This window comes from Spinacia oleracea, chromosome 4, assembly GCF_020520425.1.
Source record: "Spinacia oleracea cultivar Varoflay chromosome 4, BTI_SOV_V1, whole genome shotgun sequence".
NCBI classification, from domain to species: Eukaryota; Viridiplantae; Streptophyta; class Magnoliopsida; order Caryophyllales; family Amaranthaceae; genus Spinacia; species Spinacia oleracea.
This window is the reverse complement of record NC_079490.1, coordinates 133,152,330-133,212,292: the sequence shown is the minus strand read 5'-3', so window position 1 is coordinate 133,212,292 and position 59,963 is coordinate 133,152,330. Positions and strand designations below refer to the sequence as shown.

Here is a 59,963-nt window from a genome sequence, read left to right as displayed (position 1 = left end):
ATGTCCACAGAGTACTAGTCGATGGAGGAAGCGCCGTCAATATCATCTTCAGGAACTGTTTCGAGCAGCTCATCCTCGAAGAGGGAGAAAAGTCACTGACCAAGGTCAACTATCCACTAATCGGATTCAACGGATCCGCAGCTATCCCCCGAGGAAAGATCACCCTACCCGTCACGATCGGCCAAGGCCTGGCGGCGAGAAACGTCCGAGAAGAATTCCTGGTGATGGACTGCGACTCAGTGTATAACGTAATCATGGGACGAACCATGATCCACAAAATACAAGCAGTCCCATCCACATACCATCAGATGATCATGTACGTCTCGGATGCAGGCTTCGCCGAGCGGATAAAGGGCGACCAAGAGGTGGCAAGATCAACCTGTCACACGGCCATCCGAAAGCCGAAGCTAGGTGACAGTCCTGAAGACAAAGATGAGAAGGGCCCTCCCCCAAGTGGAGAAAAAGAGGCTTAGAGGAGAAAGGCAGAGCCGAGCAGTCTGGTAAAGCCCGCAGAGGTTGATGCTCGACCGGAGACCCTTTCCCCCGAACCAGACCAAGAAATGGAAGACATTCCCCTAGAGGATGATTCAGACAGAAGTGTCCGAATAGGCAGAGGCCTAGGCTCGGGACTTCGAATAGAGTTTATCCAGTTGCTGAGGGACCACAAAGACATCTTCGCATGGTCAGCAGCTGACATGCCAGGGATAGATCCGAAGATGATCTGTCACAAGCTGGATGTCAGTCCCGAAGCTCGGCCAATCAAAAAGAAGAAAAGAAACTACTCCTCGGAGAAAAACAAAGCTATCGCCGAAGAGGTAAAGAAACTGCAAGAGGCAGGCTTCATCGAGCCGTGCATGTACCCCAAGTGGTTGGCCAATGTGGTCATGGTCAAGAAAGCGAATGGCTCATGGCGCATGTGCGTCGATTTCACAGATCTGAACCGAGCCTGCCCAAAAGATTGTTATCCCCTCCCGAGGATAGATCAGCTAGTGGACTCTACCAGTGGCCATGCATTGCTGAGCTTCATGGACGCCTTTTCAGGGTACCACCAAGTGTTCATGCACCCCGACGATAGAGCGAAGACCGCCTTCATCACGAGCGCGGGAGTGTTCAACTACAGAATGATGCCCTTCGGATTGAAAAATGCCGGAGCCACCTACCAAAGACTAGTTGATCACGTCTTCACCGATCAAAAGGGAAGGAACGTCGAGGTTTATGTGGACGATTCCATAGTAAAAAACGTGAAGGAAGAAGATCACATCAAAGACTTGGCTGAGACCTTCGCCAACCTGAGGAAATACAACATGAAATTGAACCCGAAGAAATGTGTCTTCGGGGTAAAGTCAGGGAAGTTCCTCGGATTCATGGTGAGCGAAAGGGGAATAGACGCGAACCCGGACAAGGTCCAGGCTGCGCTAGATTTGCCCGAGCCGAAGACAAAGAGAGACGTGCAAAGGCTAACAGGCAGGTTAACCGCGCTGTCGAGATTCATATCGAAAGCTTCAGATAAAGGGGCACCCTTCTTCAAAGCTCTCAAACCTAAGACCCTCCCAGGAGGAGAAGCAGAACCCATCAAAAAGAAAGGCGTCCCGAGGAAAGTGGACCCCGAGCTGACATGGGAACAAGAGCAAAAAGATGCATTCCAGCAGCTCAGGGCTCACTTAGCTCAACTGCCAACGCTAGCCAGGCCAAAAGAAGGGAAAACTCTGTACTTGTACGTCGCAGTCAGCCCCGGAACCGTAAGCGCAGTGCTCCTCCGGGAGGAGGAAAAGAAACAACAGCCAATCTATTTTACCAGCCGAACCTTGACAGACGCCGAAACTCGGTATCTACTCATTGAGAAAGTAGCATACGTAGTGGTGGTAGCAGCTGGGAAACTGAGACCCTATTTCGATTCCCATCAAATAGTGGTGCTAACTGACCAACCACTGGAGAAAGTGCTAGACAAAATAGAGAGATCGGGAAGATTGGCTGCATGGGCTTTCGAGCTATCTGAGTTCGGGATCAAGTATCAGCCAAGGACGGCCATCAAAGCGCAAGCGCTCGCAGACTTCTTGGCCGAATGCTCATATCAGGAAATGCTAGATGACACCAAAAGGACATGGGAGGTCTACACTGATGGATCTTCCACTGTGAACGGCTCGGGAGCCGGAGTAGTACTGATACCCCCAGTGGGAAAGAGCATAGAGTACGCCCTAAAGTTCGGTTTCAAAGCAACCAACAATGAGGCCGGATATGAGGCCGCAATCGCAGGAATAGAGCTGTGCTTATCTCTGAAAGCCGAACATGTCTGTCTCAAGACTGATTCTCAGCTCGTAGCCAACCAGATCCGAGGGGAGTATTGTTAGGTTATGATACATATGACATTTACATAAATCATGCGGAAACAACCATTAACCCAGGAATCATATTATTTACACATAATCATATAGCATAATTAGATGCATACTCTTTGTTGCGTGCCCTCCCTAGCTGCGCCCGAACCGAACAAGAACAAGTCTTTTAGGACTCCAAATGTCGTCCCTCCGTAGATAGTCCACAGCACGTCCGGATCCGCCTTAAGATTGACCAACTAGAATCGCCCTTAAGGTACTAGAAAATTCGGCACTTTTATGAGCAAGATGTGTTTTAATTTTCTCTCAAAAAACTCACTTTTGAATACTTTGAAACTTGTATATAAATTATGACCCCTAGGCCTTTATTTATAGAGTTATGGAAAAGGAATCGTAATCCTAGTAGGATGCGAATTAATTGGAATTAGAATCCTACATGAATTCTATTTAATTAATTTATCCAATTAGGAATAGACATTTAATCATACACTGACTCTTGCAGATTCAGGAATCACGCATGAGCACAAACTCACACACACACGGCAGCCACAAGGACTGCCCATGCGTGCGAGCTGCAGCCCACGCAGCAAGGCCCACGCATCCGTGGCCTTGGCGCGCGCTGGGCTTGTGGCGTGCGTGCTTGCTGGGCGACGGCCTGGCTTCGTGCTGGGCCTTCGTCCGGCAGGCCTCGTCCGATGCTAATTCGTACGATACGCTTCCGATTAAATTTCCATTTCCGGAATCTATTTCCGATACGAACAATATTTAATATTTCCGATTCCGGAATTAATTTCCGTTTCGAACAAATATTTAATATTTCCGTTTCCGGAATTATTTTCCGATTCCGGCAATATTTCCGATTCTGACAATATTTCCGTTTCCGGCAATATTTCCGATTCTGGTAATATTTCCATTTCCAATAATATTTTCCGATACGTACCATGTTTCCGTTTCCGGCAACATCTACGACTTGGATAATATTCATATTTCCGATACGATCCATATTTCCGTTTCCGGCAATATCATCGTTTCCGGAGTATTCATTTCTTGCCTGTGACGATCTTAGCTCCCACTGAAACCAAGATCCGTCGGTTCCGAATATTCATAGATGGAGTATTTAATGCCATTAAATACTTGATCCGTTTACGTACTATTTGTGTGACCCTACGGGTTCAGTCAAGAGTAAGCTGTGGATTAATATCATTAATTCCACTTGAACTGAAGCGGCCTCTAGCTAGGCATTCAGCTCACTTGATCTCACTGAATTATTAACTTGTTAATTAATACTGAACCGCATTTATTAGACTTAACATAGAATGCATACTTGGACCAAGGGCATTATTTCCTTCAGTCTCCCACTTGTCCTTAGGGACAAGTGTGCATTTCCTAATTCCTTTGTCGCTCGATGCTTGCTCTTGAACATAAGGTAAGAGTTGTCATCCTTATTATGTCCAGAGGTGTTCCTCGGTTTCAGAGTTCAACTGATCAAATAAACAGATAATCATAGCCTATGATTCATCCGAGCACGGCCATGCATTTCACAGTTTCTAGCTCTCCGAGTGGCCTTGTACAACTTTTAAGCATCTCATCCCGATTTATGGGAGGACAATCCCAATCTTGCGATCTTGAGATTAGACTTCGTTTGATAGGTGATTACCTGAGCGTTGCCTTTATAGCCTCCTTTTACGGTGCGACGGTTGGTCAACGTCAAAGCAACCAGTTCTCAAACAAGTAATCTCAAATCACTCAGGTATTGAGGATTTAGTGTCTAATAATTTAATGAAATTTACTTATGACAGACTTTCATCTCTTACAGTAAAGTTTCATAGGTCTTGTCCGATACTAGTCTTCCCAAAGTAAGTATCTATGCAAATGATTATGACATTGCCATGTCCACATAGTTCAAGAAACAGAACTACTAGTCAGCTTGCATTCTAATCGTCTAACGTTTTCTATGCGTCCAATTTTATAGAAAACTCCGATTAGGGACCATTTTCAACCTTTGACATTCAAGTTCACTTGATAGACATTTCTTAGTCACAGGACTGGTCCTGACAGTCTATCTTGAATATATCGTCAAGTTGAAGGGACTCATCATTTAATAAACCACGAATTAAATGGAAAAATGAATTCCTTTCATTTATTGTGAATGATTAACCAATAATGTTTTACAAAGATTTAAACTCTAAAACTTTAAAACATTAAACAGAGACATCAAAGCCATTCTCCAATATGCTTGATTCCCATAGCTGCAGTGTGCGAGTTGTGCTTCGCTTGCGGCAGAGGTTTAGTTAATGGATCTGATATGTTGTCATCAGTTCCAATTTTGCTTATCTCGACTTCTTTTCTTTCAACGAACTCTCGTAGAAGGTGAAATCTACGAAGTACATGCTTGACTCTCTGGTGGTGTCTAGGCTCTTTTGCCTGTGCAATAGCTCCGTTATTATCACAATACAGGGCTATTGGTCCTTTAATGGAGGGGACTACACCAAGTTCTCCTATGAACTTCCTTAGCCATATAGCTTCCTTTGCTGCTTCATGTGCAGCAATGTACTCCGCTTCAGTTGTAGAATCCGCAATGGTGCTTTGCTTAGCACTTTTCCAGCTTACTGCTCCTCCGTTGAGGCAGAAGACAAACCCAGACTGTGATCTGAAATCATCTTTGTCGGTTTGGAAACTTGCGTCCGTATAGCCTTTAACAATTAATTCATCATCTCCACCATAGACCAGGAAGTCATCTTTGTGCCTTTTCAGGTACTTCAGAATGTTCTTGGCAGCAGTCCAATGCGCCTCTCCTGGGTCTGACTGGTATCTGCTCGTAGCACTGAGTGCGTACGCAACATCCGGGCGTGTACATATCATAGCATACATTATTGAACCAATCAATGATGCATATGGAATCCCATTCATTCGTCTACGCTCATCAAGTGTTTTTGGGCACTGAGTCTTGCTTAGAGTCATTCCATGAGACATGGGTAGGTAGCCTCGCTTGGAGTCCGCCATCTTGAACCTATCAAGCACCTTATTGATATAAGTGCTTTGACTAAGTCCAATCATCCTTTTAGATCTATCTCTGTAAATCTTGATGCCCAATATGTACTGTGCTTCTCCTAGATCCTTCATCGAAAAACATTTCCCAAGCCAAATCTTGACAGAGTTCAACATAGGAATGTCATTTCCGATAAGCAATATGTCGTCGACATATAATACTAGGAAAGCAATTTTGCTCCCACTGACCTTCTTGTATACACAAGATTCGTCCGCGTTCTTGATGAAACCAAAGTCACTGACTGCTTCATCAAAACGTATATTCCAGCTCCTGGATGCCTGCTTCAATCCGTAGATTGATTTCTTTAGCTTGCATACCTTTTTAGCATTCTTTGGATCCTCAAAACCTTCAGGCTGTGTCATAAACACAGTTTCTGTTAAAACGCCGTTTAAGAAAGCAGTTTTGACATCCATCTGCCATATTTCGTAATCGTAATATGCAGCGATTGCTAACATTATTCGAATAGACTTTAGCATTGCAACTGGTGAAAAGGTTTCATCGTAATCCACACCGTGGACTTGCCTGTAACCTTTTGCAACCAATCTAGCTTTGAAAACTTCAAGTTTCCCATCCTTGTCCTTTTTCAGTTTGAAAACCCATTTGCTTCCAATGGCTTGGTAGCCATCTGGCAAATCGACCAAATCCCATACTTGGTTTTCAGACATGGAGTCTAATTCAGATTGCATGGCTTCTTGCCATTGCTTGGAGCTAGGGCTCGTCATAGCTTGCTTGTAAGTCGCAGGTTCATCACTTTCAAGTAATAGAACGTCATAGCTCTCGTTCGTCAAAATACCTAAGTACCTTTCCGGTTGAGATCTATATCTTTGCGATCTACGCGGGGTAACATTTCTAGATTGACCATGATTCTCACCAGATTCTTCTAAAGATCTCTGAGTTTCATCCTGAATGTCATCTTGAGCATTCTCTAGAGTTTGTTGTTCGACTCGAATTTCTTCGAGGTCTACTTTTCTCCCACTTGTCATTTTGGAAATGTGATCCTTCTCCAAAAAGACACCATCTCGAGCAACAAACACTTTGTTCTCAGATGTATTGTAGAAGTAATACCCCTTTGTTTCCTTTGGATAGCCCACAAGGATACATTTGTCAGATTTTGGATGAAGTTTGTCTGAAATTAATCGTTTGACGTATACTTCACATCCCCAAATCTTAAGAAAAGACACATTTGGAGGCTTTCCAAACCATAATTCGTATGGAGTCTTTTCGACAGCTTTAGACGGAGCTCTATTTATAGTGAGTGCAGCTGTATTTAGTGCATGTCCCCAAAATTCTAATGGAAGTTCGGCCTGACCCATCATTGACCTGACCATGTCTAGCAAGGTTCTGTTCCTCCGTTCTGACACACCGTTCCATTGTGGTGTTCCAGGAGGAGTCAATTCTGATAGAATTCCACATTCTTTCAGATGGTCATCAAATTCATAGCTCAGATATTCACCGCCTCTATCAGACCGCAGTGCCTTAATCTTCTTGCCTAATTGATTCTCTACTTCACTCTGAAATTCCTTGAATTTGTCAAAGGATTCAGACTTATGCTTCATTAGGTAGACATAACCATACCTACTGAAGTCATCAGTGAAAGTGATAAAGTAGCTGAAACCACCTCTAGCATTTGTACTCATTGGTCCACATACATCTGTATGGATTAAACCCAATAGTTCATTTGCTCTTTCTCCAACTTTAGAGAAAGGTTGCTTTGTCATTTTGCCAAGTAAACATGATTCGCATTTACCATAATCCTCTAAGTCAAATGGTTCTAGAATTCCTTCCCTTTGAAGTCTTTCTAAGCGTTTCAAGTTTATATGGCCTAATCGACAATGCCACAGATAGGTGAGATCTGAATCATCCTTTTTGGCCTTTTTGGTATTTATGTTATATACTTGTTTGTCGTGATCTAATAAATAAAGTCCATTGACTAATCTAGCAGATCCATAAAACATCTCTTTAAAATAAAACGAACAACTATTGTCTTTTATTATAAAGGAAAATCCCTTAGCATCTAAGCAAGAAACTGAAATGATGTTTTTAGTAAGACTTGGAACATGGAAACATTCTTCCAGTTCCAAAACTAGCCCGGAGGGCAACGACAAATAGTAAGTTCCTACAGCTAATGCAGCAATCCGTGCTCCATTTCCCACTCGTAGGTCGACTTCTCCCTTGCTTAACTTTCTACTTCTTCTTAGTCCCTGTGGATTGGAACATAAGTGTGAGCCACAACCTGTATCTAATACCCAAGAAGTTGAATTAGCAAGTATACAGTCTATAACGAAAATACCTGAAGATGGAACGACTGTTCCGTTCTTCTGATCTTCCTTTAGCTTCAAGCAATCTCTCTTCCAATGCCCCTTCTTCTTGCAGTAGAAGCATTCGGATTCAGAAGTGGGTTGACTGACCTTCCTCTTTGCAGATTTGGCGCCAGTTTGCTTAGTTGGGCTGGCCTTGTTGCCACCTTTCTTAGCATTCCTCTTCTTTCCAGATTTCTTGAACTTGCCCCCACGCACCATAAGCACATCCTGCTTATCACTTTTGAGCGTCTTTTCAGCGGTCTTCAGCATACCGTGAAGCTCAGTGAGCGTTTTGTCCAGACTATTCATACTGTAGTTCAGTTTGAACTGATCATACCCGCTATGAAGAGAATGGAGGATGGTGTCTATAGCCATTTCCTGAGAAAATTGCTGATCCAGCCGACTCATATTCTCAATGAGTCCAATCATTTTGAGAACATGTGGACTTACGGGCTCGCCTTTCTTAAGCTTGGTCTCAAGAATTTGCCTATGAGTCTCGAATCTTTCGACTCGAGCCAGATCTTGGAACATGTTCTTCAACTCACTGATGATTGTGAAAGCATCTGAGTTGATGAACGTTTTCTGCAGATCCGCACTCATGGTGGCGAGCATTAGACATTTCACATCCTTGTTGGCATCAATCCAACGATTGAGGGCAGCCTGAGTGACCCCGTCGCCAGGAGCTTCGGGCATCGCCTCATCTAGGACATACTCCTTTTCTTCCTGCATAAGAACTATTTGCAAGTTCCTTTGCCAGTCAAGGAAGTTTTTCCCGTTCAACTTCTCCTTTTCGAGAATTGATCGAATGTTGAATGAATTGTTGTTTGCCATATTAAAAACTACAATTGAAAAGAATAAACAAATAAATAACCATTCACAGTTTCTCTTAATAAACTTAAATTCTAGCATACATGCATAATTCAATGTTTATTAAGCATTTTATTCAAGTTATGTGTTCCGGCAGGTGTGAATAAAATGATTCCAAGATCCTAAAATCATTGAAGAACTAAGCACAGTTTGTCGACTTAATCCTAGAACATCTTAGGTAAGCAAAAGCCTTTTGCTAATAGTCTAGAAACTATTCTTGGTTGATAGGTACGTCTAAGAACTTATTAGGTAAACCTATCGAATTTGCCACGACATAAAAGGACTCCTTACTTATATCGTTGAGTTTCACCAAAACTAACATGTACTCACAATTATTTGTGTACCTTGCCCCTTTAGGACCAATAAGTAACACCTCGCTGAGCGAAAACTATTACTAGATTGATGTAAAGGATATCCAAGCAAGTGTATATTTTGGCATGGCACCTTTTAACTCAATTTTTAAGTTTGGAACTTAAGGCTCTTACTATGTTGGTTAGATTTTAAGTGAACTAAAATCCTTAATCATGCAACATAATCAAGCTTATGATCTCATGCATTTTAAGACATATTTAAAACAATAAATAACTTAAAACATGCATAAGATATTTGTGATCTAGTATGGCCCGACTTCATCTTGAAGCTTTGACTTCAAAGTCCGTCTTGAAAATCTCCGTGGGAGGCACCATTTTCTTCAAATAGGATAAGCTATAACTAATTACAACTATTTGATGGTACGCAGACCATTTTGAATTGAAAAATAACTTTGGTGCTTTAGACCAATTACATTCAAATTAATGGTACGCAGACCATATTTTCTATCCTATTTGGGCCATACTAGTCACTTCATAACCTGCAAAACAGTACATATACAATATATACCATTCACCCATTCATTATCATGAATGGCCCACATAGCTGGTTAGTAAAACACATTATGCATCACGTAAACATTTGCAGCAATTAATCAAGGTCACCAATAATCTACCAATTATTCAGTCCTTATTAATTCTAATCGAGTTGTTTTAACCTTAAGGATTTGTAGACCTAATCAAGAGTTTATGACTAAAAACGCTCCCACTCAAACCAATAAATTCATATGCTTTACTAATTTTAAACATAAAATTGTATTTCTAGTCTAACCGGAAACATACAAATTTAATTAAAATTTAAAGCTCATATAAATTTATAATTGAATCCAAAATTTAATTTGATTTCAGTCGCATTTAAATTAATTCATGATTTTAATTTTAGTAAAATAATTAGAATAAATTTCATTTATTATAATTATAATATTCAAAATTAAAATCCAAGAAATTAATTCAAATTATTAATTTTAAAATTAATTAAAATTACGTAAACTGAAATTTTCAAATCAAACATTCAAAACGATCTAATCGAAACGCAAACACCCTACGCGTTGCACGCCCATGGGCCGTACGCACACAGCCATTGCTGGCCATGTGCGCGCAGCCCATGCGCTCGTAGCATAGCTGCTGCTGTCCCAACGCAAGCCTCCGCATAGCGCCCATCGCACGCGAGCTATCGCTCGCAGCGCGCGCGCGCGACATCGCTCGCTGGCGCGCGAGATCGCTCGCTGGGCGCGCAAGCTCGCTCGCTGCGCGCGCGAGCCATCGCTCGCTGGGGCGCGAGATCGCTCGCTGGCGCGCGAGATCGCTCGCTGCGCGCGCGCGAGCCATCGCTCGCTGGTGCGCGACATCGCTCGCTGGGCGGGCGACATCGCGCGCTGTGCGCGCGAGTGATGCTGTGCGCAGCGCTCGTGGCACGCGAGCTTGCGCTCGCTGCGCGCGAGGCTGCGCGCACTTGTGCGAGGCAGCGCGCGTTGTGGCGCAGCTCGCTTGCTGCCCACACGCGACTGCCTTGGCTCGCCCCTCGCCCATGCCCATACGTTCATTGCTCGTGGCACACGACACAAGGCAGGGCTGCTGCCTTGCGCTCGTGCACTACGCCCTTGCTCATTGCATTCGTGCCGCACGGGCGACGAGCTCCCTTGCTCGTCGTCGCATGCCCGCATTATACAACACCCCTTAAGGGTAACACGAAGCGTCCATTGCTTCGTGCGTGCAAGTTATTTGAACGAATCGCAAGAAAATTTAAAATTTATATTTAAAATTAATGACAAATTAATAAATATTATTAATTTCATAATTTTAGGGCGAAAAATCGAAAATTTATTATCCAATTGATTTTCGATTGTTATGGATTCAAGTCTAGGTCATAAAAATTTAAAATTTATCGTAAATTTACAATTTTTATGGTGGTTTTTAATCATAGGTTTCTAATTAAATTACAATTAATTATGAAAATCAAATTAATTCTAAATTATTCTAATTTTCAACAAATTAATCATAATTACAAATTAGATTGCATAATTAACAAGACTAGGCATTCAAACTTGTTAAACATATGCAGTAGGTCAATCAAAAATTCAAGATTTATCAACAGGAATCGCAAATATTTAATTTAACATCTTAAATTTACGAAATTTTGCATCCGAAAAACTAAAACCTTCGAAAAGTCATAGTTAGGCTTCGAATTTGAGAATTCTGGGTTCGGCAGAAAAATACTATTTTTGTCAAAATTTTAGAATGCCTTTTACATGCGGAATTGACACAAAAATCACTCAATTCGGATGAGTAATGAAGAAACTGCCGAAAAACTGCGTACATATAATTAAATAAACGCAATTTGCAATTAATTAACAATTACGAAAATTAATCACCCCTTTTAATTCTTGCAAATTTGTAATATTTAACCATGTTCATGCAATTTAGATTATGAAAATAATAAGGGGCTCGTGATACCACTGTTAGGTTATGATACATATGACATTTACATAAATCATGCGGAAACAACCATTAACCCAGGAATCATATTATTTACACATAATCATATAGCATAATTAGATGCATACTCTTTGTTGCGTGCCCTCCCTAGCTGCGCCCGAACCGAACAAGAACAAGTCTTTTAGGACTCCAAATGTCGTCCCTCCGTAGATAGTCCACAGCACGTCCGGATCCGCCTTAAGATTGACCAACTAGAATCGCCCTTAAGGTACTAGAAAATTCGGCACTTTTATGAGCAAGATGTGTTTTAATTTTCTCTCAAAAAACTCACTTTTGAATACTTTGAAACTTGTATATAAATTATGACCCCTAGGCCTTTATTTATAGAGTTATGGAAAAGGAATCGTAATCCTAGTAGGATGCGAATTAATTGGAATTAGAATCCTACATGAATTCTATTTAATAAATTTATCCAATTAGGAATAGACATTTAATCATACACTGACTCTTGCAGATTCAGGAATCACGCATGAGCACAAACTCACACACACACGGCAGCCACAAGGACTGCCCATGCGTGCGAGCTGCAGCCCACGCAGCAAGGCCCACGCATCCGTGGCCTTGGCGCGCGCTGGGCTTGTGGCGTGCGTGCTTGCTGGGCGACGGCCTGGCTTCGTGCTGGGCCTTCGTCCGGCAGGCCTCGTCCGATGCTAATTCGTACGATACGCTTCCGATTAAATTTCCATTTCCGGAATCTATTTCCGATACGAACAATATTTAATATTTCCGATTCCGGAATTAATTTCCGTTTCGAACAAATATTTAATATTTCCGTTTCCGGAATTATTTTCCGATTCCGGCAATATTTCCGATTCTGACAATATTTCCGTTTCCGGCAATATTTCCGATTCTGGTAATATTTCCATTTCCAATAATATTTTCCGATACGTACCATGTTTCCGTTTCCGGCAACATCTACGACTTGGATAATATTCATATTTCCGATACGATCCATATTTCCGTTTCCGGCAATATCATCGTTTCCGGAATATTCATTTCTTGCCTGTGACGATCTTAGCTCCCACTGAAACCAAGATCCGTCGGTTCCGAATATTCATAGATGGAGTATTTAATGCCATTAAATACTTGATCCGTTTACGTACTATTTGTGTGACCCTACGGGTTCAGTCAAGAGTAAGCTGTGGATTAATATCATTAATTCCACTTGAACTGAAGCGGCCTCTAGCTAGGCATTCAGCTCACTTGATCTCACTGAATTATTAACTTGTTAATTAATACTGAACCGCATTTATTAGACTTAACATAGAATGCATAATTGGACCAAGGGCATTATTTCCTTCAAGTATTAGGCCAAATGGCCAAGCATGACAGCTTACCTAGCAAAAATCAAATCCTTAACGTCAAAGTTAAGATCCTTCGAAGTCATACTCTTCCTCCCAGGTCAGAACGCACAAGCAGATGCACTATCCAAACTTGCAAGCTCAACGCTCACCGACCCAAACAGGTCAGTCCATGTGGAAGTACACCAAGAAAGAAGCATTGACATGCCACCCCCCACAGTGTGCAATGTGCGTCCAGAGCCGAGTTGGATGGACGCAGTCATTGCGTACAAGGAGAGGGGAGAACTTCCCGAATACAAGCTGCAAGCAAGGAAGCTGAAAAGGTTCAACCAGTGGTTCATCATTGACGCCAACGGAGAGCTCATGAGGAAGTCATTCTCAGCCCCACTGCTGAAGTGTGTAGGCCCAACCGATGCCGATTATATCCTAAGGGAAATCCACCTCGGCATATGTGGAAATCACATCAGAGGCAGGGCACTGGCACACAAGGCACTAAGGGCCGGATTCTGGTGGCCCACCATGGTCTCCGAAGCAAAGGCGCTGACAAGGAAATGTGAGAAATGCCAGAAGTTCGCACCTGCAATCCACCAGCCAGCCCAAACCCTGCAAACAACACTCTACCCCTTACCATTTGCACAATGGGGCTTGGATATCATCGGTCCATTCCCTTCGGCTGTGAATCAGAAAAAGTGGTTGATTGTAGGGGTCGACTACTTCAGTAAGTGGATTGAGGCCGAGGCAGTCTCATCCATCACAGAGCAGCAGGTCCGCAAGTTCATTTGGCAAAATATCATCACAAGGTTCGGAATACCGAGGCTAATGGTCTTTGACCACGGGAAGCAATTCGACAACACACCACTGTAAAGATGGTGTGAACAGTTCGGTATCCGTCTCGCCTACTCAGCAGTGTCCCATCCTCAGGGCAACGGCCAAGCCGAAGCCGCAAACAAACTCATCCTCAATGCACTTAAGAACAGAGTCGAAGACGAAAAGAGCAAATGGCTAGAGGAGCTCCCTGGGACACTCTAGTCCCTTCGGACCACTGAGAAGGAAGCCACAGGACAGACCCCCTTCCACTTGGTTTACGGTTCCGAAGCTGTCATCCCTGTAGAGATCGGAACAGAAAGCCTAAGGGTCCAAGCATACAACAAGTATGATGGAATCCATGGGCAAAGCAACAATCAACTTCTGTCCGAATCCTTGGATCTACTAGATGAGGCTCGGGACGAAGCCAGAACTCTCAACGCAGCCTATCAGCAAAGAGTCAGCAAGCACTACAACCGAAGAGTCAATGCTAGATCTCTAAAGGTCGGTGACCTAGTGCTCAGAAACGCTGCTGCAGTTCAGAAGGGAAAGATCCACGGAAAACTCTCGGCAACATGGGAAGGACCATACATCATCCACTCTGAAAAGAGGACTGGCACCTTTATGCTCAAACAGTTAGATGGAACAATCTTGAAGAACCATTGAAATGCCGATGTTCTCAAGAAATATTTTGTATGATCTCACCCCCCTCCTTTTGTACTCCAAGTAAGTTGTTTAATGAGAAGAGGAAAGCCACTGGCACCATGTGTTTCATTAAACATATCCCTATGTCATTTTATTCTATCACTATGCTTTTATACGCATGCATGCAACTTAGGATCTGATCAATCCGAAGCTAAAATCAACCCGAAGTAACCATTTCTTGGGGTCAAAAAGCCCAAAAAATAGCTAACTCAAAACAACCTGCAAGGTACCGTTCAGAATCCTCGGATTCGCGATACCCAGGGATATTCCGTTCGCAATAAAGTCTCGAACAGTTATAAAGAGTTCGGCTCAAATCCACGGATCCCCGAAACTCATAACTAAGTCAGACTTGCGATTTCTTGCCCAGGTTTCCGAACCACAAGAAGTCAGAAGAACGGAAGTAGGCATTAAAAGAGCTCAAAAGCAGACTCGACACATCCACGGATCTGAAAAGCTCAGAAGCAGACTCTAAACATGTCTACAAATTTTAAAAGAGCTCAAAAGCAGACTCGACAGATCCACGAATCTGAAGAGCTCAGAAGAAGACTCTAAACATGTCTACAAACGTTAAAAGAGCTCAAAAGCAGACTCTTAACAGATCCATGGATCTGAAGAGCTCAAAAGCAGACTTCAAACGTGCCCAACACTGAAAAAGAGCTCAAAAGCAGACTCTCAACAGATCCACGGATCTGAAGAGCTCAAAAGCAGACTCTAAACATGTCAAAATCTAAAAAGCTCAAAAGCTGACCCTAAACAAATTTTCAGACCTGAAGGGTCTTAGCCATCAAGCTCTTCAGCAAGGCCTTGAACGAGTTTCGTAACAGATCCATGGATCTGAAAAACTCAGAAAGACAGAGAGATCCGCAGATAACAAAATCCAGGGATCCCAACACGAAAGAGCTAGATACTTCGGAAGTACAAAGGAAATAAAACGAAACAGCAAAGTCATTTTTATTCAACATTGGGGGAAACACAAGTACAATCACACCAACTACAACTCGGCACAGCGAGCAACTCTCAAAAATTGAAATAAAAATGACCTAAGAGCTAAAATCGGCAGCCATCAACAGACAAAATGTCGGCCTACCGAAGTACTAGGAAAGCAAAAAAGAAATTATTAAAGTACAACGCAGAGCCGAGGCAAAAGGGGAGAGTATTAAGCACAAGTTCGGAGACCCTCAACTGGAGCCAACCGACTCTGAAGAAGACGGATGCCCGAGTTCCTAAAGAACTTCACCAGCAGGCCCCTGAGGAGTAGCTTGGGAAGAAGCACCAGCAGTGGTGTCACCTTCCGAAGCAACCTTCTGAGCTTGCGCCTTCTTAGCAGCTGCCTCCTGAGCCTTTGCAGCATCCACCCTGTCAGCCTTGCACTCCTCCAAGTTGTCCTCGGCTTCGAGCCACTTGCGCACATGCTCGGCCCACTTGAAGTCAGGCATGTGCTTGGCGAACATCATGCGAGCACCGAGGATCCCCTCCCAGTACATGTCTTGGCACTGCTCGACATTGTACATCTTAGAGCTCCTCTGCTCAAGGTCACGAACCTGCTCCTTCAGACGCCTGATGTCATCCTCGAGAACAGGAACTCGGTCAACAGAGGCCTGAAGCTTCTTATTACTCTCCCGAAGGCTGACAATTGTGGTATCTTTACCTTGGAGCTTGGTCTCCAAGTCAGCCTTCTCAGCAGCATGGTTCTCCTTCTCTGCCTTATACTTCTCGGCATCCTCTTCCACTTGGAAAGCGAGAATGCCAACCTCCTTTCCAATCTCCATCAAGGCATTCCCCCCTTCCTTAGTGAACTCAGCAACCTCCTCCCTTGCCTTCGCAAGTTCGGAGACGACCAAGCTTAACTTTTGGTCAAGGTTGGGGATGTCCCGAGCATAGAGTGCCTCGAACTTTTGGAGCCTCCTCTCATCATGAGATTGGCATACAGCAAATAAAGAGCTCCAATAGGCAACCTAAAAAGAGGAAACGAACTTAGCTGGCGACAAAAAAGAGAGAGGGAAAAGCAACAACCAAAACTGAGCAAAGTATAAATCACCTCGTTTAGATGGTACTGAGCCATCTTGGTGGGATGGTTCGACACCTCCCCGGGAACGCGGAACTGCGGAACCCCGCGCAGCAAGTTCTCATGAGCCGCCTCGGGACCAATCATGGAGCTCGCGTGGGCAGCAGGGTCTTCACCCAAGACAGCAGGACGAGCGTAGCGAGCCATAGTCTCCCGAACCTCCAAAGGAATCCTCTTCAAAGGAACTTCGGAGCATGGATCGCCATGAACCAACCTCTCCAAAACAGAAGTAGAGGTGGAACCCAGGGTCACGGCGCCGCTTCGTGCCACGTCCCTCTGAAGCGCCCCCTTCAGAAATTCCTAAAGCTGAAGGCTGCTCAGCACCCTCCACTGCCGAGGGAACATCCTCCGCGGCATCCGAGGCGGTGAGATCCACGAGTACCTTTGGAGGAGTCTTGGGATCCTCCTCCAAACCTACCGCATCAGCCGCCTCGGAAGCATGCACCTCGGCAGAAGCAATAGGAATATCCTCCTCCTCCCTCTCCACTTCAAGGGTGATGTCTTCAACGATCACCCCCAGAGGCTTCAGCGGCGAAGGAATGGTAGCCTCCTCGGCCAAAGGTTGGTCCACCTGCTAATTGGGCACCAACACAGCAACGCTTTTCAGCCTCTGGCCCGGAACAGGGATGAAACGACGCAAATTCTCATGAAGAACCATCTCCTTCTCTTGCCGAGCATGATACCGCTCTCCTGCTTCAGCGAGACTTGGATCCGAGGCAACAACCTGTTGAATCCTCTCCTTAGTCAAAAAAGGTTGTTGGCTCAGAAACTCGAGAACCTCGGGGCGGGGGGTTACCTTAGAGAAGAGCGAAGACTTCTTCTTCTTCCTCTTCGGAGACTTCTCCCTAGCAACGAATTTCCCCTTTCGAGAAGCTTCGTCCTCCGAAGACTTCCGCTTTTGCAACCTCTGCGACTCCTGAAGAACACAGGAAAGTAAGAACGCAAGAAGAAACCTGCAGGAAAACGAGAAGTGAGGAACACTCACCTCGGGAATAGCGAAAGAAGGAGGAGATGAAGCAGATGAGACAACTGGGGCAGCAACTGTCGCTTCGGAACCCTGTACGAAGATAAAACGAGATAAGCCCCCACATCGGAAAAAGGCGAAGTACCACACAAGCAAACAGCAAGAAAGTTACCAGATCAGAAGTAGTTACCAGTTCAGGGAGAATAGTCTGTCTCGGAACCGCTTCCCCAGGACGATCAGCAGACCAAGGATCGGCCCGAACGTCGTCGAGATGGGCCAAGGCGTGAACCGAAAACCTGGCGTTCTCTAACCTTGGCTGCCGAGGGTTGCTAGCCTTGAAGTCGTAAGGAGGGCAGTTAGAAAGAATTTGCCCACCTTCCAACTTGTACCCCAACACCTCGGGGTCAAGAGCGACCTCACCAAATGTTGCACAAAGAGAAGGAAAAAGGTCAGTCACAAACAAGCCAAAAGAGAGGCGAACACCTTCGCCGAAGCACGATCTCAGCACGAGAATTCTCACCCTATCATAGATCCTACTGAGACCGGCAGCAGCAAGGATAGCCTCCCGAGTGATATAATGAAAATTAGGAAGCCAGAGCATAGGCTCCCTAGTTGACTTCGCTCGGAACCACTCCAGCAGAGCTACATGATCCGGATTTCCCAGATCAACAGGACCAACCCTTGACATCTCCGGGTCCACCCTCACGAACCACTTCGGCGGGGAATAATAATGAGGGTGCTTCTAATCCACAGGCACCCGCACTAGAAGCCATTGCTTCTTCCAGTTATGAACCGAAGAGACATACGGAAACGCAATTATGTACTGCGAATCCCCCTTCCGAAGCCGTTTGTTGGTAATCGCCCACCAGCCGTGCTCCGCGTTTTGGTTCCTTCCCAGCTCGTGCATTTCCTTGAAAACCTCGATAGATGGAGGGTAACCGAGGAAATCGCACGTCCAGCGATAAGAGATTATATGGCGCATAGACTTCGGCGTCAACTGAGCCAACGAAATATTATACTCCTCCAACATGTGGGACACGAAGGGGTCCAAAGGGAACCTAAGCCCGTAGTCGAAATGGTGGAGATACACCGCTATCCTGCCAGGAGGTGGCCCCGTCACCCGAGCATGCGGCTGAAGAGGGAGCTCGCACCAGTAGCCCAAGGCATACTGAATGTCGTACAGGTCCTCGGCAAGCCGATGGTAATGCTCCTGCCGAGCGGCAACCAACCAATCCCCCTCAACAGCTGTACCATCGGGGCCAGCGATCTCAGTAGGGTCATTAAACAAAGCTGCAAGCTTACCCTCAGGATCCGCTTCCTCCCACCTCCTCGGAAAGAAAGGACGAACCACAAATCGACCAGTGGCGCCAGTTTTATGGCTAGACCCTTCTTGAGCTCCGCTTCCCGAGCGTTCTTCAACCTCGGAAGGGACTTTCCTCACATCCTCCTCCGAACCACTAGAGGAGGACACTGTGTCGGACTTCTTCTTCTACCTTCCTCCGGCCATGGCAAGAACTCCAACAAGAGCAGAATGCCGAAGATACACAGAACGGGGGAACGAAAGAAACAAAAGGGAAACAAATTACCTTTTCTGGAGCGGAAACTGCCGATAAACCAAACTGAGTGAAGATCCGAAGCTAATCCTCGACGAATTCACGAAGATCTGAAGAAAACTCACAAGAGAAGTCACCGGATTTCTGGGAAAGCTTGGGAGAGATTTTGGTGAATAAAGTTTCGAAATTTGGTTTGGGTCGAGTATTTATAGGCCTTGGCTCGAAAAACCGCTCAACCTCCACTTTATCTTGAGCCGTACGATGGACACCACATCTGAAGCGTCCTTTGGACACCTGTCCCACTAGCGCACGGATTCAAACGCCCCTTTTTGAAAAAAGAGGGGGAAATCTTTCAACTTCTGGAACTTGGAAATCCACCCATTTATTTCTAAATGGACCGGGTCTGGGGGCATGTTGGTTTGGGCTCCCAATCGGAAACCAATTGGGCCTCTAAGTCCAAAGCCCAAGGGCTCCATACAGCAACATCAACCCACGACCAACTCCCTTGGCTTGTCAGCCACCATAGAGGCCCAAGGCCCAAATAGTAATAAATGACCTATGGGCACATTTACTACTCAAACACTATAAATAAGCCGCCAAGGCACACACCCCAAGGTACGTCCAATTTATCGCCTTAAGACTACTCTTCTAGAGAATTTCTCTCTAGAATCCGAGCATCGTTCTTACTTAGGCATCGGAGGGGCTTTCCTCGGAAACACCCCCGAGGCCAGTAACTTGTCATTTGTGCAGGTGAATTCGGACACGACACATTCAAGCTAACAAGATCTTCCACACACACGAAAGGGCCTTCATTCGAAGCCCATTGTTTCATCCACTTCAACACCGGAACAGACTCTAATACTGAAGAATAGCCTGCAATGAGCCCTTATTTACAGGTGCCAAACACAAGGAATCAATGAAAATGTGTAATGCCCAACAGTAAGAATGCTTAATTAAAAGCTGATAAGGACTATCACATGGTTTCATGCAACAAAATCTCGAAATGAATCAGCTTATCAAGCAATGAAGTTTGTTTAACTATATTCAATCGCGTAGTTGGTAAAGTACACTCCCTGACCACAATCCAATGCAACATCAGACATAATGTTCTGCAACACAAAATCAATCTCTCAACTACTTTATCATCTCAAATGCAGCCCAAATCTATCTAATTTTTTCAAACATCTACAGAACCACATCCTTTATTCCTTCCATATACTAATTGACAATATTTACTGTTTAAGAGACAAGTCCACATAATTTAGTCTCTTTAAAATTGACATACTTTCTCATTTATGCATTCCCTCTAGTCTCTTTAGATGTATATCAATCAAGAGCTACATCCAGCAAATTTCAGCTTCAAATGCTACCGCCACAAAAACAACTTCCCAAAACTAAAGGAAACTTCGTCCCATTTGAGATCACATCTTAAACTACCAGATCTTGAGTATGAATCCAAGAAATGCCGACGCCAACACCAGCTTAAACATTCTAACTCAACCTTAATACTTACATTCAGGTATACATAGAAACAATGCGAGAATGTAAATGGCCCAAAACCTATTCAATTTTATCAGTGATTTAACATTAACATAAATTTTCACCCAAAGCGAAATCCAATCATCCAAAAATGGGAATCTAGCTACGGGCGTTTGGAACATCATCATTAATTCAACAACATGAAATCAAACGATTTATTTTTCCTATCCTTGAAAATCTAAAACAAATATCATTTTCCTGAATTCACTTCTATCCAATGGACCAAAATCTAAAATCCAATTGAGGAAATTGGAAAATAAAAATACATTAGTTAATTATGAGAATAAAATAGAGAATTGTTTTTGTACTTTTCTGGGTCTGAAGCAGATAACGGCCGGTAGATCTGTGAGATTCAAAAATGGAATCTGCAAAAAGTAAAAATAATGAAATTATCAACAACAACCAAAAAAACCAAAATTTTGTAAGTTTAATTAACAACAACATGCGACCACATAGGAAAAACTTGCCTGAAATGAAGCTGGAAGACGCCAAACCAAGAAGAAGATAGAAAACAATGAAACCCAAATTTTGATTTATCGACATTTTTCAGAAGAAGTGCAGATAATTGAGGTGAGTAGTTCAAATTATAGACCGATCAATCAGAAAATTAATTGATCGGCAATATTTGATTTTTAGCACGTCTTTCAATCTTATCAATAGCTGCTCTTCCCTCCCTTTCATCGATGTCACTAAGCATTCTGACTTATTCAACTCCAAGTTACAGTCATAAACTTTCATTTCAAAGTCCCCATCATTTTAAAAAAAAGTTGAAATTGCTGACATAAGATCAGAAAAGTGACTAAAACACAAGAACTTGATGACCTAAACTAACACACATCGACAACCTGTTAATGCTCAACCCTTCAGGTAGAAGTGACTAGCAACCACCAAGACAATCTGAAGAACTTTTCCTTCAACATTGTTCCATAAATTAACTACAACATGACAAAGCCAGTTTGATAGGCATATAGAAATAAAAACATATGTAGAAAAACAGTTTATAACTTCACTACTATTTATATTTGTTCTAGTAGAAATTGAACTATCCCAAGCATAAAAACCTGTTCTAACAATCAACAATACCTTTAAAAAAATTACAGAACAAAGAGGGGAATATCAATAACAAATTGCAACAGATATACTCAGTATAAAAACTACTTATAAGTGCAAGTAGGTCCAGTATGCAAACACAGTAACAAGGGCTCAAAAACCCTCGAAAATACTTGATTCATATGCACATAAGATAGCCAAAAATACAGCTGAACTATAGACATAGTCACAGCACTCTGAATACTACAACTGACACTCTTGATAGATAAGCAGATCATCGGGAAATTAGTCTAGAGTACAAATTTTCAATCAAAACAAGTACATCTCTGGAATCTAATACGGAGTAGTAGGTAAATTAAAAAATTACAATTGTAATAGTTTCATATTTATAGCACACTTTTATTTCTCCCACATGTCCAACAGATTAACAATTTCACGTGTTCTCGTGAATGTTCTCTAGACTTAACCAGCACATCAGGAAAATTAAACAACCCACAAATGAAAAATAATTTATGCAACTTCATATACGGCAACATCAAAACTCGTGTATAAACAGAAACAATCAATCAAAAAACAACAACGAAAAATATTTACAGGATCGTCATAAATAAGTGATCATAAAGTGATTAACTATACAAACCTAACTTCAAACTACTTATAGTGAAACCATCCTTGAGTTATTCATAATAAGGAAAGCAGAAAAGGCTTTGAGACATTAATCACAGGACACAATCACCATTTTCCCCTCACTCTCATAATTCCTGATGACGTTTTTACAATCATTGTTGATGAATTTGAATTTAAATCCCCTAAAAAATGTTATTCAACCTAGGACAAGTTTCAGTACAACAATACACACACAAAGTAAAACACAAGACAAGTAACAGAGTCAGTCAGAAAAAGAGACAGATAGAACAAAGAAATGGAGGGTATTAGAAAATGCGGAGTCAGCAGTAGCCCAACTCGCACCCCGTTATTACACCACCTTGGGCGGCGCCGGATGATTCAAGGGATGTGGCTTCTCAACCCCATCAACAACGACTAGAAGCCAATTAGATAATAAATATTTGCGAAATTTCATAAAAGAAAATTGAATGTCATAATATCACTAATGTATAAGAACAAGGACCTCAAATTCAGCAAATTCGTCTTCTCCAGCTAGATTTAATTTTACACGCAATTTACTCAAAACCACAAATATCAAAACCCTAATTCGTTCCATCTAATAATTGGGAAAATTAGCCTAAATTTTCTGCACAATAAACTTACTAGGCTCAACTAATTAAAGGAAATTCAATTTAATGACCAATCAAAACAGGAGAATTAAAGTAACATTGAGAAAGAAAAGAGGAGTAACAGAAGATTTGGTCGGCCAGAAGGGAGGACGACAACCTCAGTACTATGGCAGAGGCGAGTAGGTGGTAGCGGCGGTGAGAAGCGGGATCTACCGGCGAGCAGAGTAGTGCGGTGGATGATATATTGATATGGTGAGAGGAGGCTTCAAACTGCACATAACCCGTTCGTACTTGCGTCACGGAGCTGAGCCTTTCCTGTCCTTGACCACGAGCACTAAGATGGAGGAGGAGGGTGAACGCGGCAGGGTGGAGGAGCAGGAAGAACATAGGCACTGAGAAGAGGAGGAGGATGACCGATTGTGAAAGGGTGAATAATGGAGGAGTTTTGTTTTAGGGTTTTGTCTCGATTTAGGCTTCATTTGGTTCAATATTAGTAAAGGAAGGGAAGGGAAGGGAAGAGAAAATAAAGGAAATAAAATATGTTTTCCATGTTTGGTATGACGAAAGAAAATGATAGGAATTAATCCCATATTTGGTATAACATTAGTAAAAGAAAGGAATGGGAGGAAAGAAAAAACGTGGGTTTAAGATTTAATATTTTGTTTGACATATTTAACTTTTTTTTTCCTTCCAAATTCCTCCAATTTTGGGAGGAAAGGAAAGTGAAACTTTTATACAGGGATCTTTCCTTCCGATTTCCTTCTTTTCCTTCCACTTCCCATTTAATTTTTTGAACCAAATACAGGAAACGTTATTTTTCCTTTCCTTTCTTTTCTTTTCCTTCCAATTCCTCTCAACCAAATAAAGCCTTAGGGTGAACGCAATAATGAGAATTGGAGAAGGTGGGGCCGGTACTGGAAATTAAACTTCAGAAATTTAATTTTACACTCATTGCGTCGCAGTTTAATTAATCTGCGACGCCAACTACTCTAAAAAGTTTGGAGCGTTATTTGCGTCGCAGATTAATAAAACTGCGACGTCAATGACAGTTAAAATTGCGTCGCCATTTTATATTTCAACGACGCAAATGATCGACTCTCCAAGCTTTTTAGAGTCATTTGCGTCACATATTAATAAAACTGCGACCCAATGACTAATTTTTATGCTCAAATTTGTTATTTGAGTAACTTATTTATATTTGCGACGCAAATGCAGCGATGCAAATGAACGTTTTTCCACTAGTACTGTGTACTATCCATTTTCTACAAGTTTGTAGCTCATACACAAAGTTACTACAATCTAACCTGATAGGCAAGAGAGGTTGGATCATGCTCATAACATCCTTTTGAGGAGGCATGAGACAACAAGACACATAACAAGAGGGTCGTGTCTAAGTCTAAATAATCTAAGCCTCTAAGGCATACATATTCTACTCAAGGAATAACTCCATGCCATTTTTACTTTTGAGTTTTTCTCCTCCAATTTGGCGCCACATTGTACATATAGAAGTCAAGTTAGTGTTATTTCCATTATAATATATGTATATATAAAAACTTAGGGGGCGTTTGGTTGGGGGTATTTATCAAAGGAAAAGGGAATCAACTTGTATGATTCCCTTTGTTGTTGTTTGTTAAGCAACTTTTGTCATTCCCTTTACACATTTTCCTTTTCGACTTATCCCAAAACTCCTCTACATTGAAACCCCAATTGGTAAATGGTACACCCGGTTGTATGTAGCACTACATGCAACCGGGTAGTTATGATTTTTAACCCCTCAAAAAGCACAATTTTATAGTTTAAAGCACATTTTTACAGGTTAAAGTACATTTTTTATACCTTAAAAGAAGATACATTTCAAAATAACACATTGTTAGTACAAAAGAACATACGAGCGCGAAGAATTTGAGAGGATATATAAACTGATGTTGGTTGCTCACCTTTTAAGTTTAGGTTTTTTGCCAATTGGAAGAAGATATTCAATATCATAATATTTGAAAAACAAATGTGCATTAAAATTGTAAAAATGTGATTTTAAACTGAAAAATGTGCTTTTAAACTGAAAATGTGCTTTTAAACTGAAAAAATGTGCTTTTTTAAGGGATTAGAAAATACAAAACGATACGGTTGCATGTAGAGCTACATACAACCGGGTGTACCTAATAATTTGTGATTGACACCCTACCCCCCCAAGGTATTTCCATTCCCTTTCCTCTCACACCACCCAAAATCGTTGACCACCATTGACCACCATTATAACAACAACATCACCACCTGAACCACCTTCACCGTCGACCCACCCCACCTTACCCCACCCACCAACCCACCTTCTCCTTCGCAATCCCAGTCGCTTTCTTCTCCCTCCACCTCGCAACCACCCCTCACCACCACATAATTACCTGATCTGATGAAGTTGTTCATCAGTATAACCACCCTTGTCACATTAGAGATCACCCAAAATTCCACCTAACACCACCAAAACTCCACCCCAGCCACCAACCGCCATAAATCGGCCACCAATGAAACCCTACCTACCTTCGGCGGCGCACAACGAGGGAGAACAAGGCGAGGGAGAACAAGGTCGCGCGAAGGCGAGGGAGAAGAAGGTTGTGCGAAGACGACGAGGGAGAAGGTTGCGCGCTGCTAGGGTGAAGACGGTTGCGCGCTGGTAGGGTGAAGACGGTTGCGCGCTGGTAGGGTGAAGACGGTTGCGCGCTGGTAGGGTGAAGACGGCGAGGGAGAAGAAGGTTGCGCGAAGACGGCGAGGGAGAATAAGGTTGCGCGAAGACGACGAGGGAGAAGGTTGCGCGCTGCTAGGGTGAAGACGGCGAGGAAGAAGCTGTTGCTAGGGTGAAAAAGGTTGCCGGCGGATGTTGCAAGGGATAGAGCTCTTGTGAGAGTAGGAAATACGGAGTATTGAGCAAAGTATCACCGAACAACATTTTAAATAAAAGGGATTCATTCCCATTCTCTTTCTTTTCCTTTGTTATTCCATTCCGTTTACCCCGTGCGAACCAAACGCCCCCTTAATTAACTAGACATAATCAAACTATAAAGACTCCGATCTACACGTTATTTTATACTCCATAGAACATACTACGTACGTGATTACTTTGATTTAGCCTACTATACTTCATAGCTAGAGCTCTAACTAAAATGTAAATAAATTTCATTCAACATTCTTAAATAATTGTCACTATATAACCAGAGGAATAAGTGCAATGGCACAATCAATCAAAAAATTTGAAGTGCCACATGGAGGATTTCAAGTCTATCAACTAAAGATGGGGTATGTGGCAGCTTGGTTAGGCAGGGGAGTGTTCAAAATCCAATCAAGAGACAAAGACACAATAACCAAACTTTGGATCATCCCTTTATTATTTTTATTAATAAGAAAAACAAAAGACAAAGATTCAACACTTAACCCAAAAAAAAAACAAGGATAACATTGAAGGAATTTAATAATATATAGAGGAAGAAGATCAAGATCAACACCAAACTAACACATACTCCAACAAGGTATGTTCGTTCGACATTATCATATTAAGCACTAACTAATTATTCGTAGTAGTGTTTCATACATGCATGTAAATATGTAATTATGTCACCTTGTGTGTGCGTAAAAGAGACTGAACACCTTGTTCTATTAAAGATAAATGATATAGATAAGATTTGATCTTAGCTAATTTTGGATATCATTTTGATGACTTTAACCAACTATATATATATATCATATATGTATTAATAATTGTCGAAGTTATATGATATTAATAAAGAAGTGTATGTTATAGCTTAGAAATATATAACGTGTTCAATCATTCAATATAGATTACTTGAATTATTAATTTTCGAAATTTAGCTGGTAGCCTTGCCCATATCTTGAAGCTTGCCCTTAATGGTGGTTTTTGGTGTTTAGTAGGGATATTGGTCTTTTTTCTTTATTTTATTAGATTGTATTCAAGCTTGTAATTTACCTAATAGGGTGCTTTAGGTTAGTGTTTTTTATGTAAACACGACCTATGTTTTCTTTCCTTATTTAAAAAAAAAAATTGTTTGCAAATCTCAACAATGAGTTGATTAAACCTACATAAAGAGCAAACTCTGGATTGAAGAAACATGCTTAAAGAATGACATCTTGTAAGTTGTTTGTAGCACATGCGTGCGTCTTTCTTAACCACTTTAGCACTAAAAACGCACGTTCAAAATTAACAACTAACGGCTACAACAACAAGTAGTTTTGCCGAATAAGTCCGTTAACAATATTGACACAATAAAGCGCATCAATGGATGAAAAGGAAGTAAATTCCCATAACCGATGGTAATTGTGTAAATACATTGAAATTTCAATAGTATCATAACAGAAAACAATTGTTAAAAAAAGACCGATGGTATTAAAAAGAACAATGATATAAAAAAAAAACAATAGTATACTGTGCTCTTATTATATGATGCGAAACTACTAGTGTACCCCTTACAGAATGTCGCCTCTCCATTCTCCAACCTCATGGATGGTCGCTACTTTAGCTGATAAAACATCTAGGATTTACATAAACGAGACGAATGTTCGAAACTCAACTAAAAGAAACGGTCATATGATGATGTGTTAGTTTTCCCAAAGGAGGAATTATTATCGGCTCTTCCAAGTCTTTAGCAGACAGTAGCAGAGAAATAATAGTAAGATACATCAGAATCTAATGTCTTTTTTTTATATTCAAAAAAGTAAATCCTCTGTCTTTTTCCATAATCACCAGTTCTTTCTCTTCTTTTTAACGGACCCATGCGTGCTTTTCTCCACTGCCCCTATCTCAGTCCTCTCCCAAACACCATTATTGCTTCTCCCCCTTTCAGTTTTCGTCGGTGGGATTTTCCCGTTTTCCTGCACATTTCATGAATACAATGGTAAGTATTTATGAACCATATAATAGTACTTCGTATAATATAACATGTGTGGTTTTATAACTTATTCCATTATTAATGATCTAAGGTTTTTGTTATGATGAATCAGTAAATCTTCTTCCTTATGTTGTAATTCATTATCATTAGTTTTCCCCAATATTAACTAAAGCTTATGTAATGCAATGATCAACCTTTTTACAGGTTTTACAGGTTGTATGATAATGTACTAGCGCGTCTTTGAGTATTATAAGGGGGGAGAAGCCATGGAACAACACAAGTCATGGCGTTGGCGGAGAAAAGTTTCAGAGAAGAATGTAGTTGATGGTCGGAGAGTTAGTCTTTCCTTGGACGGAAATGTAGATGAGGTAATTAAGACTATTTCGCCGGCTTTTTTTTTTATAAAGATTTTCATATATCTTCTGAACTCTAACAGATGTAATTGTATTAGTGTGACTGAACAGATTTTCATAGCATGACATTCTTAAAAGTAACTTTTCCATTTTGTATTTATGTAATTGTATTAGTGTGACTGAAGCAAAGTCAGTAATCAGTATGTCTGATACGCAGCTTATATTCTGTAATTCTGTACACTAGTAACTGAATGAGAAAGAACGGTAGTAGTTCTTATTTTAGTTGTTTTACTGACTGCAGGATGAAGAGAGAATAGGGCATACTAAGTGCCGAAGTAATATCAGTGATAGGTCGTCAGCCTCGGTCATTTGTGACTGTAGTGCTAAAGATGAACTAATCCGAGTGCACGCACGAATAGCAGAACAAGCACTAGCAGGTACATTGCAAGGTTTTAGTGGTTTACATCCTTCTGATGTACTCCCTCCGTCCCATATTTATAGTCTTGTTTGACTAAAAACACGAGTTGTAAGAAAAGCGGAATATAGTACATGGTGGACGTTTTGTTGGATTTTCAATGCATTTTTAATTAAGTACATGGGAAAGTGGGAAACTTAATGGGCAAAAATAGAAACAGAACTATAATTTTGAGACGGCCAAAATAGAAACAGAAATATAAAAATGGGACGGAGGGAGTATTTCAGAGTATAGAATCTGACTGCTAATCAACATCACATTTCAGGTCAAAGGATGGCAGCAGAGGAGACAGCACACTTCAAGGAAGAGTTAGAAAAGGTGTTGCAGCAAGGAGAACCAGCCGAGCAAAAACTGGCTAATCTGAGTGCTGCATTGAAGGACTGCATGCAGGAGATAGAATCTCTTCGAGATGAACAGAAGTTGACAGTGGATTTTGGAAAGGAAATGAGGAAGTTGGATGGTAAATTAGCTGAATCTAACAAAAGGATTTCAAACTTGTCAGCTGAGAATGCAAATTTGATGAAGGCCCTTTTCTGTAAAGAGAAGTTGGTTCAAGATCTTGATAATGGAAAAGCGGAGTTGGAAGCTGAGTTTGGCATGTTAATAGGCAGGTTAGCTTCAGCTGAGAAAGAGAATACATTTCTCAAGTATGAGTTCCAAGAAATGGAGAAGGAGTTGGAACTGCAAAATGGGTTTTGGAAAAACTGCCGTAGATCAGAGTTGGAGAATGCAAAGCAGATTAACAAGTTAGAAGCAGAATGCCAGCAGTTACGCAATCTAGTTAGAAAAAGGCTGCAAGGTCTAACTGCTCCACTGAATATGAAGAGGTCATCAAATCCGACAATGGAAGAGGAAAACAAGATGTTGAAAGAGATACTGGCTTTAACTGAGGGTGAGCTACACTCTTGGAGAATCAAATACGGTCAGATGGCTTCCAAAGTAGCAGAACTTAAAGCACAGCTAAACGACCTTTCAGAAGCTGAAAACTCGATGCAATTGGCTATATCTGATCTTGGTCTCAGCAATTATGATGAAGTTTGTGATTCTGAATCATGGGCTAATGCTTTACTAACAGAACTCGAACAGTGCAGACAAGAGAAAATTAAGAATGAGCCAGAAATGGAGAAATTTGCTATAGTAACCACCGTGGCTACAGAAGGTTCGGGGAAGGAGAAAGGGTTGCTTACACTTACACAAGGGGGTTCTTGGTTGGATGAGATCTTAAAGGTGATCCTGGAAGAACATCGAGTTTCAGAAAGAAATATGGGTGAGCTTTTACAAGACATCAAAATTGCTTTGGGTTATGATAATCTGCAGAAAAATGAAAATAGCAGTTCAGATATTCATGGTCTTCTGACATGGGGATCTTCAGATTCTACTCCAAAAGGGGGTTCAACTCTTGCCAGTTTATTCAGCGACAATAACACCAACGATCAGGATATAAAAGAAGCTTCATTTGCGAGGGAAAAGATAAGAAAGAATTTTAGTTTTGACAGATCAAAAAGTGAAAACCAAATGAAGGTTAATCGACACAATACACTTGCTCAAATGATAGCCATTCAATCAGCTATGCAAGAAGAAAACAGACAAGTGAAGGAGAAGTTACAGAGTATGACTGAAGATAATGTAGCAGTGAGAAACCAACTGCATGAATCAAAGCAAACCATTGAAAGCCTGCAAAGAGAAGTAGAATCTCTTAAAGAATCAATAGGGCTTGCTGAGGAACAAGTAGAAAATCAGAGGTTAATAAATGAAGATCTTGATACACAACTTACAGTTGCAAAATCCAAACAAAACGAAGGCCTCCATAAACTATCATCCTTAGAGGTTGAGTTGGAGTATAAGAATAACTGCTGTGAAGAATTGGAAACAGCATGCCTTGAGTTTCAGCTTCAGCTTGAAACGTAAGAAGAATCCTCTCACCCCCAAATAGATTACTCACACACACACATACCTGACTATAGAACATGTGACTACAGGTGCAAGTTCTCGAGCAAGGAATCTCCGGATAGTGACACAGATCAGGTGGCAAAGATACTGGGAGCAGTAAGTCACATATACCTCTTGTGATCAACTATATTTGCATTTGTGTTAAAATATACTTCGTATGTTAAAGCCTCTGCAATTTGTATTGAGTGATACAACTCCAGAAGAGGTGAGGTAAGGATTTTTCAGGAAATTATGCTTTAGACAGTTTTCCATTAGTGGGATACTGGGATGGGTTCAAGCTTTGATAGGTCAATGAGTCACATTTGGTGCTGAGTTAAAGTGCGAGCTAGTGCTTTAGGACCACCATGTCATCTGTGGTTGCATATGAGAATTAGATGAACAGACCCTAAACATTAGGCGCCAACCTTAATGAATGAATGATTATCCTATAATTTGTATTAAACTCATCTGTTCCATATTATTATGCACACTTACTTTATTGGTTGGCACTTGTGGCTGATAGCATGTGTCAATGGCAGGAAGCCATACAAAATTTGGCGAAGCAACTCAAGACATTGCCATCAGCCTGCCCATCAGCAGATGTGACACAATTTGAGAAGCTTCTCTCTCCTATAGCTACTACCATAAAGATCCAAAATTCTTCAATGACTGATAACAAGAGCCTGACTGTCCAACATTCTACTCTACGTGATTGTATGATGGAGGATGAAGGTGATCAAACAGAAGATCTCAAGATTCTAAGAACCCAAGAAGAAGAAGAAAGTAACAGAGTCAGCTCAGAGAAGCAGAGTGCGAACCATACAGAGTTCAGAGCTCTGCCTCTGCCTCTGCCTCTGCCTCCTGGGATAAAGGTGCAATCTCTTGAACAAGTAGGCAATTTGGCTCTTGTGCCGGGTAAGAAGACAAGTGGGGGGTTTGGTTTTATCAGGAAGTTGTTCATGAGAAGGAAGAGAGGCCCCAGTAAGATGAAGGGTGCTACTCCATTGCAGCGCAACACAAGCGCCTTGATGAAACAAAGGGATGTCTTACTTGTCATTTAATTTAGTATAGGGACTTGATTCCTTCTCCCTTTCCCTTACTGTTTTCAGTTAATATCCAAAGAGCCTTGCCAGCTGGCAATCAAAGCACTCAAGTTTTGGGTTGCATGTACATAACTCTACATCACGAATTCTTAGAATTAAAAGGTTGTAATAATACTTGATGTGATAAAGAATATTTTTATTTCTGTCAGATTCTATACAAGAGTTTATTTCCGTACTATGAATTCTTAGTTGTGTATACAAGGGGAAAAAAGATACAATTTTGAGGGTGATCAAAAGTGGAAATTGGAGCTAACTTATGGACAGAGGAAAATCGAGCACATCACCTCTTTTTCTACTCAATCTCTGTACAAAACAAATTTAGCAATTTCATTCAGTCCACCTTCTTTGTAACATTCAGCAACTCGCTCCAGACATTCATCCCAAGATCCTTCAATGGAAGCCAAGTCCAACAAAAAAGCAGCTTCATCCAATGCTACCTGAACAGTTAATTAGGGCAATATTTTGCTTAAAATACCTTGTCTATAGCTTAGAATGGTTAGACACACTAGTAATGCTGATGTTATTATACCTGGTGTGGTTCTTTTCCTTTCTTCAAATCTTCTTGCCGGCCCTCTTCTGTGACTTTCTCCTTAATGTATTCAATTTGTTCGTCTTCCCATTGTGCCATATCCGCAACTTCCTAATCAAAATTAATAGACATCGCAGGTAACAATTATCTATTCAGGAAACACTTTGCCGAAACAAGAAAAATGAAGCAGATTTATGTGATATTCTTATCCCCCGTTATTGTGTTATCTGATGAAGAGGATTCCCACTGACGTGAAGTCACAATTGCAGGAGATGGAATGGGGAAGAAAGGACGCACCTGATATGGACAGCCTAAAGTCCACCATGGTGATTTTAGTGCCACTCTTGCAGCATCTTTAGCTTCTGAAACACGCCCAACCCTGAAAATTGCAGTTTTCTTTTAAGAATATTTTCAGATTTTGCAACTTTCAAGTTATAGACTCATAGGACAATATCTACACAGTAATACATATATATATATTCAGCAATTACTAAGTACAAGCCTGCATACTTCAACAAGATCTTTGCATTGAAAACATAAGGCCGTGCAAACCCAGGGAAAAGGTCTTTCTTCATATAGAATTCTCCAGTCACCATTGCAGAAACCTTTGGTTCACAAAAAAAAAAAAAATCTTTTATAAAATCAGATGAAACACATTATCCAGAAGAAATATATTGAATATAACATAAATAAGCTCACATGATCACCATCATCAAAATGTCGCATCACTTTTCTTTCTAGAACATCTGGAAACAATCCAACCTAAAGAACAGTCTCAGAACAGTCATTCAACAAGTTCAAGCAATTAGAGTTGTGAAGTAAGTGTCAAATTTCTCCTTTACCTTTTTCAAAAGGTAGACATCAAGGTTACGAGTCTTAGACTCAGCAAGATCACCCTTCTTATAAAGTTTTTTTCCAGCCTCAAAAGAAGCTGCAAAAAGCACGTCTTGAGACTCATCCTTGCTCAATGCATCTTCCTCAACCAGAATTCTATGAATATATTGATCCACCTGGATTTCAAAGGAGACGTGCTAAGGAATTTATCCAAACATGTTTTGAAGAATGTGATCCAATTCAGGATCGATAATGCAAAAAGCAAGTGGGTGATGGAAGACATATAAAGCATAATTAGCAGATATTAAGACAGAGTACAACATTCTTCAATATAGGTACTTGGACTTGTCTACATACGCACGTGAACATATGTTTTCAGATTAATTCATTACATTCTTCGCCAATAGCCAAACCCCATGATCATGTACTTCCACAACTGGCATCTCCATCCTGCAGAGTAGGATATGGAAGTCTAAACATTTGGCAATAGGTTTATGAGAGCTTGTTAAAGAAGTTCAAGGAATTAGGTACATAATTTTGAATGTCCTACCCTGGTGGAGCTGTTGGCCATCTGAGCAAGGCAGTTACTGTCCCTGTTGAAGATATAGTTCATTAAGCACATGGAGGAATCACTCATAAGAAGATAAAGAAGTGTGACAATAGTTACTCTTATAACCTGATGAATTTTTAGATAGAGGAACTACAAGAGGAATCAAGCCCTGCCTAGCTCCAGGAGAAACAATAGTTTCACCTGTTTGAAGCATAATGAAGTAAGAGCTCAGCTTTATGAATAAAACAAAGACGAGGCTAAAAATAAATTGACATCTAGGGTCGGAAAAAAAAATCATATTTAAATACAACTACTATGACCAACCTGTCTGTATGGCTCTTGCCTCTGGCCTCAATCCAAGGAGTTATGGGGTATGCAAATGGCAAATTATGAATTTTGGGATTGTAAGGTAACGGGGTTAAGGCTAGGGGAGTCCCTTCCTAGAAGGTAATCTCATGCCTTTTCCAGCTAGGGGTTTGGAATTTTTGTCCTTGTACTTGTATGATTTTTGTTGTGACTCTTGAAAGTGATAAATAAATTTCACTTCTTACTGATTAAAAAAAAAAAAGGGGAACACAAATTATCTGCAAGGTTTTTGCTTTTCCTCATTTTTAAATTACTGTAAGTTGAAATAAGAAGATTTATATTCCCTGTGTTGGTGTGGTCCTTGTGGATCAGTCACAAGACTCACAACATAAATCAAACACTACATGTTCACATTCAACCATGCATTCATACAACTTGATTGCTGATTCAAAAAGAAATTACTTGTACTAGAGAATCGAAACCATGAATCCACCCGATATAATGAACTTTAGCGCACAGATCAAATCTGTCTCCAATTAGGTATAGTGGTATAATTTCACGAGTTTAGGACATCAAAACAACATTTTCTCATATACCATACCATATAATTCTTGATACCTCAAAGTAATAGCTGAGTTGCCTGAGTAAGAGATATACCCTTTGATTGTAGCACATTTAGCAATTGATGAAGATGTTCAGGCGGTTGAGTGCCAGCAATCTCCTTTATAAATGATATATGACCTGCATATAATTTAATATTATTGAAACATTAGATTTATAAAATTTTAATGAACAGATAACATATAAAATGGCAATAGACTAAACTCAATCAAGATTGTAAACCATGCTTGCATAGATGCCCTATCCACTAATTTTCAGGAAATAAAAAGATTCATAAGCAATACATTTCACAGTACAGTATGCCCAAAATGAATTGTTCAAGGGTCTCACAAAATGATACCTGAATATCAGAATAACTTATGCTGCGCATACGTAACATAATTATAGAAGAAGAAGATTGGATTTTTCTTGCTAAACCTTCAAGCAAGCCACCTAAACTAAAAGATAATCCAACACAACATCTTTAAAATTTACATTCCTGTCTTGTACAGCAACAATGCAAGCTTAAGGTCATCAAGTTCGACAAATAACTGTATCCAAAGACTATTGCAAGTACACAAATCCAAAACTAATTCACCATAAACATCACCAGATTACTATCGTCTATCACTCCCGTTCCCTGAACTTTATCACAGGGAAATTTCATCTCATGAGCATCGATTGTACGTTCCACTTAATTGTCTAATAGTAGAATCCTAGACTAGAATTTGTACTCTCACTATTATTACTCTATTACTCCTAGAGTCCTAGTTCAAAGCCACTTCTTATAATCCACCCCCACCAATGGCCACAGTGAACTGATCAACACATCGACTTTGCCACACATGTAGATTAAATTAAATCATACATTAAGAGGGTAATTGTTGATGGCAGCTTCCCAGCCTAATAACCAACATAATTCATAATAGTAGCAACACTAATGTTATGTGTGCCTCGAATCATCCTTGAAGGATGTTAGGGTGTTATAGTGGAAGGTCTGACTTCAAATGGACATATCTCATGATCTACTCATTAGATTGAGTTGATTCAAGTTGGAGGTGAAAGCTTGGCTCAATATCTTTCCAACGCCTGGTCATAAGCTCATTTTGGATGAGAAATGAGGGAGTTATGACTGTTTTACGAGAAGCTGTCATGCTGCAGGGGAAGTTCGGCCGAACCTGCTGGAGGTTCGGCCGAACCTGCTGGAAGTTCGGCCGAACTCTTTGGTGGTTCGGCCGAACCTGAAGTCAGTAGCTTTGTTTTTGGAGGTTCCCCCGAACTTTGGGTAAGTTCGGCCGAACCTGACCTTGGTTCGGCCGAACCCTTTAAAGGTTCGACCGAACTCTGCGAGTAAACTGTTTTCTTCTCCGCAAGGTTCAATCGACGTGCCCTTTTCTTGTCCCTTAGATTGGTTTGATGTCTAACACTATAAATACCAAATGTAATGAGATTTTCAGTATTAAGAGAGAGAAACACAAGTGAGGTTGAAACCCTAGATCTAAGAATTCTCTCTTCTTCACCTTTGAGAATTCCTCTTTGTAATCCTTTCTCCATTGAAGAGTAATACAAGCTCCAAACCCTCCCCCATGGTGGATGTAGCTCATTGAAGAGTGAACCACCTTAAATCTTTGTGTGTGTTTTAATTTCTCTAATTATTTCTTCTCATTATTCAAACATCAAATTGTCATACAAATCAACATTCAAGCCTAAAAGGTCCTTCATTTATAACAATTGGTATCAAGAGCTAAGGTTGTGTTTGGGTTGTTTGTTTGATTTCTTGGGGAGTATTGAATACTGATGTCGACAATGAAGTTGGATATTGAGAAGTTTGATAGGTCAATTAACTTTGGCCTTTGGCAATTGAAAATGAAAGCTATTTTGATACAAAATGGTGTGCACAAGGCTCTTGAAGGGAAGGATAAGAAACCCACTACCATTACGGAAGAGAAGTGGGAGGAGATTGATTTGAAAGCTTTGTCGGCTATACAACTTTGCCTCTCGAATGAAGTATTGAGGGAAGTTGCCAAGGAGGAAACCGCGAATGATCTATGGTCGAAGTTGGAGGCTCTTTATATGGCTAAAAGTGTCACCAATCGTCTACTACTCAAGAGTAGACTCTATGATCTTCGGCTTGAGGAAGGTAATTCTCTTAAGTCTCATTTAGATGAGTTCTTTTCGATTGTTATGGATCTTCAAAATATTGATGTTGTTTTAGATGATGAGGATCTTGCAATTTACTTGTTATGTTCATTACCACCATCCTATAAACATTTTCGTGAAACTATCTTGTATGGTAGAGATGATTTGAGTATTGATGATGTTAGAGATGCTTTGACCCAAAGGGACTTAATTGATAATCAATTAATTTCTAAATCATCAAATAACTCCAATGATGGCTTGTTTGTGAGGGGTAGAAATCATGAGAAGACTTCTACTAGTAGTGGTGGTAATGGGGGAAAGAATAGGGGTCGGTCCAAGTCAAAGAAACCGAATCCTAACCGTAACAAGTCTTGCAATTATTGTCACATTAAAGGCCACATTAAGTCGGAATGTTGGAAGTGGCAAAAGAAACAATCGGGAGGTGATGGTAAGTCCGGAAAGGGCAAAGAACCTCATGCTACCGCCGAGGCTAGCTATGTAGATACCGATAGTGATAGTGGTGCATTGGTTGCCACTCATGGAAGAATCAAGGGTAAGGATGAATGGATTTTGGATTCGGGTTGCTCGTTTCATATGACCCCCAACAAGGATCTCTTTAGCTCCTATGAGGAGTATAATGGAGGTAATGTCACCATGGGAAACAATGCAACGTGCAAGGTGATTGGAATTGGGACGGTAGCCATCAAAATGTTTGATGGTATTGTGAGAACCTTAACTAAAGTTCGTCATGTTCCGGAGCTAAAGAAGAATTTGATCTCTCTTGGCACTCTTGACACTAACGGTTGTAAGTGCATAGCGGAAGGTGGAGTAATGAAGGTTGTGAAAGGTGCTCTTGTGTTGATGAAGGGTGCCAAAGTGGGTAGCTTGTACTCATTGCAAGGATCCACCATGGTAGGCTCGGCAAATGTTTCCACGGGTACTATGAGTGATAGTGAAACCAAGTTATGGCATTTGAGACTTGGCCATATGGGGGAGCATGGTATGTCGGAGCTTAGCAAGCAAGGTTGTTTTGGAAGCTTGAAGCTTGGAAGCCTTGGCTTTTGTGAGCATTGTGTGTTTGGTAAACACAAGAGGGTTAGCTTCAAACCCGCCGTACACAACACCAAAGGGATACTTGAATACATCCATTCGGATTTGTGGGGACCCTCTAGAGTTCCTTCGATTGGTGGTTGTAATTATTTGCTCACTATAATTGATGACTTCTCTAGGAAGGTTTGGGTGTTCTTTATAAAGCATAAAGATGATGTCTTTGATGTGTTCCATGATTGGAAGACCATGATTGAAAAGAAGACCGAGAAAAAAATCAAAACCTTGAGGACCGATAATGGTCTAGAGTTTGTAGAGAAGAAGTTCTTGAAGTATTGTCTCAAGCATGGCATTGTGCGGCATCGAACTTGTGCGGGTAGACCTCAACAAAATGGGGTTGCGGAGCGAATGAATAGAACTCTCTTAGAGAGGGCTAGATGTATGCTTTCACAAGCAAATTTGGGGAAATCTTTTTGGGCGGAAGCCGTTTCAACGGCTTGTTACTTGGTGAATCGCTCTCCTCACTCGGCTCTTGACTTCAAGTCACCTCTTGAGGTATGGTACGGAAAACCCGTTGATTATTCTAGTTTGAGAGTATTTGGTTGTCCGGCTTATATTCATGTTAGTGATGGTAAACTTGAACCTAGAGCTAAAAAATGTATTTTTGTTGGCTATGGTTTAGGAGTTAAAGGTTATAGAGTATGGTGTAACCAATCTAGAAGAGTCATAACTTCTAGAGATATTGTTTTTGATGAAAATTGTATGATCACTCCGGGAAAGGAGCTTTCTATTTGCAATGATGTAGGTTCACACCATGATACCGAGGAGGAGGTGGAGCTAGATGAGCATTCACATGAAGATGGTCCCTCATCAAGGAGACCTCGTGAAGCGACACCACAAGCTCAAAAGAAATATATTGCCGAAGAAAGAGCAAAGAGACGAATCAAGCCTCCAAGTAGATACATTGAGGAGTGTGATTATGTTCAATATGCTCTCTCCGTTGCAAGTCAAGTGGAGACCGATAATGATGATCCTTGTTCATTCAAGGAAGCAATGTCTCTAAATGATGTCGGCAAGTGGTTGATGGCCATGGAGCAAGAAATGGAGTCCTTGCACAAGAACAATACTTGGAGCTTATGCATTGCACCGAAAGGCAAAAGAATTGTTGGGTGCAAGTGGGTGTACAAGAAGAAGGAAGGTACACTGGAATCGGGCGGTCCCGTCTACAAGGCAAGAGTTGTTGCAAGAGGTTTCACACAAATTGAAGGCGTTGACTTTCATGAAGTATTTTCTCCGGTTGTGAAACACTCATCCATAAGGGTGTTGCTTGCCTTGGTAGCTATGGAAGACTTGGAGTTACACCAACTTGATGTGAAGACCGCATTCCTCCATGGGGATTTGGAGGAGGAGATCTACATGAAGCAACCGGAAGGTTTTGAGGAGAAAGGGAAGGAAAATCATGTGTGTCATCTTTTAAAGTCCTTGTATGGCTTGAAGCAATCTCCAAGGCAATGGTATAAACGATTTGATTCGTTCATGTTGGCACATGATTTCACAAGGAGCTCTTATGATAGTTGTGTCTATTACAAAGAGCTTGTGAGTGGTTCCTTCATCTACTTGCTCTTATATGTAGATGATATGTTGGTGGCTTGCAAGAATATGATTGAGATTGACAACTTGAAAAAGTTGTTGGCAAGTGAGTTTGATATGAAAGATCTTGGTGAAGCCAAGAAGATTCTTGGTATGGAGATTATTCGTGATAGGAATGCGGGTGTTTTGTATCTTAGTCAAAAGAGATACATTTAGAAGGTGCTTGAGCGCTTCTCCATGGCAAAACCGGTTTCCACTCCATTGAGTTCTCACTTTAAGCTCTCAAAGGAGCTTAGTCCTCAATCCAAGGAAGAAGAAAAGTCCATGGCTCACATTCCATACACTAGTGCGGTTGGAAGTGTGATGTATGCCATGGTGTGTTCAAGACCGGATATAGCGCATGCGGTGAGTATGGTTAGTCGGTATATGTCAAGACCGGGAAAGGTCCATTGGGAAGCCGTGAAGTGGTTGTTGAGAGGTACTTGAAGGGTACCTCAAACGTTTGCCTTGAGTTTGGTAGAAATGCAAACGGGCTTGAGGGCTTTTGTGATTCGGATTATGGAGGTGATTTGGATGACCGGAAATCTACTTCCAGCTATGTCTTTACTTTGGGTGGTACGGCCGTGAGTTGGCAATCAACGCTACAAGATGTTGTAGCTCTTTCAACTATGGAGGCCGAGTTTATGGCCATTACCGAAGCATTCAAAGAAGCAAAGTGGCTCAAGGGTCTAGTGGGAGAGTTTAGTCCATGTTCAAGCTTGGTGTCCGTGTTTTGTGATAGTCAAAGTGCCATACATTTGGCTAAGAATCAAAACACATTCTACAAGAGAACCAAGCACATTGACATCAAGTACAACTTCGTTCGAGATGTGATAGCTAAGAAAGAATTGCTCTTGAAGAAGATTGGTACCGAGGAGAATCCCGCCGACATGTTGACAAAGCCTTTGCCGACAACTAAGTTCACTTTGTGTGTGGACTTAGTTGGTCTTTCTCCATGGTCGATGTAAGCCCATAAGGGCTTGTTGGGAGTGTGTTTGGAGTATAGTTTGGTATTACATTATGAGGAAGTGTGGAGGATTCAAGTCAAGGTGGAGAATTGTTATGTGTGCCTCGAATCTTCCTTGAAGGATGTTAGGGTGTTATAGTGGAAGGTCTGACTTCAAATGGACATATCTCATGATCTACTCATTAGATTGAGTTGATTCAAGTTGGAGGTGAAAGCTTGGCTCAATATCTTTCCAACGCCTGGTCATAAGCTCATTTTGGATGAGAAATGAGGGAGTTATGACTGTTTTACGAGAAGTTGTCATGCTGCAGGGGAAGTTCGGCCGAACCTGCTGGAGGTTCGGCCGAACCTGCTGGAAGTTCGGCCGAACTCTTTGGTGGTTCGGCCGAACCTGAAGTCAGTAGCTTTGTTTTTGGAGGTTCGCCCGAACTTTGGGTAAGTTCGGCCGAACCTGACCTTGGTTCGGCCGAACCCTTTAAAGGTTCGACCGAACTCTGCGGGTAAACTGTTTTCTTCTCCGCAAGGTTCAATCGACGTGGCCTTTTCTTGTCCCTTAGATTGGTTTGATGTCTAACACTATAAATACCAATGTAATGAGATTTTCAGCATTAAGAGAGAGAAACACAAGTGAGGTTGAAACCCTAGATCTAAGAATTCTCTCTTCTTCACATTTGAGAATTCCTCTTTGTAATCCTTTCTCCATTGAAGAGTAATACAAGCTCCAAACCCTCCCCCATGGTGGATGTAGCTCATTGAAGAGTGAACCACCTTAAATCTTTGTGTGTGTTTTAATTTCTCTAATTATTTCTTCTCATTATTCAAACATCAAATTGTCATACAAATCAACATTCAAGCCTAAAAGGTCCTTCATTTATAACAACTAAGATAGAGTAAAAGTCAATTAAAGGTCAACATTTCAGCCTAATTATACAATTATTCCACAGTTGCTACCAGATAAGTGCTAATTACATTAACAAATTCTTACATTCACATAAATAGACCAAAAACCCACATCAAAACTGCTGATTATACTATTCTTAATCAATCTTCACTCCCCCATTAAACATAATTATAGGAATCAAAAGGGAAAGATACCCAGAAAAAAAAAAACAAATTTTGAATTCTGAATAAGGTAACCTTTAATACAAAGTGAACAGAAAAGAAATGAAGAAAAAACTAATTGTATACATCATAGAGCATAAATTAAGAAATTGGAAGTTTATTGATGAGAAATTAGAGAAAATTAAGATACCAGAAGAGGAAAAGCATCGAACTTGAAGACGGCGAGGGGAGAACGAGCGCAACCGTGAACCGGTGGCGCTGAAAGTGAGAGTAGGACCTCCATTTACAATGCCTGCCACCCCGGCTCTCATTTTTCTTTAACGTAATTTATGGTTAATAGAGAAAAGCGATAGTTTAATTATTAAAAAAAATGTTGCGTAGTGGCTGAGTGACTGGTGTCGCCGGCGGCGGCAGAGGATGGCTGATGAGTAAGAGGGAGGAAACTGATAGGATGAGTCGATGAGAGACGGTAGGAGGGGATTATTTTATTTTTTATTTGTTTTTTTTTTTTTGTTTTTTTTGTGTGTGTGTGAAAAGTAGGGATGTCAGTGGGGCGGGTTTTGTGGGAGACCCGCCCCGCATCCGCCCCAAGTAGGCGGGGATGGGGGTAGGTTTGGCGGGTGATGGGACGGGGATGGGTATAAAAATCGTAACCGCCATGGGTGATGGGGCGGGTGTGGATTTTGTGTTAAACCCGCCCCATCCCCTCCCCGCCCCTCCCCATCTTCACTCGCGTCGCTTCATACCCGCCATGGGTGATAGGAAGGATGTGGATTTATTTGTTTTTAGGTAATAATATGAATTTAGGTGAGACTTTTAAGTTTTTTTTTTGTTTGGATTTTTTTGTTATTACGAGTATCTATATAATATACTAAAAGAGAGGAAATCAATGTGGTGATGACAAATGTCACTCATTGATTGACCTCTCTTTTAATTTAAAAAAAAAATATTAGTCTAAATTTATTTTGTCTTATTGGGAAAGAATCAGAGAAGATATTATTGATTTCCATTATAAAACTTAAAGATTTTTTGAATATTCCATTCTTAAAGATTCATATATTATGCTAAATATTCTTTCCTAAACCTAAAAAAACTGATTATATGTTATTTAATTAAAAAATATTCTAATTAAAAAAGTGATACGAGTGCAGTAATCGAATTATGTCAAAGTCATATATACATAGTAGATTTTTGGTGTAATATTCGTATATGGTGAATTATGATCAATGTTAATCATCTACTATTAACCATCTAAACATGCATATCTAGGGCATTTATATGCGTAAATTTGCAATCATGACATACATTGCCAATAGTATGTGTAATTAAGATCTTTTTTTTACGTAAGCCAAGTGTGTAATTAATATCAAACTATATAAAAAGTAAAATATTTTCTAAAATGATAAGTCATATTACCGTGAATAATCATGATCATATTGAAGTATTCGCACGACAACTATTTTCTAAAATTTGCTTAGCTTGCCATATGACTTTCTAAAGATATTTGAATTACCAAATACTACTTAGCTTTGTATGACTATCTACACCATTTACCAATATTGCCAAATATTGACCTCTGCAAGATGAGATGATTTGGTGTCCATGTAAAAAGATTAAAATGCATCCATAAGTTACTAATTAAACTACATTACCTCTATTATAAATAAGAAGATGACTTAAATCAAGAAAACAAATAAGCATGTCGACAATATAAAGAGGAAAATAATCAATAAAACTTACAAAACCCCCCCTATAAAAAAATTAGAGTAATATCAAATGTTGAAATTAAATTCTTTGATTGATTTTGCCATTTTTTGTACCATACAAAAGCATAGCAGATGCCATTAAAATCTTAGCTCAAAAAGCAATGCACAGTAAAAATTCATCACAAAAATTCATGAAAATAAGGGCATAAAAATAATTTTCATTTTTTTTATTCCTTTCAAATTCTACTAAATTTTTTTATGTATTTAATTTAATTCAAACTTCTTTTATTTCATCTCAATTTGCACTTATTAATTTTTTTGACAAAAGTTGATAAAACTAATACGTATTACATTTTTTTTATTCAAAAACATGGTAAAACTAATTATTTAAGAGTCAAAATTACAGTGTAAATAATTAAGGGAATAAAGTACATAGTTTATCCCTCAAATTCTGCAATTTAGAACTAACAATAAATTTCAAAGGACATGCAATCTGTCACAAAACCAAAAATGCAAAAACCTAACATGTACGGACTCAAGTAAAATTTGAATTAACTATTAATTGTAATTGAATGTGAATGAAGCTAATTAAGAAAATAGTTGATTATAAATTTTATTCAATAAAATTTTAATTTCAAACAAAATCATATTGATAATAAGTAATTATTTATTTAAGGAATAGACTTAAATTAAGAAAATTAAATAAGTTGAATTGAAAATTTTGTTAATGTAAATGATTGCATATCACTTAAAAATTTCGTGCAAAATTTGATTTATATATGTAGATGGTGCATCACACTTGATGATGATACCATTTTGGATTTTAGATTTGCTAAAGATCATTCACTAATGTCGACTAAAAATTTAAGAGTAATCTACTGATTTGTACTTACATAATTAGAATACAAATAAATTAGAAAATCAATCAAGTATAAATAAGAGTATATAAAACCAATTACTATAAGCCCAATGTTAACTAGCAAAATGAGACCCTTATCCATGTACTTTTTCTTTATGACGGACCCTAGCCAGTAGCTTATCTTAATCTTAAATATCAAAATAAACTTTGGCTACATTATCATTATTGTAATATTTTTATACAGAGCACGGATAATAATTTATTCCCTCATATTATTGAAGTCTTAAAGGCATGTAGATTGAAATTTTGACTAATAATATCGTAATACTCCGTAACTATTTTCAAAATTATAAGACCTAGATGATTAAGTTTCCTTATTATTAATATGTTTGCAAAAATAAAATATTTTTTATATACTAATTATGTAAATGATTGCAATATCAATCTAAAATTCCGTGCAAAATTAAATTTATATATGCATCACCTTTGATGACGGGGTGAGTTTGGACTTTAGAATGGGCTGACCACAAAAATAAACGTAGATGATTGACTAATGTTGACTAACAAATAGAGATAAATTTGTTGTTGATGGACGGATATAAGGATAACATGTACCCATTTTTGTGATGGGGCGAGTTTGAATTGATTGGATTTGAGAATACTCACCAAATCCTAATTATGTATGTCACTTTTGAATATACTTTTATCAATATGTTTATCAAAAAAATTATATATTTTTATCAATATTATAGCTAATACAATCAATTTTAATACTTCGTAATAAACTTATGTTAAGATATTTAAAAGTTAGTTGAATGAAAAAGTGGATTATTATCGAATATCGGGATGTTAATTTCAGGGGGGTGGATTTTGTGGGTGATCCCCTCGCGCATCTGCCCCAAATGGGCGGGGATGGAGGAAATTTTTGTAAGTGATGGGTTTAAAAAATTTATTTTTTTCGCGGGTGATGGGGCGATGATGAATGTAATTAGATTGGACCTGCACACGTCAATAATCCTACATCTAATTAATTATGAATATATAAAAATATTTACTACTAACTTACATATTATAATGTTTTTTTATTTACTCAATTACTTTGATCAGGCAAACGAATTCTCAAATACTCCATAATAGGGTTTTGAAATTCAAACTCCCTTACAAAAAAAAGTTGAGCCTAGGAGTAGGTATGAGGCGGGTGTGGATACGGGGGGTGATGAAGAGCTAGGGGATGCATTTTATTTTGTACCTTTCGAGACAGGGATTGGGAGAGGTAGGTATGATCATCCCTATCGTGGATGGAGGGGATAATGAGAATTGAATTACAGGCGGGTACGGGTGTGCAAGCCTCGCACCGCCTCAAAGTCATCTATAACTAAATAAAGTAAATGGTGTAGGTAGGTGTTAAGTGATCGGGTAATGGGGTTGATGAGGCGACTGTGCGAGTATTAAGAGGGTATTACTATTGAAGTAAAGAGTGGATGAGATAACTTTATGCTTGACACTGGTGGTGAAAGAGAATGAAAATAATTTTATCTACGTACCCTTATTTCTTTTAATCGTTTTAATTGTTTAATAAGACACCGAATAATCAATATAAAATTTATCCATCATTAATTTTAGTTTGGAGAATATCTACAAACTCTATTTTTATGATAATTGTCTACCATATTTCATATAAATTTAGATTTAGATTATAAACCGTGCATCGCACGGGTACTATACTAGTTTTTTTCTAATTATATATGATACTTTTAGTAATAAGGTGTCTTTTCTAAAGTTAAATTTTAGTTACTTCGTATATATGGCAAAGATTTTCTAAATAAGAAAAATTAGGCGGGTATGGAGCGGGGATGAGACGAAGATGGATACCCAGGTGGGTGGTGGGGCGGGGGTGGATTTTAGTTTGTACTCGTTGGGGCGGGGATGGGGATGAACTTTGTACCCGCCATGGGTGATGGGACGGGGATGGGGATGAAAATTTTAGGTGGGGATGAGGATGGAGGGACCTACATCCGCATCCGCCCCGCCCCATTGACATCCCTAGTGAAAAGGGAGGAAACAGAGCCCCAAAGCAATCACACAAACAAAAATTATCAATTGTTTGTTGGTTAAGGCCTTGTTCTTTTTGGGTTAATTTCAGTTTCAGGACTTATTTGGTAGTTCAGTTCAGTTCAGTTCGGTTCAGTTTAGTTCGGTTCAGGAGCATTCAGTTCAGTTCAGTTCAGTTCAGGAGCATTCAGTTCAGTTCAGTTCAGGAGCATTCAGTTCAGTTCGGTTCAGGAGCATTCAGTTCAGTTCAGTTAAGTTCAGTTCAGTTCAGTTCAGGAGCATTAAGTTCAGTTCAGTTAAGTTCAGTTTAATTCAATTCAATTCAATTTAATTTAATTTAATTTAATTTAATTTAATTTAATAATAATAATAATATAAATAATAATATAAGTAATACTAATAATAATAATAATAATATTATTATTATTATTAGTATTACTTATATTATTATTTATATTATTGTATTACTTATTATTTATATTTATATTATTATATTATTATATTACTTATTATTTATATTTATATTATTATATTACTTATTATCATTATTTATAACTAAATATTTATTAATAATTAATATAATTTATTATTATTTTTATTAATTAGTATTATTTATTATTTATTATTTATTATTGATTATTTATTATTTATTATTGATTATTTATTATTTATTATTGATTATTTATTATTGATTATTTATCATTTATCATTTATCATTTATTATTTATCATTTATCATTTATTATTTATTATTTATTATTTATTATTTATTATTTATTATTTATTATTTATTATTTATTATTTATTATTTATTATTTATTATTATTATTATATTTATTATTTATTATTTATTATTTATTATTATTTATTATTTATTATTTATTATTTATTATTTATTATTTATTATTTATTATTTATTATTTATTATTTATTATTTATTATTTATTATTTATTATTATTATTTATTATTTATTATTTATTATTTATTATTTATTATTTATTATTTATTATTTATTATTTATTATTTATTATTTATTATTTATTATTTATTATTTATTATTTATTATTTATTATTTATTATTTATTATTATTATTATTTATTATTTATTATTTATTATTTATTATTTATTATTTATTATTTATTATTTATTATTTATTATTTATTATTTATTATTTATTATTTATTATTATTATTATTTATTATTTATTATTTATTATTTATTATTTATTATTTATTATTTATTATTTATTATTTATTATTTATTATTTATTATTTATTTCGGTAATATATTCTGTTAAGTTAAGTTAAGTTAAGTTAAGTTAAGTTCAGTTCAGTTCAGTTCAGTTCAGAAGCATTCAGTTCAGTTCAGTTTAGTTCAGTTCAGGAGCATTCAGTTCAGTTCAGTTCAGTTCAGTTCAGTTCAGTTCAGCTCTAAAGAACAGGGCCTAAGTGGTTGGTAGGGAGGACCCCGTGTTCGATCTCCCGCAACAACCCCATGTTCAATCTCCCGCAACAATAATTGGGACGGGACTAGAACTTATCCATCAGAACTCGCCTCAAATTTAGATTTGCCCTAAGGGTGAACCGGGTGGTACACCAAAAAAAAAACTGAAATTAAATACTTCGTAACAACTACGAACAATACTAACTACTCTAGCACCCCACAGCTTCATCCCACACCACGATCAGCTCCTGGTATAAGTCTTGGCTAAGCAACTCCGCTAATATCCTACAATAATATATCCCGAAGATCCTTAGTGATCGCTTCTAGCGTCGTCAACTTTTTGCTTCGATTGAACATCCAAGTCAACCAACCAATCTGCAGCACGATTGACCTCTCTATAGCAATGGAAAAGGTGTGTCTAGTGTCCCCTATAAGGGAACACCTAAGGTCAATTTAGTAATCGCACTTTTGGTGCCCCTATGGAATAGACTAAACTACCCTCCATAATTTCACAATTAATACAATTAAAAAAGTTATTATTTATTGATTTAAAAAGATGATTGTTAAATTATTTTAAAAACTGAAAATCAATAACAAATCATTAAAGCTTTTTGAACTCTGCGTTTATAAAAATTCAACAATCATTCAATCAATTAATACCACCAGGCCAAAAATAAGGAAAGAAAGTTAAAAAAAGGGAAATCACCTCTGTAATCTCATAATAGAGGTATAATATGTTAAAAAAAGTCAAATAAAATAAAAAAATTATTATAAGTTGTTTACAGTTTTCAAAATTACCTAATTATTTTTGCCATTCAACAAATTATTGTCAAACCATCAAGGGTAACAGGGCTTTAATCTCTCAATTTTGTCTATAAAAGTAAAAAACATAGAACGATTTCCCTAGAAATAGCTAAAATGAAAACTAATTCCCAATTTGCATTGCTATAAAAACTATTTCCCATGATACCGTCCACGTAGGATTGGGTACCAGCTTCGTTATTTTTTTTTTTTAATTCAGCATAAACCGCCAACTGTATTAGCGTTTTAATGAAATGAACCGCTATCAATGTTTGCGGTTTAATATAAAGAACCACTACCACCAGTAGCGGTTCTTTACGTTAAACCGCTACCGCTATTAGCGGTTCATTTTATTACACATTTTCCGCGCATTTTGTTTCTCTTATAAACAACACAAATTTATTGTTTGGGTGTAAAAACAACCTTCCTGTATACCTGTAAGAAAGCAAAAGAAAAATAAAATCCAAATGCACATTTCACATATTCTGCACAAATGCTCCAAAAGAATACACCAAGTGTTATTACTCAAAAAAATCTCCACCAGAAGCGTTTTCTCCAACTTGAATTAAGGACACATAACTACATCAATGTAATTAATGTTTACAAAATATTTACTTCTAAATGTCTATATAACAACTAAGAAATATGTTGTTTCTTCGAATGTTGAGTCGATCTCAAATCAGATTCATCCACCTCTTCAATGGAGTCCAAAATAGAAGTGCGCGGGCGTCTACGGTATGTGACTTGCAGTGGGGGAGATGCTAATGGTGGAGAACTAAAGGGTGATGAATGGATAGGAGCAACAAGTGGTGACATACGAGGAGAAACTAAAGGAGAATAAGTAGTAGTAGTAGTAGTAGTAGTAGTAGTAGTAGTAGTAGTAGTAGTAAGAGATTGATCAAGAGGAGGAGAAGGTGGAGGTGGTGTTGGTGGACGAAGAGGAGGAGGTAAAGGTGGTGGGAAAAGAGGAGGGGGAGAAGGTGGAGGTGGTGGTGGTGGGCGAAGAGGAGGAGGTGTTGGCGGGCGAGGAGGAGGAGCAAAAGGAGGAGGTAGTGGCGGGCGGGGAGCACGAGGTATTATGAAATTATGTGATAAAGTGGGGGAGCTATGTGCATTACCATGAAAATCAGGGGTAGGAGATGACGACATATGAGTTGGGATACCTAGATCTTGTAGCAGGTGTTCCTTGTCAACCTCGTGTAAGGCGTCGGTGCAAGAATTTGCTAAGCTTTGTAAGGTATGCAATGCCAACACTAACGCTGTTGAAGGGGGCAAATCAGATGTAGACTCTACGGCTCGAGTGCATTTCTTCACCACATCAGCTAGTACCTGAGACTATATAAATAATAAAAGTTAATTTTTCAAGTTCTTACAATGTGGGATAAAAATACCAAAATTTAGTTTTTCAAATTTATACTTTGTTCAAGTCTTACCAGTACAAACTCCGTAGAGGCAGGTTGGTATTGAGTTGAACGACGCTCTTGAGTAGGCGGTGTGATAATAAGCCTTGTGATCTTCCGATACCAAGACATATAGGCATCCAAAGATGTTGTTTGACCCCTAGTGACAATGCCACCTACAACTCTATCTTCACGCTTATTCCACTCTTCTAAATAGATAGCATGAAGTCTTACATAATTCTTGTTTTTTGTTCCTCGACGATCAATACGGTGAAGTGATCTACTCGTGTCACAAGGAAGAGGGATAATCTGCTCGTACCCGAATTGGCGCATCACTCGACCAGGACAGTGATACTCAACAATGTGAAAGCAAATCAACGGAGAGTAAGTACGCCAAATATGTCTATCATCTCGACATATGTCCGGAAGTAAAGAAAGGATATCCTCCGTATATGGCTGCCATGTCATCTATTAAGAATTAAATACAAAGTCGCTAAAGTCAGATCAGATGGTTATGAAATAAAAGTTACATCTTGTTTGCTTAATTTTCACTAATCTAGATTTGTTCAAAGTTACATTCTGCTAATTGTTAACAAGCAAAAAGAACTTGATTTTAGCTCCTTAGTAATCCAGAAACATCATTACAATCCCAAAGTTGAACCAAACAATAAATCTCAAAGTTGACCAAAAACATAACCACAAACATTTGTAGTGAGAAGTTATTACCTGTTTATCACTCTAGTGATCCAATGCATCTCGATAATAAGAAAGGCCACCAAAAGCTGTGTCTATATGTGAGAAGTAAACACGTATCCAACTGAAATAAAAGGTCTTATTTTAGATCATGTAATATTTTTGTTGGAAAATTTTAGAGAAGATAAAAAGAGGCAAGTAACTACCTGCACGCTAAAGGATCAAGGCCCTGCTCATGTTGAGAACCAAGTACACTCTGGCTATCAGGTTCCCCCTCCGAAGGATCCATGGGCTGCCGAAGTTGAGAGATGGTAGGTACACCGATGTGAATATGCTCCCACGACCATAACTGGAGAAGTAAAACAAGTCCTCCTATCTGCTTTGCTCCACGTCTTGATGCATGACATAATTCCCGATACAAAAAAGCAAGAGTGGCGCTCCCCCAACTATATGTTCCAGCTTTCTCAAGATCTCTAAGTAATGGTAAGTACAGAAGTTGTACTGAATCACCACTCTTATCAGCGAACAAAACAGAACCCATGATCATAAGTATATAAGCTCTCGTGAATCTTTGAACAGTCAGATCATCAGCATCTGGAGATAAGTGCGAGAAGTTTCTCCTCAACCAAGACAATGTGAGACCTGAACCAACTAATACTGGTTTTTGAGTTTCTTCTGAAGGAAATAATGCCCTTGGTCCAAGTATGCATTCTATGTTAAGTCTAATAAATGCGGTTCAGTATTAATTAACAAGTTAATAATTCAGTGAGATCAAGTGAACTGAATGCCTAGCTAGAGGCCGCTTCAGTTCAAGTGGAATTAATGATATTAATCCACAGCTTACTCTTGACTGAACCCGTAGGGTCACACAAATAGTACGTAAACGGATCAAGTATTTAATGGCATTAGATACTCCATCTATGGATATTCGGAATCGACGGATCTTGGTTTCAGTGGGAGCTGAGATCGTCACAGGCAAGAAATGAATACTCCGGAAACGATGATATTGCCGGAAACGGAAATATGGATCGTATCGGAAATATAAATATTATCCAAGTCGTAGATGTTGCCGGAAACGGAAACATGGTACGTATCGGAAAATATTATCGGAAATGGAAATATTGCCAGAATCGGAAATATTGCCGGAAACGGAAATATTGTCAGAATCGGAAATATTATCGGAATCGGAAAATAATTCCGGAAACGGAAATATTAAATATTTGTTCGAAACGGAAATTGATTCCGGAATCGGAAATATTAAATATTGTTCGTATCGGAAATGAATTCCGGAACCGGGAATTTAATCGGAAGCGTATCGTACGAATTAGCATCGGACGAGGCCTGCCGGACGAAGGCCCAGCACGAAGTCGGGCCATCGCCCAGCAAGCCAAACGCGCGCCCAACCAAGGCAGCGCCCAGGCCCACCGCAAGGCAGGCCCAGCGCGCGCCAAGGCCATGGCCTCGCTGCGTGGGCTGCTGCTCGCACGCACACGCATCGGCGGCCCTCGTGGCTGCCATGTGTGTGTGAGTTTGTGTTCATGCATGATTCCTAAAACTATTAGAGTTAGTATATGATTAAATTCCTATTCCTAAAAGGATAAATTAATTAATTAGAGTTCTTGTAGGATTCTAAGTTTAATTAATTCGCATCCTACTAGGATTTCAATTCCCTTTCCATAACTCTATAAATACGTGCCTAGGGTCACATATTTTCAGAGATTAATTCAAGTATTCAAAGTGAGTTTTGAGAGAAAAATTCAGTCATATTTCTTACCTAAGAGTGCCGAAAATTCTAGTACCTTAAGGGCGATTCTAGTTGGTCAATCTTAAGGCGGATCCGGACGTGCTGTGGACTATCTACGGAGGGACGACACTTGGAGTCCTAAAGACTTGTTCTTGTTCGGTTCGGGCGCAGCTAGGGAAGGCACGCAACAAAGAGTATGCATCTAAATTATGCTATATGATTATGTGTAAATAATATGTATTCCTGGCTTAATGGTTGTTTCCGCATGATTTATGAATTGTCATATGTATCATAACCTAACAGTGGTATCACGAGCCCCTTATTATTTTCATAATCTAAATTGCATGAACATGCTTAAATATTACAAATTTGCAAGAATTAAAAGGGGTGATTAATTTTCGTAATTGTTAATTAATTGCAAATTGCGTTTATTTAATTATACGTACGCAGTTTTTCGGCAGTTTCTTCGTTACTCATCCAAATCGAGTGATTTTTGTGTCAATTCCGCATGTAAAAGGCATTCTAAAATTTTGACAAAAATAATCTTTTTCTGCCGAACCCAGAATTCTCAAATTCGAAGCCTAACTATGACTTTTCGAAGGTTTTAGTTTTTCGAATGCAAAATTTCGTAAATTTAAGATGTTAAATTAAATATTTGCGATTCTTGTTGATAAATCTTGAATTTTTGATTGACCTACTGTATGTGTTTAACAAGTTTGAATGCCTAGCCTTGTTAATTATGCAATCTAATTTGTAATTATGATTAATTTGTTGAAAATTAGAATAATTTAGAATTAATTTGATTTTCATAATTAATTATAATTTAATTAGAAACCTATGATTAAAAACCACCATAAAAATTGTAAATTTATGATAAATTTTAAATTTTTATGACCTAGACTTGAATCCATGACAATCGGAAATCAATTGAATAATAAATTTTCGATTTTTCGCCCTAAAATTATGAAATTAATATTATTTATTAATTTGTCATTAATTTTAAATATAAATTTTAAATTTTTATGCGATTCGTTCATATAACTTGCACGCACAAAGCAATGGACGCTTCGTGTTACCCTTAAGGGGTGTTGTATAGTGCGGGCATGCGACGACGAGCAAGGGAGCTCGTCGCCCGTGCGGCACGAATGCAATGAGCAAGGCATGGTGCACGAGCACAAGGCAGCAGCCCTGCCTTGTGTCGTGGGCCAGGAGCTATGGACGAATGGGCATGGGCGAAAGGCAAGCCATGGCAGTCGCGTGTGGGCAGCAAGCGAGCTGCGCCACAACGCGCACTGCCTCGTGCAAGGGCGCGCAACCTCGCGCGCAGCGAGCGCAAGCTCGCGTGCCACGAGCGATGCGCCCATCTTTGATCGCGCGGAATTGCTCGCGCACAGCGAGCGATGGCTCGCGCGCACATCGAGCAATGGCTCGCGCGCACAGCGAGCGATGGAGCGCGCGCAGCGAGCGCTGGCGAGCGCGCACAGCGAGCGATGGCTCGCGTGCGTCGAGCGCTGGCGCGCGCGCAGCGAGCACCACAGCGTGCGATGGCTTGCGATGGAAGATGCAGCAGCTATGCGACGAGCGCATGGGCTGCGCGCACATGGCCATCAATGGCTGTGTGCATGCGGCCCATGGGCGTGCAATGCGTAGGGTGTTTGCGTTGCGATTAGATCGTTTTGAATGTTTAATTTGAAAATTTTCAGTTTACGTAATTTTAATTAATTTTAAAATTATTAATTTAAATTATTTTCTTGGATTTTAATTTTGAATATTGTAATTATAATAAATTTTATTTATTCTAATTATTTTACTAAAATTAAAATCATGAATTAATTTAAATACGACTGAAATTAAATTAAACTTTTTGGATTCAATTATAAATTTATATGAGCTTTAAATTTTAATTAAATTTGTATGTTTCCGGTTAGACTTGAAATACATTTTTATGTTTAAAATTAGTAAAGCATATGAATTTATTGGTTTAAGTGGGAGCCCTTTTAGTCATAAGACTCTTGATTAGGTCTACAAATCCTTAAGGTTAAAACAACTTGATTAGAATTAATAAGGACTGAATAATTGGTAGATTATTAGAGCCCTTGATTAATTGCTGCAAATGTTTACGTGATGCATAATGTGTTTTACTAACCAGCTATGTGGGCCATTCATGATAATGAATGGGTGAATGGTATATATTATATATGTACTGTTTTGCAGGTTATGAAGTGACTAGTATGGCCCAAATAGGATAGAAAATATGGTCTGCGTACCATTAATTTGAATGTAATTGGTCTAAAGTACCAAAGTCGCTTTTCAATTCAAATATGGTCTGCGTACCATCAAATAGTTGTAATTAGTTTTAATTATAGCTTATCCTATTTGAAGAAAATGGTGCCTCCCACGGAGATTTTCAAGACAGACTTTGAAGTCAAAGCTTCAAGATGAAGTCGGGCCATACTAGATCACATTTATCTTATGCATGTTTTAAGTTATTTATTGCTTTTAAATATGTCTTAAAATGCATGAGATCAAAAGCTTGATTATGTTGCATGATTAAGGATTTTAGTTCACTTAAAATCTAACCAACATAGTAAGAGCCTTAAGTTCCAAACTTAAAAATTGAGTTAAAAGGTGCCATGCCAAAATATACACTTGCTTGGATATCCTTTACATCAATCTAGTAATAGTTTTCGCTCAGCGAGGTGTTACTTATTGGTCCTAAAGGGGCAAGGTACACAAATAATTGTGAGTACATGTTAGTTTTGGTGAAACTCAACGATATAAGTAAGGAGTCCTTTTATGTCGTGGCAAAATCGATAGGTTTACCTAATAAGTTCTTAGACGTACCTATCAACCAAGAGTAGTTTCTAGACTATTAGCAAAAGGCTTTTGCTTACCTAAAATGTTTTAGAATTGAGTCGACAAACTGTGCTTAATTCTTCAATGGTTTTAGGGTCTTGGAATCATTTTATTCACACCTGCCGGAACACATAATTCGAATAAAATGCTAATAACTTGTTGAAATTGCATGATTGCTTTAATTTTCAAGTTATTACTCATGATAAATGTTTAGACTTTGCATGCTTCAATGTATGTTTTAATTATTGTTTATAATTAAATATCTTGCACTGCAATAAATCCTTTTAGAAAGGTAACAGTAAATTTCCTCGATTGGTAGTGAATCCAAGAACGATTCACGGAAATGAGAGAAAGTGAGCAATTTAAAATGTACGTTTCTTATATCGACTTTTATGGTTGTTTTCGAGTATCAAAGTCGAATGGCAAACCGATTGGTGCTTGTGAATTCAAAATACAATGTAGTTTTGAGATCATAAAGCATTGAGTTTAAACGCTCAGCTTTACCAATGGTTAACAACCTAAAATCTTTTTCCATTTAATTCTCGAATGAGTCTAGTCCCTAGACTTTCGAATTGATCGATGCTTAGAGAACTTTAGAAGCTTCTTGTAAGATCATCTAGTTGAAACAAAATATTCAACATAAATAAAAATGGTAAAGAACCTTGTTGGTGACATTGGACATGTCTAACAAAGTATAAAAGTCAACACTAAAGAATTCAATTCTTAAGACTATAAGAAAGGGTACAAGAAATAGGAAAACGAGGAACAAATGAAAGGAATTTACGATTCCGTTTCTACCTATAAGTTTATGTTTAAAGAGAAGTGACCTAGCAATCAAACTTCCTTGGTATCATATACCGCTTGAGGTTCTTACTTCAGTAATAACTCAAACAATGGAAGCTAGGCTACACTAATGACCTACAAGTGGGAAATGAAGCATGCTACATTAGTTGTAGGGTCATCTAGTTTGTTTTAAGTCCTTTCAAGGCTGGAACTTAATGGCTATTTTGTTCCATAATCAGCATACCTAAATTTCTGCTTCAAACACAGAAAGACTCACATTCAGAAGAACAAAAACAATTTTTTGTTTGTTTGTTTGTTTATTTGAATAAAATGGTCAATTACAGGTTGAGTCAATATGCTTGATTAAAACAAACAACTCTTTAACAATAAAACTTTACTAGGTTCAAATCAACTCCTTGATTTGAGTTCCACTAATCTTTAGCATTGTTGCTTAGACCATATCAACAAGTTAACATTCAAAAGCTCTATTTTAATGGACTTTTGAAAGTTGATTGATTTCTAGATCATTTTAAGACAACTAGTCTTACTTGTTGAAAGTAACATAAGATACGAACTATTGTTAGAACGCCTAGACAATGGAGTTCAAAGATAAAGAAAGATTTTATGACTTTATTATTTCACATGGATTTGAGTGAATATAGGTTTATTTACTCAAATGTGATATAAGTTGAATCTGTTTGGCTAGTTCAAAGATTCAGAAGTATAAATCCCACTTGGCAAGAAATCATAAAGATCTAGGTTAGATCATGTTGATGATTACTTGAGACCAAATATGATCATCAATGATTGTGTGTTGTAATTTCACAATCTAGGTCCATAAGATATGGCATATCTTAGTTGGAATAATCGAAGTCAATTAGTACTTGATTCGATTAATGATGAATCATAAAGACTTTTCCTATAATTTCTAAAACAAAATGCTCAACTACCACCAAACTAAACCAAATTCGTCAAAGCTATTGAAAAGTAATTTCAAAATATCTTTTCATAATATATCTAAAGAGTTCCTAAACTCAGTGGGAGCTTAGTGTTTGTTATTCAACAAACTAAGGCCCCAAGTATAGATATATGTTTCATTGTGATTTATTCAAATGAGACACAAGGGTATTGTTTCTACCACGAATTTTGAGAACATAATGTTTGTTTGCTCGAAATAATGTCCTTTTGGAGATTCGTTTCCAAAATGACAAGTGGGAGAAAATAGACCTCGAAAGTCTTCGAGGCGAACAACAAACATAAACGGAGATTCCGGAGGCTTTTCGAAGTGCTTCAGAAAACCCGAACGTATTCTCTAAGGACTTTAGAAGTGGCCTTTAAAGAATAGACATCTCTTAGAAGACTTTACAAGTGCTTCAAGGAGAACAGAATATTCAAAGGACTTTCAAGTGGCTATTGATATTCTATCGTTTGATGTTCTATACCCAATAGGCATAGAGTTCAAATCACTGGAACTATGAGATTCTTCTATTAGATAGTAAAGAAACATAGAGTTCTGGTCAATGAAACTATGAGATTCTTCTATTAGATAGTGAAGAAACCTACAACTTGCAGTCAAACTATTATCATGTAGATTAATGAGTTTGTGACCTGTAAGAAAGCTATGACGAAACCAAGATTCCCTAAAATGGTTAGAGGCCATATATAGACTCAAATGTTTTAAATGGTTAGAAGCCATAAAACATACTCAATGTTTTGATGACAAAATTGAAATTTTGTTGATTTGCAAGAATAGTTTCACACCTATTGGTTGCAAGTTTGTTTTAAGGATAAAAACCATCAAACATGAAATTGTGTTCACACACAAAGCTAGATTAGTTGCTAAAAGGTTACAAGCAAATTCACGGTGTGGATTGTGTTGAAACCTCATGCATAATCGTAATGCTCAAGTCTATAAATCAAGCAATGATTGCATATTGGTACATATAGCAATTGGATGACAAAACGTATTCCTCAATCAAATGTTGGAATAAAATATGTACATGGTATGTCATAGGATTTGTGGATCCAAATAAATGCTTGAAAAGGAAAGCTAGCTTATAAAATCTAAGTACAGATTTAAGCAAGCAATTGGGAATTGGAATTGTATTTTAGTGAAGCTAATAAGTATTTTAGTTTCATAAAATGTACATGATTCTTATAGATATATAAGAAGTTTAGTGGGAGTACATAAAACTTAATTGGTCCTAGGTGTATCACACACATATCTCTCTATTGTAAAATAACATTCAAATGCTAATGACTTAGATTTGAAATTATTCATCAATGATGGACCAAGGCGAAACTTAGTACATACTGGGTATTAAGATCTATTTACAAAGATCTTATATTAATGTTTTGGATTAAGTAATGGCATTTACTAAATCAAACACGAAAGTCTCCACTGGAGATATTCGACCCATATGAATAAATCTGAGTAATGAATGTTTGAACTATGTATAAGCATTTACTAAGTTAAAACATGAAAGGATCTAAGTGAGATTCTTAACCTATATTATATGTCAAAGAACTTAGCTGTATTTAGTATCTACTGAAACTAGACAAGCTAAAATTACATGAATAGAATTCAATTGGGAATTATTCTGCAAAAGAATTTATCATGTATGATATAATATGAGGATCGCCAAAAACGTATCGTATGACTTTGGGCATGACGAACATATACCAATCTCTATTGATCTAAGTGAAGATCAACTAGATTGAGATCAAGAAAAACTTATGGTACTTGAAAAGGTACATAAGATTAGTTCTTGACTCAAGGAAATAAAGATATGCTAAATATTGATGCTACACGCATAAACACTGGCAAAGGATCAAGCAAGACCCTTTGGAGTTAACCATTGATAAGGACGAGCTATAGAGCATCGTGTTTTGAAATGGCAACATGGATTGGAGACCATGAGTTGTTGCGTGGGAAATTAAAATATTAATTTCTATGTTCTAAGATACAGCTGGAAAGTCTTCCACATATTTGTGAACTGCTTGGATAAGTAAATCCAAACAAAGCATCACTAGCAACCTATACAGTTGAAGTAAAAGTAATTATTGCCTAAGAAGCAATAAAACAGGATTGTTTAAAGTTCTTCACTGAACTTGGGTAGATCACCTATCTGCTGGCTTGATGGTTCTTCATTGAAAAATGCGTAGAACCACTCTTGAAGCAAGAAAAACGTCTGCTAACTTGATGGTTCTTCATTGCAAAATGAGTAAAACCACCATCGAAGTAAGAAAGACTAGATCACATAATAAACAAACTCGAAAAGATCTTATCATCATATCTCGAAGAACATTCGATGAAAAGGATATTAAGATTGGCAAAGCATGATAACTAAACCTATGCAACAAGTGAGAAGCAACACTTACATTGTAGCACTGGAAATCAAGCATAGCTTTGAATTCCATGAACTGTTTTAAAGATGGGTTTGAGGCCCATGGTTGTAAAACAATGGGGTTGAACATTTATCATATATGAAATGTATTTTCATATTCCATTTAATCTTGGTTTAGTATTAAATGATGAGTCCCTTCAAATTTGACGAAATATTCAAGATAGACTGTCAGGACCAGTCCTGTGACTAAGAAATGTCTATCAAGTGAACTTGAATGTCAAAGGTTGAAAATGGTCCCTAGTCGGAGTTTTCTATAAAATTGGACGCATAGAAAACGTTAGACGACTAGAATGCAAGATGACTAGTAGTTCTGTTTCTTGAACTATGTGGACATGGCAATGTCATAATCATTTGCATAGATACTTACTTTGGGAAGACTAGTATCGGACAAGACCTATGAAACTTTACTGTAAGAGATGAAAATCTGTCATAAGTAAATTTCATTAAAATTATTAGACACTAAATCCTCAATACCTGAGTGATATGAGATTACTTGTTTGAGAACTGGTTGCTTTGACGTTGACCAACCGTCGCACCGTAAAAGGAGGCTATAAAGGCAACGCTCAGGTAATCACCTATCAGACGAAGTCTAATCTCAAGATCACAAGATTGGGATTGTCCTCCCATAAATCGGGATGAGATGCTTAAAAGTTGTACAAGGCCACTCGGAGAGCTAGAAACTGTGAAATGCATGGCCGTGCTCGGATGAATCATAGGCTATGATTATCTGTTTATTTGATCAGTTGAACTCTGAAACCGAGAAACACCTCTGGACATAATAAGGATGACAACTCTTACCTTATGTTCAAGAGCAAGCATCGAGCGACAAAGGAATTAGGAAATGCACACTTGTCCCTAAGGACAAGTGGGAGACTGAAGGAAATAATGCCCTTGGTCCAAGTATGCATTCTATGTTAAGTCTAATAAATGCGGTTCAGTATTAATTAACAAGTTAATAATTCAGTGAGATCAAGTGAACTGAATGCCTAGCTAGAGGCCGCTTCAGTTCAAGTGGAATTAATGATATTAATCCACAGCTTACTCTTGACTGAACCCGTAGGGTCACACAAATAGTACGTAAACGGATCAAGTATTTAATGGCATTAGATACTCCATCTATGGATATTCGGAATCGACGGATCTTGGTTTCAGTGGGAGCTGAGATCGTCACAGGCA

General features: G+C 38.9%; 3 protein-coding genes and 1 long non-coding RNA gene across 4 annotated transcripts; 1 reads left to right on the top strand and 3 right to left on the bottom strand.

Moving 5' to 3' along the window:
• Positions 1-20,485: 20,485 nt before the first annotated feature.
• Positions 20,486-23,298, bottom strand: LOC110777629 (uncharacterized). Its single transcript, XR_002530514.2, has 2 exons — positions 22,787-23,298; positions 20,486-20,709 (listed from the first exon to the last, which is right to left on the bottom strand). It is a non-coding gene; the product is annotated as an uncharacterized lncRNA (long non-coding RNA).
• A 4,095-nt stretch (positions 23,299-27,393) lies between these two features.
• LOC110777630 (filament-like plant protein 7) lies at positions 27,394-31,351 on the top strand. The gene is made up of 6 exons (XM_021982215.2): positions 27,394-27,525; positions 27,724-27,887; positions 28,174-28,309; positions 28,613-30,251; positions 30,327-30,393; positions 30,816-31,351. Exons 2-6 carry the CDS (start codon positions 27,786-27,788, stop codon positions 31,335-31,337), a joined length of 2,466 nt encoding a protein of 821 aa, XP_021837907.2. The 5' UTR covers positions 27,394-27,525; positions 27,724-27,785; the 3' UTR covers positions 31,338-31,351.
• A 149-nt stretch (positions 31,352-31,500) lies between these two features.
• LOC110777625 (protein IN CHLOROPLAST ATPASE BIOGENESIS, chloroplastic) lies at positions 31,501-41,545 on the bottom strand. Its single transcript, XM_021982214.2, has 11 exons — positions 41,233-41,545; positions 34,256-34,339; positions 33,419-33,493; positions 33,293-33,335; positions 33,135-33,192; positions 32,751-32,918; positions 32,608-32,670; positions 32,419-32,513; positions 32,206-32,287; positions 31,909-32,019; positions 31,501-31,816 (listed from the first exon to the last, which is right to left on the bottom strand). The coding sequence occupies exons 1-11, from the start codon at positions 41,351-41,353 to the stop codon at positions 31,676-31,678; spliced, it is 1,041 nt and encodes a 346-aa protein (XP_021837906.2). The 5' UTR covers positions 41,354-41,545; the 3' UTR covers positions 31,501-31,675.
• A 6,995-nt stretch (positions 41,546-48,540) lies between these two features.
• LOC130471906 (serine/threonine-protein phosphatase 7 long form homolog) lies at positions 48,541-49,772 on the bottom strand. The gene is made up of 3 exons (XM_056842263.1): positions 49,338-49,772; positions 48,840-49,239; positions 48,541-48,731 (listed from the first exon to the last, which is right to left on the bottom strand). Exons 1-3 carry the CDS (start codon positions 49,770-49,772, stop codon positions 48,541-48,543), a joined length of 1,026 nt encoding a protein of 341 aa, XP_056698241.1.
• Between the last annotated feature and the right edge of the window lie 10,191 nt (positions 49,773-59,963).

Coding starts and splice junctions, on each gene's coding strand:
- LOC110777630 (XM_021982215.2), top strand. CDS start 27,786: ATGGAACAACACAAGTCATGGCGTTGGCGGAGAAAAGTTTCAGAGAAG. Junction 28,310..28,612: donor AGCAGAACAAGCACTAGCAG/GTACATTGCAAG, acceptor ATCACATTTCAG/GTCAAAGGATGGCAGCAGAG. Junction 30,394..30,815: donor TGGCAAAGATACTGGGAGCA/GTAAGTCACATA, acceptor TGTCAATGGCAG/GAAGCCATACAAAATTTGGC.
- LOC110777625 (XM_021982214.2), bottom strand. CDS start 41,353: ATGAGAGCCGGGGTGGCAGGCATTGTAAATGGAGGTCCTACTCTCACT. Junction 32,919..33,134: donor TTTGGCTATTGGCGAAGAAT/GTAATGAATTAA, acceptor TTTGAAATCCAG/GTGGATCAATATATTCATAG. Junction 32,288..32,418: donor AATGCAAAGATCTTGTTGAA/GTATGCAGGCTT, acceptor TGCAATTTTCAG/GGTTGGGCGTGTTTCAGAAG.
- LOC130471906 (XM_056842263.1), bottom strand. CDS start 49,772: ATGACATGGCAGCCATATACGGAGGATATCCTTTCTTTACTTCCGGAC. Junction 49,240..49,337: donor CCTCTACGGAGTTTGTACTG/GTAAGACTTGAA, acceptor TTATTTATATAG/TCTCAGGTACTAGCTGATGT. Junction 48,732..48,839: donor ACCTTTACCTCCTCCTCTTC/GTCCACCAACAC, acceptor ATTCTCCTTTAG/TTTCTCCTCGTATGTCACCA.